The sequence below is a fragment of the Rhinoderma darwinii genome, chromosome 10 (genome assembly GCF_050947455.1).
Source record: "Rhinoderma darwinii isolate aRhiDar2 chromosome 10, aRhiDar2.hap1, whole genome shotgun sequence".
Classification (NCBI taxonomy): domain Eukaryota; kingdom Metazoa; phylum Chordata; class Amphibia; order Anura; family Rhinodermatidae; genus Rhinoderma; species Rhinoderma darwinii.
In genome coordinates this window covers 35,009,857-35,081,945 of record NC_134696.1, presented here as the reverse complement: position 1 = coordinate 35,081,945, position 72,089 = coordinate 35,009,857, and positions in this window count along the sequence as shown.

Here is a 72,089-nt window from a genome sequence, read left to right as displayed (position 1 = left end):
AAACACCTGAACTCAACCATTAGGAGGGGTGTCCACATACTTTTAGACATATAGTGTACTTCCTGGTCTTAAATGAATAGAGCGTAACAGATCAGGAATAGAGGTGCATTTTGGAGAAAATGGCTTTCCACATGTGAATTCTGGAACAATCAAAGGCAGATTGTATTTTTCTGCTTAACACAGAGGAACATGTGTGGTTTTAAAAGCTTAACTGATGATGTTTTGGCATGCTATGGGCAATCCCACACTAATATATAAAGCTCTGGCAGAGGACAGATGCCCAGAAAATAGTTGTTAGAATATTGAAACACATAATATAAATTTCTAAAGAAAACAAGGACATCAAACCAGTTCTGAAAATAAGAACCAAATTATTATTATTATGTCTTAGTAAAAACCAAGGAAAATAAATTGAAACAGTGCACTGAATTTACACATACCACAAAAATGTAGGTTTACGTATGTGTATATCCGCAAACTGCTGAAGAACATATCCATGCCAAACCGGATTTTGAAGAGAAACCTTCCATAAAAATCCTGTCCTACATAAAAACATGAAATGAAACCTCTAAACAGCAATTTCACACCACAAATCCATCCGTCTTGTGAAAGACTACAAACGGAAGACCAGAGGAGTGGCACTTGGTATATTTTGCTAACATAGATCCATGGAATTCATTGATATATGTATTAAAGTGGTATTCCCATCATACATATTAATTGCATATCCTGTGGATATGCCATAAGTCCTTTATAGATGGGGGTCCCACTCGAAGTAACATCCAGTTATCATTCTACATACATTATTCCTAAAAAATTCCAGGAGGAATAACTGAGTAAAGGCCCAAGGCAGATTTCTCAGAAAAGATGCTCCAGAATGATGATTTATGGTAATACAAGTATTTAATGAAACAGACATATCAGGAGAGCTGACAACTTCTCTTTCGCAAGCCTTGCCCCTGTGTCATTTGGAATGATTCAGGGCAGACTGCTTCCCTTCCCTGACATCGAGCAGAGATCTTGAATATTGTGAGATACTGATACATAAAGTTTAATTTAAAAAAAGTTGCAGCACTTTACATTATACAACAAATGAGCTGTAGTCCTCATTCACATCTGTGTTGGAGGCTCTGTTAGGGTCAGTTCACATGTTGCGTAAATAAGGCTTCGTTCACATTTGCGTCAGGGCTCCGTTCCGACGTTCCATCGTAGCTTTCCGTCGGAACGGAGTCTGGACTGACACAAACGGAAACCATAGGTGGGTTCCGTTTGTATCAGTTGTGCAAGGGTTCTGTCGTTTTGATGGAAGCAATACTGTAGTAGACTGCGCTATTCATTCCGTCAAAACGAATTAGTTGCGGAAAATGGATGAGATAAAACAAATCTCATCCACGCGCTGCATAAATACTGAGCGGAAAAAACGCTCAGAAATTGAATTTTATTCCGCAGCATATCAATTCTATTTGCGTAAATGCTGCTTATTTGTTTAAGGTTTTTCTCATGGAATTCAATCGGGAGGTAAAACCCGCAACAAATAGCAGTTGTTGCATTTTTTTACGGTGGGTTCGCAGCGATCCCTCCGCAAAAACGCAACTCAGAAAAAAAACAAAACAATCTTACTTAACCAGTAGTCTGTGTTCCTCCCTCCGGAGCGGTCTCCTGGGATACAACGTCATGCTAGCAGGCCGGTTAAAGCAGCAGTTTTCCGCGGCGGACATCCCTGGTGAAAAACTGCACCGGTTTGGTGTGGTTTTTCACCCGGAATTCCCTGCGACGCACAGGGCGAATATGCTGTGTGCTTTTACGCAGCGTATCAGTCCCGTGTGAACACAACTTTAGGGGCCTCCATTGCAGATTTGGCCGAGAATGCGAGCAACAATAGCCCAGCATGCTATCCTATTCTTTCCGGTAAAACTGCTGACACCCTGACAGAAATCCAACAGAACCCATTAAAGTCAATGGGTTCCGTCGGCTGCCGGTGGTGGCCATGATACAACAAAACCGGCGCTTCTAGTTTTTCCCTTATTCTGCTCTGATGGAGTAGTACAAAGCAATGGTGAACTCTGGTGTGAACACAGGCTTAAAGGGTAACTAAACATTCAACAAACTTCTGACATGCCATAGTGACATGTCAGAAGTTTTGATCGGTGGGGGTCCAAGCACTGAGACCCTCACCGAACACTAAAACAAAGCGGCAGAAGCGCTCGTGTAATATGTTAAATGGATGAGAAGCCCTGAAAGGTGAAACATTTACACATAGTAGTATAATTAAACAGTCCTCATATTGAAAGCTGCGCGCAGACTGCATACTTATAATAGTTATGTAATAAATATATGCCATATCCAGAAAGAACATGATGAAGAGGATTCGGTGCAGCAGTCTAGAGACTGTAATCCCATGAGTGCCTCGCTCAATGTATACATCACAAATTCATTTTCAATGTGTCAGGCAAGTAATGTTACCTTAACTACGGTCCATGTAGAAGTTAAAAACATTCTTGTTAAACTTCTAGCTGATAGTTAGCTGTGATTATCTACCTGTCAGCAGCCCCCAGACTACGTTGACATTGATGGAGATTGGTTTATCATTACAGAGAATTTTAGAGGACACATTATTTCTTGTGTGCTTTGCTCTTCCATTAAATAAGTAACTAATACAGGTTTTAAGCAAACCACAGAAAAGTCTGTCTGAGGCTGGCAGGCAGCTATTCATTACTGGTATAATCGAGAAAAAAAAAGTATTGCTTTTTCCCATCATGTCACATTGCTGTATATTGCCGTCTCCGCCAGTTGCGCGATACCTGCTCAGTTCTCAGGTTTGACAATCATTCACAACAAGGATCATTATGCACCGTATTCAGACTGAAATGGGCTGCTATTCACTTTGGGAAATTAAGGAAATCAGTCACCCATTGACACTGTGCTGGGCCCACACACATACACACACACATAGAAAGCTAGTTTATTTCTAAAGATGGATTTCAAATTGTAACTTCTGAAATTGGAAGGAGTGATGGAGTAGGCGATACTTAAAGGAGTAAGTACCACATAAGAAAAAAATCTGTCATTCATATGTACTGTAAGTCAGTGGTGTAGATAGGGAGAGGCAGGCGGGGCATGTGCCCTGGGAGCAGCTAGTAGTTCCAGTAAAGGGTCATCTTAATGCATCAGCATACCAAGACATTTTGGACAATTGTAGCTTCCAGCTTTGTGGGAACAGTTTGGGGTTGGGCCCTTTTCTGTTCCAGTATGACTGCACAAAGCAAGGGTTATAAAGACATGGTTGGGTGAGTCTGGTGTGAAAGAACTTGACGGGCCGCACAGAGTCCAGACCTCAACCCCATCTTACACCTTTGGGATGAACTAGAATGGAGATTGTGAGCCAGGTCCTCTCCTCCAACATCAGTGTCTGACCTCACAAATGCTCTTCTGGATGAATGCGCAAAAATTCCCACAGACACTCTCCACAATCTTGTCGAAAGTCTTCCCACAACAGTGGAAGCTGTTTTAGCAGCAAAGGTGATGGAGGGGCAACTCCATATTAATGCCTATGGATTTAGCATGGAATGTTGTAAAAGCTCCTGTAGGTTTAAAGGGGTTTTCCCACGAGAGACATTTATGACACATCCACAGGATATGTCATAAAAAGTCAGATATATGTGGGTCCCAGCTCTGGGCCCCCTAAACCCCGTTCAGCCACTATGAGGTGTTTTCTGACCATGAAAAATGTTATATGGTCGTGAGTTACATAAACAGTGTAACGCACTGAGCTACGCTTTTTCCGTAACTCCAATAGTAGTGAATGCCAGTTACAGAAGCAGCATAGCATGCGAGCTACCCTGTTTCCATAACTACTATTAAGTTCTATGTGACTTACGTAAACAACGTAGCTCCGCGAGTTACGCTGTTTACGTAACTCACGACCATATAACATTTTTAATGATCGGAAAACACCTCATTCAACTGCAACACACAGCGCCTGAACGGGGTTTAGGGGGCCCCCTTCTGGAGATAGGTGCGGGTTCCAGAGCTGGGACCCGCATCTATCTAGCATTTATGACATATCCTGTGGATATGTCATAAATGTCTCTCGTGGGAAAACACCTTTAATGTGTAGATGTCCGAATACTTTTGTCCGTATATGTATGTAGTGTGAACAGAGAATTACAGGTATTAAAAGAACTTCTGGAACATTTTCTCCCTATATAGTGCATACCACAGTTTAGATCAGCTGAAAACTTCTGCTATGCTTGTACCATTGGCAGCAACCAGTGCCCATCGTTATAGCCCATTCATTAAGCATAGTGTTCAGTCCATTTTGGCTGCTGTTGTTTACTTCACCGCTGCAGCAATCTGCCCACCATATTGCAGGGCACATTACCCAGAGAGTAATGGGCCATCTTGCCACAGTTAGCAATGTCAAGTGCAAGTTGGCTAGCAGGAGTGGATGCTGCCATCGCTGCTAGGGAGGCTGTGTAATTCAGGCCTAATAAATAAGATACATAAGAAAAAATCAAGAGAAATATTCTCTATGATGATACATATGAAAGCGGCTGTCCGCGTAAGACCCCATTCTTACAATAAGATGATCAGAGGCTGTGCTACCACTGTGGCCACCAGCGATCAGCTGGAATTTGAGGGGGAACCTGGCAGCAAGTGTTTAATTCCCCTACAGTGCCCCCACAGGGAAAAGGAAGCATTACATGGTGTCCATTGAAATAAATGGCCTGTCGGTGTAATATATGAACTTGCTTGACACTCCAGAGAGACTTTCTTTGTAGATGCTCTCTGCTGTGGCTAAGGCTGGATTCACACACACAATGTTTAATCGTGTTTTTGGCTTCTCCATAGGACTGATACACGATAAATATCAATGATAAACATGAGGTACTGACACTCTCATAAAAGCTACATTTGTGTGCAATGATTATACTAAGCAGCCACCCCCTCATGAATAGCAGATGTGAGAGTGTCTGTTCATCAGTATATTGTACCTGTGTAATCTCCCTCTTTGTAGCATTGTGGTTTGTCCGCATCCTGCCGGTAGGTGTTATACCAGCCTATATGAGTAAGTATGGTCTATTCAGTAATTTTAATGCATTAGTACTGCAGTATATCATTCAAGCAATTCAACGATCGCTGGTTCAAGTCCCCTGAGAAGTCTAGTACAAAACGGTTAAATAAAGTTGTTTTTTATGTTTCAAAAATAAAAAAGTATTAACAGTTCGAACAACCCCCCTTTTCCCATTTATGGGACTTGCCGCATCCGTAAAAGTCCAAACTATCACAATATAGTGTTGCTTAAACCACTCAGTGAACACCGTAACAATATATATAGATATCTAAAACATCCAAATTGCTGGTTTTTGGTCACCTTAAGGGTATGTTCACACTACAGCGTCCGTAACGGCAGAAATTATGGGGCTGTTTTCAGGAGAAAACAGCCCCGTCATTTCAGCCGTAACGGCATGTGCAGGCGCTTGAACGCCGCGTCCATTACGGACGTAATGGGCGCTGCTTTTCATTGGAGTCAATGAATAACGGCTCCAATTACGTCCCAAGAAGTGACAGGACACTTCTTTGGCGCGGGCGTCTTTTTTCCGCCCCGCCTTTTGACAGCGGGGCGTAAAAAAAATGACTGTCTGAACATAACATCGTAAGACCCATTCAAATGAATGGGCAGATGTTTGCCGACGCTATTGAGGCGCATTTTCAGACGTAATTCAGGGCTAAAACGCCCGAATTACGTCCGTACGTAAATAGTGTGTGTGAACATACCCTAACACTCCAAAAAAAAAATGGAATAAATAGTGATGAAAAATTTACCCCAAAATGGTATTGGTGAAAACTACAGCTCGCCCCGCAAAATGTAAGCCCTCACACCGCCAAATTGATGAAAAAATAAAAAAAAGTCATGGCTCTTAGAATATGGCGACACAGAATATAGCGACATTATATTTTTTTGGGCAAATTGTTTTATTGTTTTAAAAGTGGTAAAACATAAAACAAAACATATAAATTTGGTATCGCCATAATCGTGTAAACCTGTAGAATAAGGTGAATATGTAGTATTTACCACCTGATGTATGCCGTAAAGACAAAACGCCGCAAAAAATGGCGTAATCACTGTTTTTTGCCCATTTCACCCTACAAATATTTATTTCAGCTTCCCAGTACATTATGCGGTAGAATCAATGGTGCCATGAAAAACGACAACTTGTCCCACAAAAACAAGCCCCACATGGCTATGATGATGAAGAAATAAAAAGTTATGGCTTTTGGAAGGCGGGGAGGAAAAAACTAAAAATGAAAAAACTCAAATTGGCCGTGTCCTTAAGGGGTTAAAAATGCCAGAAAAAAGCACCTGTACAAAATCACACTATATATAAAAAAAGAAAAAGCTGAAAAACAATGTGTGTGTTAAGGTGCCCTAGTAGATGAATTTCTTGAATGGAGCCCCTTACTCTATTAACTCAGAATGTTCTAATAGGGTGTTTGAAAATGGGTTTCGTTAACTAGACAACCACTTTAAATTTACAATAAATGTTTGTCATCGATAGATTGCTAATTTTTCAATGATTGTCATTAAAGGCGTATTCCCATCTTTTTAATTTACTTCTGTGGGAGTTACTGAACATCGTAGTGCAGCGAGCTCAGCTGTTTCCGAAATCCTGGACTCACCTCTCTACTGGGTTTCCTCCTTTATGCGGCGGCCGCGGTCACCTCAACAGGCAGGGGACGGGTTCCGGGTACCCCTGTCCTCGAAATAGGTGCGGGTCCCAGAGCTGGGAACCGCATCTATCAAATATTTATGGCATATTCTGTGGATGGGAATACCCCTTTAACATCAAAAGTGTATTAGTATAATTAATTTTCCTTCGTATTATTGTAGATGAGATTGGCAGTGAAAGGGTAAAGTACGCACACAGTTGTTGATTGCTTACAGCTGCTATAGGTAAATTTGTTGAAAAACTAATGAGAGTCGTATGTTGTATCTTTATATCATTTACTTTCTTTTTCACTTACTTGCAGGTTTTTTCTCCTACATGAGTTTGTTTTTACGCTGTGTTTTATTGAAATCCATTTTTAACTTTTATGGCTTTTCAAAGCGTCTGTGGTATTTGCTTTGGGAGTCTGTTTGAAACGCTGCACTTATAAAGCACCTTTAAATTATCCGTGCCTGGGATAACAATGTGTTATCATTTTTATACAACTTTCTAGCTGTGCCGTTTGATTACTCACTTGTCTAATTTACGCCTAACACAATATAAATGATCCACAAATGTGTTGATAAATCTTTGCCCAAGTTTTCCACTTGTTTATTTCCTAACACTTGGTGCTGTGTTTAATTTACAGAACAATGTTTCACTGAATTCTGACCTGCAAGCCAACACAGCTTGGTCATAGAAATCTGCTTGATTCAAATAGTATCAACTGGTGAAATTGTTTATGGACTATTTGGTATTGCTATTTGTCCCTATCCAAGTGAATGGGACGGAGCTGCAGTACCAGACACTGCCTATGGACAAGAGTGGCACTGTTTCTGGGAAAAAAAGAAAACCAATTTTTTTAATTTTTCTAATACAATCACTTTACGTTTCAATGGGAGAACACAACCTGTTAACATTAATTAAAAGACGTATATTGTTTCTCCAGGCTATATTTTGATGATAAGAATCAGATAAGGCATGGTTCCTAGCTAACAGTCAAAGATACAGGATATTTCTGCAGTTTTGATTGTATTTAGCATTTTCACTGCCAGGGCATATAGACGACATAGAGAGGTGTCCTCTATTTGAAACCCCCTTCTACTGGTCGGACCACAGAGTTATTTCAAAGAGCAACTTTTACTATGGAGGACTGGGAACAACCATATGTTACACGATCAGATATTCATTTCAATGGACACAGTATAATACCACATTACACATGTGTAAGTGCCAGAAGCTTTAACAAATGATCACAAGAGATTCCATCAGCCGGACTCTAAGCGATAGGCTCATTGTCAAAGCTGTATTAAAGGGGTTTTCCAGTGAGATGAAATTGATGGCCTATTATCAGGATAGGCCATCAAAATCTGATCGGTGGTGGTTTGAATCGTAGCACCCCCGTGGATCAGCTGTTTTAAATTGGCCATTGCACGCGCATGGCATGTGAGCGCTGCTTCCTCTTCATTCTTGTCACTGCTCTGTACTGTGTATCGCCGACATACTTGTAGCGGTGGTACACATTATTACATCCTTTTGAATGGGAGAAGGCTGTAATACTGTGAACCGCTGCTACAAGCATGTCGGCGATATACAGTACGGAGCAGGTAAGGATTTGATGGTAAGCACCGCGCACATGAGCGCCACAGCCTTTCAAAACAGCTGATCGGCAGAGGTGCCGAGAGTTGGACCCCCACCGATCAGATATTGGTGACCTATTCTTAGGGTAGGCCATCAATTTCTTCTCACTGGAAAACACCTTTAAGAAAGATGATTGTTCTGATGAGGCAACCTATTTAAGACCTGCTTCAGTTTTGGAAATTTTGCATTGTGATGAATATGATCCATTTTGTTTTGATTATTGCTATTAGACATATGTGAGCATTTAAATGGACTCTGAAGTAATCTGCATTATATTCTACATATCTGTCTAGGGCTTAAGCTCTGAGTGAATATAGCAAAATCTATTCTTTGCTTACTTACTGAACTACTATGTGGATTTGGCCTTTTGCAGAAATATCTCTGTAGGGAATGATCATAAAGTCTGGCTCAATATATCATCATTGGCTGGTTTTAGCTGGCAGCTTGATAAATGGGTCAGTATTCAAGTGATGCACACCAAGCAAATAGTATCACATTTATATAGATTCAACTCCCATTCAGACACATTCCACTCTAATGACACAAAATCTGTTCATTTGTTATTCAACTGCTACAGCAAGTAAAAAGCTCTCAAGTAAATTAGGTCTATAGAGGAACTAAGCTGAAGATATGTTGTATCTAACAGGCAAAAGTCTAATGGTAGTTCAATTATGGAAATATTTAACATATTGAAGAACGCAGTGAGACCAAACAGGTACCATCATTCTTACTGATGAGTTCCTTCTAAACTTTCCATTAATAGATTTATTATCAAATCTGTACGAAATAAAAGTATGAGGAGGAAATTGATGTCCCTCAAAGATATAGCTGAAAAACATATTTTGTAATACAGTAAGGTTCCTTTAATCCATCATCAGTAGGAAGAGCAGAATTTAGTGGCATAACGATCGCCGTCTTAGGTGGTGCTACCGTCTCTGTGTCGGCAGAGAGCACAACCCCGGATGCCTTCAGGCTACCACATCAGCCCCCGGCAAAGTTATGTGCTGCAGCGCAACAAGGTCCTGACACCGAGCAGCCTGGGGCCTGATGTGGCAGCCTGAGGGTATCTTTTTTTTTTCTGATCTGGGGAAGAGGGGCTCAATGGGGGGATATGGTGCCCGACACGGGGCTTGGCTTTATATAGTTACGCCCAAGGCTGGATTATTAAATAATGTGTAATAGAGGATGATGGTAGAAAATAGATCAAACTTGCTGATTAATTTAACATATCTTTACAGGGGTTTGAACTCCGTTTTTCTAAAACAGAGCTCTAAATTCCTGCCTATGGTCATCACTAGAGGGAGCTCAGGAGTTTACTGCATACACCTTATACATTGGACCCAATTCTTAACAGTATACAGTAAGCTCTTAAATACCCATACATATTCTGTATACAGTATTTCTCATACAGTGCACATGAGACCTAAAGCACATCCAGATGCAAGTAGACACTAGTTTATGACTAACCAGGGTGTGATTACATAACAGTATTACGATTGGAAAATTCAGCACTAATTATAATACTAAAGAACTTTAAAGGGGTTTTCCAGGGTTACAAATTTTTTGTACTTTTACTCTATGTCTAAATTAAATACATTTCTTAATATAAATTGTGTCAAAATTCGGAACACATTTGTTCCTATTCCCCCTACCTCTGGCCAGCCGGAAGTTCTGCTTTTCATTCATGTGTTTTTTTACTTCGATACACGCTAGTGCACGAGCATGATTATGCAGACAGACCTGTGTCCATACCTCAGTGAGTATCGATACAGGTCTGTTATTGAAGCATAAGCAAAGAATGAACGGCGTGGGCATTGAGGAGGCTGTGGACCAATAGGATGCCTCAAACCCAGGTCTACATCAGAAGTCCCGGGTTTGAGGTATCCTATTGGTCCACAGCCTCCTCAATGCCCGCCCCATTCATTCTCTGCTTATGTTTCAATGCTGGCACCATTTGCCTTCATGCTTATTCCTCCGTGCTTGTGCGCTTTTGCCCTTTTCGGGGTGGGCAGCGCACAAGCATTTAGGAATAGCATGAAAGCAAAGTAAATGTTGCCGGCATTAAAGCATAAGTAGACAGTGAATGACGCAGGCACTGAAGAGGCTGTGATCCAATAGGATGCCTCAAAACCAGGACTTCTGCCGTAGACCCGGGTTTGAGGCATCCTATTGGTCCAATGCCCCCCCCCCATATTCTTTGTGTCCTTTCAGAAAACTCTGTGCTCGTGCACTGCCCATAGAAAAAATTTGGTCTCCCTGGAAAACCCCTTTAAGGCAGATAAGTGTAATATAATACATAGTATTTGACACCATATTTGTATTATACATTTGTGCATAAACTTAGGTCTTGTTTTGACTTGTTAATATATTTATAAAGCCATTCAGACTGCTGATATGCCTTGACCCTCTAGATTTAAATGAGCCACAAATGTGGAGAAATAGTAGTCTAAGAGAAAATTGATAATGTTTACTAAATGGAATTTAGCAGGAAACTTCATTTCCCACATGTTACCCAAATTAGTTCGGTCAACTGATTTACTAGCTAATGGGTAGGTTAAGTAAAGCAAATGAATAACCCCTTACAAGACCAATGTATGAACTGGAGCTGCTGTAGTAAAAAAAGGGGTTTCATTCATCAGGGATTAGATTTTTTGTTTTTCCACCACCTTTTCTTTCGAGGAGGCATTAACAGAAAATGTCAAAGAGATGCTATATGGGCCAAAAGTTTAGGCCACAGGACATGGGTTTTTTTTTTTGTACCATCCGTTATTCACAAATTACAAGTTTTGATAAAAAGAAACTCAGTTTTGTTCCATGAATTTATTGCAGAACAATATAAGCTGCTTAAACTGTAGGTAGGCAATCATTGGTAGTACATGGTGCTCTAGTGTCCTAGGCAGATAAGGCAAAATGTCTCCCTGCCCAAAATAAATACTTTATAATAATTCACTTAATTAAAAAAAATCCTTTTCCTCCCCACTTCCTCTCCTTCCTTTCCTCCCTTCCTCCCTTCCTCTCCTTCCTTTCCTTCCTTCCTCTCCTTCCTTCCCACCATCCCCTCTCCTAGTTTGTTGCACTGCCACTCGTTGCCCGATCAGTGGCGCAGTTTACTATGAGTATTCACCCCTGTTTGCACAAGGTTATGTGTGACATCAGTTATAAACCTAAAATGAAGTCCCATCCAACTCCCAGGTCCTAGTTGGAACCCTAGGCCTACCTCATTTACCCCTCTTCTCCGTTGAGCAAACTGTATTTTGCCGGCTATCACCATACTGTGAATATCTAAATTATATATCTAAAACATGAAAAACATTTAATATTTATTTTTCTTCCAGTCAATGCATTTTCAATCTTCTCAAGATTTTGCATTATCAACTGAGGTGTACTGAAGTCCTCGGAGAGGGAGTGGGCTGCTTCCACTGCCTGGTTGTTTAGTAGCCCCTGCCAGCTAATCAGATGCAAGTACTTGGCCCCAGCTCTGCAGGGAGCAATGTGTCCTACAACTACTGCCAGAAACACACAATAAGAAAGTGGCTGGCACAGAGCACATAGACTAATATAGAACTAAAGAATTCAATTTATGTTGCTCCTTGATGTTCAAATACCATGAATTATGTATATGCTTCATGTACTTGTGTAACCTTTGCTTTCAATAGTTGAAAACTAAGTTTATTTTTAGATTTGCTTATTACTTGCACTTTCTTAACATTAAAAGCGCTGCCTTGACCCTGGAAAGATGAAGTATAAAGTTATATCTAACATTATTTTTAATAAATTGTGATGGGTTTATAGACAGTAATGTAGTAAACTATAGAAAACTATGAAGAGTTTTGTCTTAATAATATAGCATAGCTCTTAGTAATGTATCATAATTTGAAAATCACTCTCGAGTATGTATCTCAGGTCTGCAGGGGATATATTTTCAAGTCCACGGAACCTCCTATATGGATGAGATAATCCTCACTGCATAAGCACGGTTCTTCGGCCTGCAAGGGAGGCTTGTGTTGTAAAGGGTTAATAACAAACAAGTGGTGTAAGTCCTCCTCTAACTGGTGCATGTGTAGTGTGGTCAGGTGCCCTCTATCCCCTGCAGCCTCTTATAGCCCCCTGACATGGATGCTGGGCCTCTTCTTTGGGCTCAGGTGTTACCTGGCCACTTGCCTTTAAACAAAAATATCTGGTTCTTTTCTTTTTATTGTTGTTTTGTATTTTTATACAAGTTTTTTTTATACTGTCTTTTTTAAACTGCAGTCTTTGCTGTTCTATAGGTGTAAATTTGCATATTTCTGTATGAATTGACAGATGTGGTACTCACATGGGGGTGTCAAATATTGGCAGCCAGGTGTTTATCAATCAGGGGCATACCCTGTTGCAGGTTATAGGTGATATAGATGGGTGAGTAATTGGGTCCGGTACTCAGGAGGTAATGATTGTGGGCTCCCTGCAGTCTGGGTGCATAGAAATCCATGATACTATCATGTCCATATGGACTGCAATATTAAATTTTTTCTTTTTTTGTCCAAATAACCATAATAGGGGATACATTGGGTTGCATTCTATTCACTCCCTATCTACAACCCATTTTAGAAACTGCGCTGTTTGAGAAATCCCGCCACCCTTGGTCCGAAAGCCAATAATCATCCCTTTTTGCAACTCTGATAAATCGCCCCTTTTACCCATGGCAACAACAAGTGATATGTGTTCAGACAGCCAACCGCAGACCTTATATACCCACTAAGCCAGCCCACGACACATCACTTCCTTCATGAGCTGTGCGCTGCCGACGTTGAAAGTAGGAGGCGGTCATAATAATGTGACGACTGCGTAAGTCCTTCAGTGGTAAGTTAATAAGTTTTATAGAAAAAAAAGTGTTCAACCCATTTAATATTAAAATATATAATCTGACAACACTGATTTAGACCAGACAAAAAGATTGACCTCCAAGCCCCTGCACTGCTTCACTGTGGCTGGTTGCAATGGGCAAGAAGGTCATTTTGTTTTGTTTGACAGTTTTGATAAATAAGTCCCATAACATTGACAAAATATTTGGGATGGTCAACAAACTTTTTATATTTTTTAACATATCTTTCCAGCTTACTCTGCCCAAGTCCTAGCACCAAGCAAATTATAAGCCTTAGACTGTTTCTTGGAGAGTCACTAGTAATATACTCTAGTCAAATACTTGCATAGATCTATACTTGATACAGTCGATTAGTAATGTATGTGAAGCTTAGATTTGGTCTTATACTTTGTATGTACAGAGTATAAAAACTCTGACATTTTCTTTTTAATGTGTTAATAAATAAACACGGAGATTAATGGAACGTTTATGACAAATTCATATTCAGTGCCTTGTTTGTTTAACAAAATAAAGTAAAACATGATTTAGTGTAGGTTTTGGCAGATTGAAACTTTTAGAATATTAGGAAATTTCATGTTCAATTTCTATATTGTAATGCAAAATAGTGAGTTTATAATGTCTATCAGTCCAATGATTATATCATATATTTGCATATTATATTATGTAGTATAACTGAAATAAATAAATTAAGTTAAAAATTAACCTTTTTCATTTAATGTTATACCAGGGCAAAAGTGATGACTGACGCAAGATGCCCAACATTTGACAAGGTTGAAAGGAAACTCCTTGGTTGGCCACAGAAGCAAAGCAGTATGCAAGAGATACACCAGACGGATTTCCATCTCAAATTAATAATAGTCCAGCTTTACTTCCTGCTCTTATAACAGAGGCTTCTTGTATTACCCTCAAGAGTCCTTATAAGTCTTATCAAAAGTGGTCATGATGAAAGAGTTACAGATAGGGCCCGTTCATATTACATTTGGTTATCCTTTTTAAAAATCTGTTTCCAAATTTTTTTTTTCCTTTGAAACCAATCCATAGGTTTTGGAATGGGACTTCTGTCATCGTTAAAAGTGTCCTTTTGTCTTCTTTTGACGTCAACATTTTTTACACAGGACATATGGACAGAGACTGTATCAAAGGTATCATTTTTCCATCCTGTTTAACAACAGAACCCTGACTGATCTGTTTTTTTTTTGTGCAATGCAAGTCAATTTCAGCAGGATGCTACAGGATAGGTGTACTGTTACCCCATCCAGTTTGACATCAGTTGTTTTTTTTTCAGTATAAGATAACAAAAAAAACAGGATGTTTCAACAGGAAGAAAAAAAGTTGGTGTGAACCTAGCCCGAAAAAACATTTCTCCAAAATAGGGAAAAAAAGGCGAAGGATCTGCTCACAAAAAAACAAGGGCTAAGATGCTGAACAATGGCTGTAAATGCTCTGCAAATCATAAAAAGGGCAAAAGGGGCAATTGCCCAGGGGCCTCCACAAGCTAGTGGCCTCAATTATCTAATTTTTATGTTTAGCGTAAATTGGCTGCGTATTAAATGACACTGCTACTGCAGGGGGTGTCCTGCCTATTTTCTTGCTAGGTGCCTCTACCAACCTTGATCTAGTTCTCTCTGCACTAGTGAAATAAGAAACCCCTGGCACAAATGGAAGGCTAGCTGTAGAAGGACTGGAGAGGCCAACAACTATGCATGTCTTTAACCAACGGTGAAGCACAACAAAGGTTTGGCACTTGTACATAAACGGAACATAGCCTAAATAAATATTTCACATGATACTTCTTTAACATGAAAATACATAATTTCTCTTTGATACACTGTTGTGCAGTATTAGAAGAAAATCACTGGCATTTCAAGCATCTTTGAGAATGTATCCCTTTTGCATCAAACTGTATCCACCCAGGCATAATGCCAAGAACAGGATCAGATCTGTATGGTTGTTTTACAATGACAACTCTTTTCTATATGTCAGATTAGGATTGGGAAGCTGGGCCCATCGTGATCAGCTACAACTAAAAAAGGGGTTGACCTCATTGGACAACCCCATTTAGCCTAACCCAGGGGCCTCAAACTCGGCCGGGTTAGTGGGCCACATATAGAAAAAATGTGAAGTTGACAGGCCGCATTACTTTAAAATTTGATACATTACAAAATTATTCTTAATTAATTCGTTATTTTAACTACTATCACACTATATTACTATAATACTACATTACTATAACAATACTACATTACTATAATAATAGCGCTAGGTTTAAACTTACCGGAAATTTGCGAGATTTCTCCACATGCTTATTTTAACAATCCACTTTTAAGTGTCGCTAAATGCAGTCCGGCAGCTCAGTTGGCAGCGTTTGGCAGACACGCAAATGTCAAAATTAGGCAGCCCCTTTTTAGATCGTGCCATAGAGCCCTCTATAGATACTGCCACAGTGCCCTCTGTAGATACTGCCGCAGTGCCCTCTGTAGATACTGCCACAGTGCCCTCTGTAGATGCTGCCACAGTGCCTACTGTAGATAATGCCACAGTGCCTTCTGTAGATAATGCCACAGTGCCCTCTGTACATAATGCCACAGTGCCCTCTGTAGATAATGCCACAGTGCCCTCTGTAGATAATGCCACAGTGCCCTCTATAGATAATGCCATAGTCCCCTCTGTAGTTAATGCCCCAGTGCCCTCTGTAGATGCTGCCACAGTGTCCTCTGTAGATGCTGCCACAGTGCCCTCTGTAGATGCTGCCACGGTGCCCTCTTTAGATAATGCCACAGTGCCCTCTGTAGATGCTGCCACAGTGCCCTCTGTAGATGCTGCCACAGTGCCCTCTCTAGATGCTGCCACAGTGCCCTCTCTAGATGCTGCCACAGTGCCTGCTGTAGATAATGCCACAGTGCCCTCTGTAGATGCTGCCACAGTGCCTGCTGTAGATAATGCCACAGTGCCTTCTGTAGATAATGCCACAGTGCCCTCTGTAGATAATGCCACAGTGCCCTCTGTAGATAATGCCACAGTGCCCTCTGTAGATAATGCCACAGTGCCCTCTATACATAATGCCATAGTCCACTCTGTAGTTAATGCCCCAGTGCCCTCTGTAGATGCTGCCACAGTGCTCTCTGTAGATGCTGTCACAGTGCCCTCTGTAGAAGCTGCCACGGTGCCCTCTGTAGATAATGCCACAGTGCCCTCTCTAGATGCTGCCACAGTGCCTCTGTAGATGATGCCACACACACCTCTTGTAGATAGTGCCACAGACACCCCCAGTAGATAGCTCCATTGGGGCTCCCTCTAGGAGTGGAATCCCCAGCCAGAGCATTGCCGACGCTTTGGCCAGGGATTCCTCTGCTGGAGGAGCCCCTGATGTCACTGTTCATACACAGTGTCATCAGGAGATCCTCCTGGACCGGAATGTGATGTCAAGGGCAAACCTAGAGCCAGTGTGCCAGAGCAGAGCACTAGTATAAGCTCTGCTCCAGAACTCTGGGGAAGCAACTGACATCAGTGTCCATATATGGACAGTGAAGTCAGGGGCTTGCCCAGAGCTGGAATCTCGCTGTGCTCCTGACATCACTGCCCAGCTCTGGGGAAGCCCTAGACATCGCCGTCCATATGTGGAAAGTGATGTCAGGGGATTCCAGAGTTCCGGAGCAGAGCCTATGCTAGCGCTCTGCCCGAGACTCCGCTCTGGGGAAGACCTTGACAAAATTGTCCATATATGGACAGCGATGTCCGGGAATTCCACAGAGTCCTGGAGTAGAACCTATACTAGCATTCTGCCTGGGACTCAGGCTCTGGGGAAGCCCCAGACATCGCGTGTCCATTCATGGACAGCGATGTCAGGGTATTCCACAGAGTCCCGGAGCAGAGCCTATGCTAGCGTCTCTGCCCGGGACTCCGCACTGGGGAAGATCCTGACAAAACTGTCCATATATGGACAGCAATGTCAGGGAATTCCACAGAGTCCCAGAGCAGAGTATATACTAGCGCTCTGCCTGGGACTCCGCTCTGGGGAAGACCCTGACAAAACTGTCCATATATGGACAGCGATGTCAGGGAATTCCACAGAGTCCTGGAGCAGAGCCTATGCTAGCGCTCTGCTTGGGACTCCGCTCTGGGGAAGACCCTGACAAAACTGTCCATATATGGACAGCGATATCAGGGAATTCAACAGAGTCCCGGAGCAGAGCCTATACTAGCGCTCTGCTTGGGTCTCCGCTCTGGGGAAGACCCTAACATCGCGTGTCCATTCATGGACAGCGATGTCAGGGATTTCACAGAGTACCGGAGCAGAGCTCTGTGTCCCGCGGGCCGCAGATGACAGCCTCAGGGGCTGTATGCGGACCGCGGGCCATGTGCTTGAGACCCCTGGCCTAACCCCTTGGCGACATGCAATGTACTATTGTTGTTGTCGCCAAGGTCTTAAGGCAGCACAACGTAACTGTATGTTGTGTTGCTGGTGCGGGCTCAGAAGCCTTGTAACGACCTAGAAAAAAAAAAAGGACATTCAAAAAACGATGCCAACATAAAGTAGACATATGGGAAATGTTAACTAGTAACTATTTTGTGTGGTATTACTATCTGTCCTACAAGCAGATATATTTTCAATTTTCTCAAAATGTTGGTGTTTTCAGAAATAAATATTGAATATTTATCGATCAAATTTTTTCACTAACATAAAGTACAATATGTCATGAGAAAACAATCTCAGCATCGCTTGGATAAGTAAAAGCATTCCAGAGTATTTACCATACAAAGTGACACATGTCAGATTTGAAAAATAGGCCGTGTCCACAAGGCCACAACAGGCTGTGTCCTGAAGGGGTTAATTAACCACTTTCTAAATAGTGATATGTGACGGATTAAGCCTAAAAGTCTATCACATGGTGGTCACAGATAATATTTATCACTGCAAAGTGTCACTTGGGATGTGCTGTCTGATGCAGAAAAGTGTGTGTGTGTGTGTGGGGGGGGGGGGTAATCCTGTATTTAGTGGAATCTGATACAACGGCTACAGATCTGCATAAAGAACTGCCCACCCTCTGTTAGTCCATTGTCCTATAGAGCGTGGGTTCATTTTCTTAGAGAGTAGGTACAAACATTTTTGGTCCACTTACATTTTTTTATGTGGGGTTCTTGATGCGCAGATGTTTTTGTAAAAAATTTAGGTGCTTGAATTTAGATTTAATCTTAAAATATGATTAACACTTTACAGACAGAGACAATTTTAGCCTTAAAGCGGTGTACATCTAATAAAAATAAAAACTTCACAGTGCTCTTAAATCCTCAAGTACAGTACCTATGTAGAGCCTTTAACTTCATAGCTCAGACATTTGTGCTACAAACCTCTCCTTCTTCCTTATTAACTAACAGGAGGTTGTTGTTATTGTCTGCCATGTTACAGATGTGTAAAGTGAAGCTGCAGCCCGATAACTGTTTCTACAAGCTCATGTTACACTTTTTACTCCTACCATTAACCTTGTTATTACACTCATGTACATTACTTTATACTGTGCCGAGGCTGCTGTAAGCACAGGACCTTATTAACTTCCATCTATACATACCGACAGCTTATAATTACATGTTTGGATTAAATATTCAAATTAAAGGGTAACTAAACATTCAACAAACTTCTGACGTCATAGTGACATGTCAGAAGTTTTGATTGGTGGGGGTCCGAGCACTGAGACCCCCACCAATCGCTAAAATTAAGCAGCAGACGAGCTCGTGTGAGCGCTCAGCCGCTTAGTTTCTGTTTGGCTTTTTCTGGAAATCAATGTATCGGAGTACGGGCTCAATAGAAAGTCCGGAAAAAAGCCGAACAGAAACTGCACATGAGCACTTCTGCCGCATCGTCTTAGCGATTGGTGGGGGTCTCAGTGCTCGAACCCCCACCAATCAAAACATCTGACATGTCACTATGACATGTCAGAGGTTTGTAGAACATTTAGTTACCCTTTAAAAATATTATAAACTTGAATTTACACATTATGGTGCATATCCTAAGAGCTTTAAAAGTTGATCATTGGAGGTACTCCCTAAGGATCGTTTGAATATTTTTAATCTGACTCCTGGCGTTCTGTCAGACACACTTTTTATGTCTATGTAGCTATTTAGGCCTTGTTTTTATGGGATGATATTTTTTTTATAATAGTAGAATGTATGTAAATGCAATTTCAACAATTGTTCTCTTTTTATCTTGTTCACCTTACTTTATACAATCACTTTATAGCACTGGTTTCATCGAGTATGTGTATATAAAATATGTGCATATTTTGTTTGTTTAAAAATTGTTTACTAAAAATGGTTTATGTAAAAAATTTGTTTAAAGTATTTTCTACTTTTGTAACTTTATTTTTTATAATAAGAAACTTTCATTATTTTTAAATTGACATTACATTATGGCTGGTGCATATAAAATGCACAAGCCTTAAAATATCGTTGTGCCTTAGCAGAAATTATTACTATACACGCCTGGTGGTCATTGTCAGGTGCCAAATCGTCAGTAAAAAATATCAGCCCCAGAGATTGCAATGCTGGAGATAATGGGGACTGGACACTGGGAGCACTGCCAGCGCTGTCATCAGTGTTGATCGTGGTTTTAAAAAAATAAAACCCATGAGATCGAAGAAATCACAGCTGCCCTTCCACAGGAGCTGTGCCCCCTGCAATCACACTCTCCTAAATTTACATCAGAATACAGGAAGGTGGCCCTTTCGCCAACATACTTGTATGCAATTCTGTCAAAAAGGGGTTTAAAGGGGATTCTGGTTTATGTTTCTCTCCATTTTAAAATTTTGTGTTTGTTGTCACTGAATGGGGACATTTTTGTTTTATCCAGAGGCTGAAGACCTGTACCGACCTAATACTGCATACAGTGTACTCCGTAGCTACAACCACCAGAATTATTAAACCTCTGCTTTTATACTTTTGTAAAGTCTGTAACTTTTCTTGTAGAATAATCCTGCAGTTCGCTCGAGGTTGCAGTGGTCCTACAATTATTCGCTTTGGTTCTATATGTTTTACCCATAATGATGCCTTGACCATACTCTTACTAAATCAGATGTATATAAGTATGCCAGATGTTCATTTAAATGATAATATGGTCCCCTCATAAGTCGGCAGCTCTGCTTAAATACCAATTCATCGACAGAGTTGATATCAATTTCGACTGTTCATATTTGTCCTTGTGGTATATTCATAGTACTTATGGATATTTCCTCGGTGCTTTGATATATGTATATATATATTTATATGATATATTTAGTAAAAAATTTCAGGCTTCTTAAACTCTTCCCTCTTGATGATGGATAAATACATCAAGGGCGCTTAGTACTGAGTGTTCCATCATGGCTATACATGTCCTGGGATGTTTCTGGATGCAGTGGTTGGTACCTACTAAGGTGGTCTAAGGTAGGACAACTAGTGAACCGGCAACAGTGTCATGGACGCCCAAGACTCATCGATGCCCGTGGCGTGCGTAAGCTAGCCCATCTGGTCCTATCCCACAGAAGGGCTACTGTAGCACAAATTTCTGAAAAAGTTAATAATAGAAAGGTGTCAGAACCAAACACGTGTAGGGCCCCATGCACACAACCGTATTTTTCATCCATCCATAAATACTGTCCGTAAACACGGATCTGTAAATCATCCGCATATACGGAAGGGTGTCTGTAAATTTGGTCCATAATGCATCCGTATTTACGGATCCACAAAAAAACAGGGGGGAATCTAGGGTCCCGCCGCGTCGCATAGCAATGCTTCCATAATTACGGACAGCTATGGATGCACATCCGTAGCCGTCTGTAATTACGGAAGCGCCCATAGACTTCTATGGGGAATTTGTGCCGTAATTATGGACAAAAAAAGGACATGTTCTATAATAACTACGACACGGACACACATCCCTAAAAAATCGGAAAGGTGTCCATAGCCCATAGAGATTAATGGGTTCGTAATTACGGTCCGTAATTATGGATGAAAATTATGATCGTGTGCATGGGGCCTAAGCACGTAGAGCACAATATTAGGCAGTGGTTTTAAGGTTATGACTGATTGGCGTATAACCTCCAGGTGATGCCATGTTACCATGTAGCCCCCTGCCCAGTGGTAGTAATTATAATTTATTTATTTTTAAAAAGGAAAAATAAATATATATATTTAGCAAATGATGGTATATACAGTATCTTTGAATGTCACAGACGTTTCACTGCACATAGCCTCACTTTATGGTAGTGCAGAATTTTCCTGGCCCCCCCCCCCCCCCCCCACTGTTTTTAGGTGGAGAAGTCAGAGAGGATTGACAAATATTTTATGTTATCTTAGATAAACCTTTTAATATCTCCCTATGGCACTTTATGGCATGTAGCAAAAAATCTCCTGAGGTTACCGTTGTGTACATTTGTGTTATTTTTTTTTTATCTTATAACTTCAAATCCAGCTCTGTCTCTCCCAATGACGACTGCTGCAGAGGACATAGCCTGAGGACTGAGCGCCTCTTGGTTCTCTGAACTATTGCTTGCTTTACTGTTTAATTAGCCAGCAGTCCAAGACACTGATGACTTGTTAAGATACTTTCTTCTCGCTTTCTAAAGACCCTCCAGCACATTCCTCTATATGCCAAGAAGACAACGATAGACGAAATAGAAGATATCAGTTAGACAGAGAGCAATGTTACCTGCAGCAGATAGCTATTTGTGATTAGCCAAAGGGAAGAAATCATTGAAACCAATAACTACATTTTATCATATAGAAAAAAGTTATTCCAACAGCTATATAATGTGACTAAGGACATGTGATTAGCTTCTACTTCCTATACAGTGATCTTATAAGGTTGTGTGAACTCAAAAAGTACTGAATATAGGGGTGGGACAGGCTCTCTTGTCATGCCAAAAATGGCAGTTCCGGGACCCACACCTATCTCGAGAATGGGGATACCCCAACCCTATTCCTGTCTGGCTCGCTATGCATCAACGCGCATTCTCAGTGGAGTGATGGCCGGGATTACAAAAGCAGTAAAAAAATTGACTTGTTTGGGCGTTAGGGAAACCGCGTAGCCCAGCAAGATCAACTGTTTCCGTAATCACAATAACTTCTCCACTGAGTTTCTGCCTGGAAGCTGCAGCCAGGTGGGGACAAGTTTGGGGCCACGTTATTGAGATAGGTGTGAGTCCCAGAGCTGAGATCTGCATCTATCAGACAATTATGGCATAAATATCTAAGATAGGAAAATCTCTTGATATAGAATGGAAGAGCATTCAATTGCACTAAAGGTAAGCGCTGGAACTTCAGTTCAGACACAGCATCCAATTGGTTGTACAAAAACATGTATAGGTAGACTAATGTTTTACTTTTTTTTAATCCATACATTTGTCCCCTACTCCCAAATGGTGCCCTAGGTGACCAGCTACTCCCTCTAACCTGGTCCCGGCACTGATTGAATTACTTAATACAAAGTGCCTACAAATTAATTAAATGGGAATGTAACTACTGTTATTCCACTTTCTCATAACATTATAGCTACACGGCAGCTTTTTTTTTAGTGAAGAGCATTTACAGAAGTATTTAGATTTATTTTTCATTTTCATCTCTTTGGATTCGTTAATAGTTTTGAGAAGTGGGGAAAAAAAGCAATAATTTGTTTTCATTTCAAAATTTAAGGGTATGTTCAAACGCTGAGCAAAAAACGTCTGAAAATATGGAGCTGTTTTCAAGGGAAATTAGCTCCTGATTTTCAGCCGTTTTTTATTCAAACTCGGGTTTTTGCTGCGTCTTTTTACAGCCGTTTTTGGAGCTGTTTTTCTATAGAGTCAATGAAAAACGGCTCCAAAAATGGCTCAAGAAGTGACATGCACTTCTATTTCATGGGCGTTTTTTTACGCGGCTGTTTTTCAAAATGGCCGAGTAAAAAAATGCCCCGTCGGAACAGAACGCTGTATTTATTTTTCATGTTTCATTAGTGTTTTGTTTCTACATTCTGTATATCTTTAGGATAATATTATATCAATACCCATACCTAATTAGGTCCAAGACTTATAACTGTCTGCACATACCAATGCATGTATATAGTACAGTATCTTTCAACGTATGTATTGACGCGTATGTATAATTACAAAATCAAGAGCACACAGTGTGCACCATACAGAAATTCACTTTTATTGAAAAAAGTTGAAAATCAATTGGCCATCAAGACCTAACAATAAGACAGACACAGTTTAAAAACAAAAGGTGGTGGTCAGGGAAACACAATATGTACAACAGTGTTACAATGCTACAAGTGTATATAACCGTCACAATTAATAAGTCAGACTCCCTATCAGAAACATAGTTACAACAAACAGTAGTCAGTTACCATCTAGATTGCTGCATCTTGTGCCCCACATACACAAGAAACCACTACGGCGCTTCGCCCCCAACTTTTTTAAGGAGGATCTTTAAGATATGTGTATACATGTGTGTATGTATATATATATATATATATATCACATAAGTCTTGAGAAAGCGTGTTTACGTGAAACAGCTGTTGCCTGTGAATCTGTGTTCTACTCCGTCTCTCCCCCACTTCATTTTGAGCTATTAAACATATGAAAACGTCAGACTGGCTGAGTGCGTCTCTATTTCCTTCTTCACATTGTGAGATATATATATATATATATATATATATATATATATATACATACAGTGAAGGAAATAAGTATTTGATCCCTCGCTGATTTTGTAAATTTGCCCACTGTCAAAGACATGAACAGTCTAGAATTTTTAGGCTAGGTTAATAGATTGTATAAAAAAGAAAATCACATAGTCAAAATTAGATATATTTATTTGCATTGTGCACAGAGAAATAAGTATTTGATCCCTTTGCCAAGCAAGACTTAATACTTGGTGGCAAAACCCTTGTTGGCAAGCACAGCAGTCAGACGTTTTTTGTAGTTGATGATGAGGTTTGCACACATGTTAGATGGAATTTTGGCCCACTCCTCTTTGCAGATCATCTGTAAATCATTACGATTTCGAGGCTGTCACTTGGCAACTCGGATCTTCAGCTCCCTCCATAAGTTTTCGATGGGATTAAGGTCTGGAGACTGGTTAGGCCACTCCATGACCTTAATGTGCTTCTTTTTGAGCCACTCCTTTGTTGCCTTGGCTCTATGTTTCGGGTCATTGTCGTGCTAGAAGACCCAGCCACAAGCCATTTTTAATGTCCTGGTGGAGGGAAGGAGGTTGTCACTCAGGATTTGACGGTACATGGCTCCATCCATTCTCCCATTGATGCGGTGAAGTAGTCCTGTGCCCTTAGCAGAGAAACACCCCCAAAACATGTTTCTACCTCCATGCTTGACAGTGGGGACGGTGTTCTTTGGGTCATAGGCAGCATTTCTCTTCCTCCAAACACGGCGAGTTGAGTTAATGCCAAAGAGCTCAATTTTAGTCTCATCTGACCACAGCACCTTCTCCCAATCACTCTCAGAATCATCCAGATGTTAATTTGCAAACTTCAGATGGGCCTGTACATGTGCCTTCTTGAGCAGGGGGACCTTGCGGGCACTGCAGGATTTTAATCCATTACGGCGTAATGTGTTACCAATGGTTTTCTTGGTGACTGTGGTCCCAGCTGCCTTGAGATCATTAACAAGTTCCCCCCGTGTAGTTTTCGGCTGAGCTCTCACCTTCCTCAGGATCAAGGATACCCCACGAGGTGAGATTTTGCATGGAGCCCCAGATCGATGTCGATTGAGAGTCATTTTGTATGTCTTCCATTTTCTTACTATTGCACCAACAGTTGTCTCCTTCTCACCCAGCGTCTTACTTATGGTTTTGTAGCCCATTCCAGCCTTGTGCAGGTCTATGATCTTGTCCCTGACATCCTTAGAAAGCTCTTTGGTCTTGCCCATGTTGTAGAGGTTAGAGTCAGACTGATTAATTGAGTCTGTGGACAGGAGTCTTTTATACAGGTGACCATTTAAGACAGCTGTCTTTAATGCAGGCACCAAGTTGATTTGGAGCGTGTAACTGGTCTGGAGGAGGCTGATTCTCTTAATGGTTGGTAGGGGATCAAATACTTATTTCTCTGTGCACAATGCAAATAAATATATATAATTTTGACTATGTGATTTTCTTTTTTTTTTATTTTATATAATCTATCTCTCACTGGTAAAATTAACCTAGCCTAAAAAATTTAGACTGTTCATGTCTTTGACAGTGGGCAAACTTACAAAATCAGCAAGGGATCAAATACTTATTTCCTTCACTGTATATGTATATCAATAGAAAGCAGCAGCACTCTGTAGCTAATCCCACTATGGTTGCACAGCAGACAATCCTGATCCAAGGATAACGTAACATATCAAAAAGAGATTCCGCAGCACTCCAGTATGAGCAAAATAAAGTAATTTATTCAATCAATGCAGAGATGCGACGTTTCTGTCCAGCCTTAGGACTTTTCTCAAGCTTGAGAAGAGTTCTAAGGCTTGACAGAAGCGTCGCATCTCTGCATTGATTGAATAAATCACTTTATTTTGCTCATACTGGAGTGCTGCGGAATCTCTTTTTGATATATATATATATATATATATATATATACATATATATATATATATATATATTTTTTTTTTTATAGTGGGAATTGTAGGGTTCTGTAGTGGTTGGCAAAATGAGAAACAGAAACAGAAACAGAAACAGTGACACAGAAGTTCCGTTCAAACAGGTGGATTTCCAGTTCTTTATTTGGTGGCAAAATACAAAAATAAATCAGCGGCCTTAACATTCAGGCCCAAAACAACAAAATAAATTCTGCTCGGCTGAGCACTAACTAAACACCTCACACGAACTGTAGGTGTCCAGCAGGAGTCTAGCAGACCTCAGTATTAGGGAAGGGAATGATAGGCCCCACTACCAACCCCACTACCAATCATTCCATAAAAATCCAGGCCCGAATTTCGAAATTACCAAATTCCTTAGTATATTTATATATGTATATATATATATATATATATATATATATATATATATATATATATACAGGGTGGGCCATTTATATGGATACACCTAAATAAAATGGGAATGGTTTGTGATATTAACTTCCTGTTTGTGGCACATTAGTATATGGGAGGGGGGAAACTTTTCAAGCTGGGTGTTGACCATGGCGGCCATTTTGAAGTCGGCCATTTTGTATCCAACTTTAGTTTTTTCAATGGGAAGAGGGTCATGTGACACATCAAACATATCGAGAATTTCACAAGAAAAACAATGGTGTGCTTGGTTTTAACGTTACTTTATTCTTTCATGAGTTATTTACAAGTTTCTGAACACTTATAAAATGTGTTCAAAGTGCTGCCCATTGTGTTGGATTGTCAATGCAACCCTCTTCTCCCACTCTTCACACACTGATAGAAACACCGCAGAAGAAATGCTAGCACAGGCTTCCAGTATCCGTAGTTTCAGTTGCTGCACATCTCGTATCTTCACAGCATAGACAATTGCCTTCAGATGACCCCAAAGATAAAAGTCTAAGGGGGTCAGATCGGGAGGCATTTCTTCTGCGGTGTTGCTATCAGTGTGTGAAGAGTGGGAGAAGAGGGTTGCATTGACAATCCAACACAATGGGCAGCACTTTGAACACATTTTATAAGTCGTCAGAAACTTGTAAATAACTCATGAAAGAATAAAGTAACGTTAAAACCAAGCACACCATTGTTTTTCTTGTGAAATTCTCGATAAGTTTGATGTGTCACATGACCCTCTTCCCATTGAAAAAAACTAAAGTTGGATACAAAATGGCCGACTTCAAAATGGCCACCGTGGTCAACACTCAGCTTGAAAAGTTTCCCCCCTCCCATATACTAATGTGCCACAAACAGGAAGTTAATATCACCAACCATTCCCATTTTATTTAGGTGTATCCATATAAATGGCCCACCCTGTATATATATATATATATATATATATATATATATATATATTTATAAACATACACGTACACCTTTCACCAAAACACAAATTTTTGTATAGGTCCCCCTCGTACCTCCCAAAAATCTCTGACCTATTGAAGCATGGACTCAAAAGGCCTCTGAAGTTGTCCTGTGGTATTTGGCACTAAGACGTTAGCAGAAAATCCTTTAAGTCCTGTAAATTGTGAGGTAGGGCCTCCATGGATCGGACTTCTTTTTCCAGCACATCCCACAGATGCTCGATCGGATTGAGATGTAGGGAATTTGGAAGCCAAGGCAACACCTTGAACTCTTTGTCATGTTCCTCAAAACATTCTTGAGCATTTTTTTCAGTGTGGCAGGACACATTATCCTGCTGAGAGAGGCCACTGCCATTAGGGAGTACCGTTCAAATAAATGGGTGTACTTGGTCTGAACAATTTTTAGGTAGTTGGTATGTGTCAAAGTAACATCCACATTATTGCCAGGACTCAGGGTTTTTCAGCAGATCGTTTCCCAGAGCATCACATTGCCTCTACTGACTTGCCTTCTTTGCATAGTGCACCCTGGTGCCATCTCTTCCCAAGGTAAACGACGAATATACACCCGGCCATCCACATGATGTAAAAGATGTAAAAGAAAACATAATTAATCAGACCAGGCCACCTTCTTCATTTGCTCCGGACACACTGACTGGTTTGTGGTTATGCAGCTCTAAATGCAGCAAGCTGCAATGCAGTGTGTATTGGGACGCCTTTCTATCATAACCAGGATGACATTTTTCAGTATTTTTTTACAGTAGTTCTACTGTAGAATTGCATCAGACTGTACACATATACATTTTTGTTCTGTTCACACTTGTGTTGGGAACTCCATTGGAGGTTCTGTCACTTTTTCTAGTATTTTTTGATGCAGTTTGGATCCACTGGAAAATGGGTCTGTCACAGAGTCATGGATTCCGTTATAAATAGAAATGATGTTGGTGTGAACAGAGCTGTGGTGCTGAATAAAACAGAGGAGCCATTGGATGACAGCTCCTATATTTTGTATGGTGAGACAAAAGGCTCACCATACAGGACTATTTCTGCATTAACTTGGTGAAGCCCCCTTTACCCGATACTCATGTCTTTTCCTTAGCAAAATTTTGTTACCGAGAATAAAATGATAAAAATAACTCTATGCGTAAATGCTAAAAACATTTTATTGTCTTCCAATATTATTAGTGTATTATTATTCAAAATTTAGTTAATTGAAAAGCACCTAAACACAAAACTTACTTCTACCAGACACCATTATATTCTGTTCATGGTCCAGGTTTGCGTTTAGGGCCCATGATTTTAATTACATAGGCTGAGGGTTTTCTTACCTGGCTATTAGCTCATCTTCAACCATTTACTTCAATGCAGGGAAACAATCTCTAAAAAGCCTAAAATCGGGACCTGTCACCATTATCATTTTTTGGGTTAAAATTATCACTTTGTTAAAAACTTATTTATTGTGAATCATGACCAACAAAAATTAGAAACCTCTTCAAATGTTCTCAGAAGCATGAAGCCTTTATTTTAATATAAAGTTTCAATTTGACTATGTTTATTTGATCATTTTTGAATGATCTAAAAATGCTATAGACTAATTCCCCTAGTTGTAACAAATTTCTCTTTATTGCTTTAAAGCATCTAAAATACTGGATCCTGCAGTCCTACTTCCTTCCATGTGTGTTCTACTTCTTGCATACATTTGTTTAGCAATAAGTAGGGAACAGATGTAAAAGTATATGATAGCGGGTCCACAGGGTTTGTTTGTAGTCTGTAACCATGGAGTCACATAGGTCTTCATAGGAGCTGTAGACACAAAATGGCAATATGTTTTTGATGAAAACTCTTTAGAAAGTTTTTTTAAATATATTATTTTAGATACATTAGGGCAATGAAGAACAATTAGCTGCAAATGTGAATCCTGGGTTCATCCTGTGCGTTTTTACTTTTTTTGTTTTTGTTTTGGTAGATAAGCGATGTCTCTCAGTAGGAGTTTGTCAATTTAAAGAAATATGCCCAGTGTAAACACAGCCTTAATATTGTATTTGGCTAATTGTGTTGTGTAATGCTAAATGTTAAGTATGTGCCTTATATGAGTTTCCAGTAAATTGCGTTAAAAAGGTTATGTCACCAGTTTAGAACTTCCCTATCTCCTACCTAATCTAATAGGTGGTTTGATGTAGATAACTGCTGTTTTCTTTAAAAAAAACAAAAAAAACGTTTATTATAAAAAAAAAATCGATTTATGCAAATTTTTTCTAAATGCCCAACTGGGTGTTTTTTTTCTATTCACCAAGTGGGCATTGTGTAGAAAAGTGTATGACGCTGACCAATCGGCGTCATACACTTCTCTTCATTCCAGCCCAGCTTGATTCACAGCAAAGCGTGAGCTCGCGAGATCACGCTGTGACGTGACTTCCTCGCGCAGGTCCTTCACCGGAGCGACGGAAGACTGAACATGCATCGCCTCCATCCGTACCAGGATGTTTATCCGAATCTGCAGCGGCTGGAGGCGATGTCTGTTCAGTCTTCCGTCGCTCCGGAGAAGGACCTGTGGGAGGAAGTCACGTCACAGCATGATCTCGCAAGATCACACTGTGCTATGAATCAAGCTGGGCTGGAATGAAGAGAAGTGTATGACGCCGATTGGTCAGCGTCATACACTTTTCTATACAACGCCCACTTGGTGAATAGAAAAAAAAGTTGGGCATTTAGAAAAAATTTGCATAAATTAATAAAAATTCAGAACTTGGTCAATAATAGACATTTAAAAAAACAAACAAAAAAAACACCAGTAGTAATCTACATCAAAGTGCCTATTAGTTTAGGTAGGAGATAGGGAAGTTATAAACTGGCGACAGAGCCTCTTTAACTTTATATCAAAGCAGTATATTACAAAGAAAAACCAACCAATAACACAAAGCTCTATTAAGATTAATTTGCAGCTGAAGCTGTACATGGAAAGAGAATGGAAGACAAAATGCAAAATACGGAAAACACATGAAAGATCATTGTTTTATAACAAATGAGATGAAGGTGTTCTTAGCCATAAATAATGACCTTGGTACTTTAGACGCCACTATGACCGAAGTACATAGAATTTTAGAGAATTAATTTCCATTTTATTTCAAAATCTGACTCATGAGCAGGAATCTATAAAAAAAATAAGATAACCTAATTGTACGGAATCAAACATCTACGATGCAGACGGTGTATTTGACGTGACATTGAGTTCTGAATTCACATCTGCATAACAATGACATTGAACAATTACTAAAATACAAGGCCTGGAACTTTCCTGTAGGTGGGAACAATTTTGTACATTAGCGGCAAGCCACAATAATACCTTTGAGCTTTTAATGCTCCCAAACTGTTAGTTTCTAGCACATGATCTCGAATTAGCAGATGGATAAAATGCCATCTTTAATCAGATAAGCATTTTAGATTACAGGTTCCAGATAAAATGTGTGGGAAGAGTTTTATAAGGAACCAAACCTGTAGGTAAGGTAAGTGGCAGGCTTATATTACAGGTAGAGAGCAAAAAGAAATAAGCTCTTTTGTATCAAAGGCGGCATGACGCAAGCTGATTATATATTAGGACTTGTTTATTCACATATTTAATGTGTTTGTGCTTCCTAATATGTATATTATTTCTCTATTCCGTGTTGTGGAAATGCTGTTGATTTCAGATGTTGTTTCTACATTTCTTAACCCATGCATCTTACTTTTCAACATTTCCAATAAAATTCATGATATTTTTGGTAATACCATAATTCACCCAAACTCCATGTTAAATTACCAGAATGGGTTTTTCCAGGATCTACATTGATGTGTAATGAATGTTTTATTGCAGAGGGTCTAGCGTCCTGTATGGCATATTAGCCCCAGTACAATTTCATTCACTAGAATGGGACTTTGCTGCAGTATCACATACAGCCGCTCGAACATAGAAGTGTTTTGTCGGATACTACAGGGCAACACTTCTTCGGAAAGCACTGCCGGGCGTTTGTTCTGGTGAACAGTGGTTCTGGCGGGACCACCATTAATCACACATTGATGACCTATCCCAAAGCTTGCCAATCAATTATATATCCTAGAAAAGACCTTTCATTTTATCCATCAACAATTCATTTTCTTCTTTTTTAGTACAATAATATTAGCATTGTCTCTAAACGACGGAACCCTTGCACAACGGAGACAAACGGAAACCATTGGCACCAGATCCGTTACCTTTGAAATCATTTCTGTCAAGGCTACGCTCCGACAGAAAACTCAGACGCAACGTCTGAACGGAGCCCTAGTGCAGATGTGAACAAAGCCTTGAAGTAGCTCTGGTAACTACATGTTCTTTAAAGCTTTGCACAGGATCTTAACTCCTTCCCGACGCAGCCCTTTTTCATATTTTCATTTTCTTTTTTTCCTCCCCACATTCCAAAAGCCATAACGTCTTTATTTTTCCGTCGATATAGTCCTATGAGGGCTTGATTTTTGCGGGACGAGTTGTAGTTTCTCAAAGCACCATTTATTTTGCCATATAATGTACTAGGAAACAGGAAAAAAATTATTTGTGGGGTAGAAAATGAAAAAAACCGCAATTCCACCATTTTATTTGCGCGCTGTTTTTACGGAATTCACTGTGCAATTAAAACATCTTAACTTTATTCTGTGGGTCAATATGATTACGGTGATACCAAATATATATAGTTTTTTCTATATTTTACTACTTTTACAAGTAAAAACCTAAGTGTAAAAAAGAAAATAGATTTTGTGTCCCCAAATTCGAGAGCCATAACTTTTTTATTTTTCCGTAGATTAAGTGGTAGGAGGGCTTATTTTTTGCGGGATAAGCTGTAGTTTTTAATAATAGCATTTTAGTGTACATGCGATGGTTTGATCACTTTTTATTTTTATTTTTTTGTGGGAGATTAGGTGTCCAGAAAATAGAGATTCTGGCATTTACAATTTTTTTTTACGGCGTTCACCGTGCGGGTTAAATAATGATATATTGTAATAGTTCAGACTTTTATGGACGCGGCAATACCAAATATGTTTATTTATTTATTTTACTATGCTCTAGGGGGAAAATGGGAAAAGGGGGGTTTTGTAACTTTTAATATTTTTTTATTTTTTTTAATATGTGCACAAAGATGGCCTTCATTAGGTCGCCCCCTCTTTCTAACGATTTAAATGCTATTGACCGCAGCATTTAACGAGTTAAACGAGCGGGGTCACGCTCGAGCGCGATGCCGCTCGTTACTCTGAGGTGTTAGCTGTAACAAACAGCCGACACCCGCATTGTATGGAGCGGGTTCAGTCCGTGAGCTCGCTCCATACTTCCCCTACCCGACTTTGGCGTATGGATACGTCAAATGTCGGGAAGGGGTTAAAGGTAGGTGTGACCAGATCACAAATCCAAATATACAAATCTATAGAAGCTATATCGGTGTGCAATAATAATAATAAGCAGCCACCCCCCCCCCTCATGAATAGTAGACGTGAGAGTGTCTGTTCATCAGTATATTGTACCTGAGTAATCTCCCTCTATGTAGCATTGTAGTTTGTCTGCATCCTGCTGGGAATTGGTGTCTGTACCTGCCCTTGTGAGTTAGCACGGCCTGTTCGGTGATTTCAAATATACGAATCTATAACTAATACAAAAATAGAAGGAAGAGTTTCACCAATAACCCACCTAGAAAAACTGGGTGCAAGTCTTCAGGATCCTGATTTTAAAGGATTAATCAACATGTGAAGGAAAGAAGTGGCACTCCAGATTGAAAAATGGGCTAATAATAGTCCACATTTTTTTCATCTCAATCTAGGGTGCTGCCTATTTCTTTCACATATCTATAGTACAAAGATTATTCAGATTTGTAAATAAAATGCTGGAAAGCCACAGAAGAAGGTCTAAGACACATTAGAGGCTGCAGGCTATTCTCTGTGCAGCAGCATGCATGTCACAGGCACTGTGTCAACTTCACAATGAAGATTTGCAGTTGTCACCCAGTGTATTCTTGAATATTTCCTATCCAATGGCACAAGCATATTCTGCCCAATATTTTACTATTCAGAAAACTACAAGGGACAACGTTGGCATCAGATATCATGATTACAGGTAATAATTCACATGAGGAAGCTATTGTTTTCATCTGATTTTCCAATTTCCATTCAAACTAAGGGTTTACTTGGTTATTATAGGAACTGTATTACACAATTCAACCTAATCAATCTTTAATTTCCATGTATAATCTGAAAAATTTGGTAAAGAAAAACCCTAAATAGTCCTTTATTTTCAGTTCTTTCTTACAGCAATGAATCTCATAGCTGGAGAGCGTGACATTTTTTTTTATTCCTTGTTAATCTGCAGGTTAATCAATATTCAGACATGAAAAGGAGACTTAACAGTTTAATTAGCCAAATGTGTTCTGCTAATTAAAAGTATGTAGTGATTGAATTGAAGAAGATACGAAAACAGAGATATGCTACCTTTGGGCAGCTGGACACAAAACTAAAGATCATGTTATCTCCAGTCTGTATTCTTCTTATTGTTTTGCATGAGGATGCCAAAGTCTCCTTCACTGAGGTCAAAAAGAGAAAATGAACAATCATTATCTACATGAGTTATTAGGCATACATTGTGTACCATAATAAAGTAATTATACATTTTTATGATTAAATCTAGATTGATCGTATTTTGTTAATTAAATACTGTAATGGAAATAAATTTTTAATTAAGACAAAAGTGCATGAAGCTGGAGGAAGAAAACACTAAGGAGGTAACTGCATACATCATGGAGGAGACTAAACCATGAAGAGATCACAGCCTTTGGCCTCATACAATAGGGTGCCGTGTTGCGCATCATATTGTGGGCTACTCAGTTCTAATTGAGGCGCCATCTCACGGATCCAATTCTCCTTTAGAAGTACTCCAGGCAATAGAAGTGATTCTGGTAATAACAATATGTTAGGTAATAACTATTTATGCAATCTCCTAATATATTCTGTAACGTACAACCAAAGGTAGAGGTGAACTTTAAAGTTATGACACACCACAAATCATGATATGTAGACATTTCAGGATATCTGCAAATATAGTCCTCCGTCAGTAACACATTCTTGCCAAGTGGTGCTAAAGCCAGGGCTCCTGAACAGTGAAGGGCTGCTTCATTTTTAATGTTCCTGACATATTTTATCTCTTAAAAGCCCCCAGAGTTTATATGTAATAATTATTTCATAGAGAATTGTTATTTTTTGCATGTGAGAGATCAGTGGGTGATACGTATACTTATTCAAAGCTTGAAGAAGGTGATTTGTAACCTTCACATCTACAAATGAACACTGCATCTATTTCTAATAATAGTAAGTGTAAAAATATGACTTCATAAGACTTTTTAATGCCGTTCATAAATATTAAAGGCTTTGTTTGCACACACTGCTACAGTTCTATACTTTAGGGAGAAACATTGAATGTATTATGTACTCTAGACTGGCGCACCACTGCTAGAATAGTGCCCTGGCGTTTCTTCTAGTATTTTTTTGACCTGTTTAAATGTGTTTATGCATATAATGAATTCAACATAATCTCTTTTCTTTTTCTTGGGTAAGTTGTACTATAAGCAATTATAACAATTGTCAGATACATACGTCAGCATGTATTTGATGTTTAAAGTGGTTGAACAGCATGTAGTATGTAGAATTTAAAGTCGGAAAATAACTTTTTGGTTAATCAGATCCTTATATTGTTCATATATTATATTTTTTCCCGTTTAACATATCTCATGTATTATAAGCATGGGTCTAGCAACCAGGGTAGCAGGTAAAGCAGCTTCTATGGGACCCAGCAGCTAAGGGGGACCATCTCAACTTATGGTTGAGATGAAGTTAAGGCCCTATTACACCGGACTATTTTGGCCGGTGCAGCGAGTGCCGATCAACGAGACATCGTGCATCGGCGCTCGTTTACTCCTGTCACAAGGAGCTATGGATGGGGACGAGCGGTCGTTACTCCTATCGCTCGTCCCCATACATTATTATTATTATTATTATGTCAGCAGCGCGTCTCCCTGTTTACACAGGGAGATGTGCTACCAACAACGGTAATATATATATTTTTTTAAATGATAGGATCAGCAGATGAATGAGCGTTTGCCCGTTCATCTGCTAATCGCTGCCCTGTTTACACTGGGCAATTATCGGCAACGAGAGTTCTATGAACTATCGGTTGCCCAATGTAAAAACCCCTTTAGAGATGATAATGGAAGGGGAGAGTGGAAATAGACTGCAGATCCATGGGAGACCATGGAAAGGAGAAGACACATAGCAGTAGTGAACAAAATAATCATACACTTTTCATAAAAGTGGTCCTGGTGGTGGTGTGAGCCCCATTCCAAGTTTTGCTATAGATCCCAATGACTACGTCCTACACCCCTAATTATAAGTCTGCTTCTGCTGAAAATACATTACCATTAAAGAATTTGGATTTGATTTGCCTGAATGTATTATCTTGTATTAACACGTTGAATATATAGTATTCCCCTTGTTAACTTGTTAAGTTGTTAAACTTCTGTTTGTCTAATTCAAATTTTTTATTGCTCGGAAAACAAATTGCTACCCTGGGTAGTCAACCAGACTTCCACAATTTCTAATTAGTGAATGTATCCTGTTATCTAAAAATATTGAGGTGTATTCCTGCCTAGTTAGATATATTTGCCAAAAAGGGTTCTAGCCAACAATGAAAAGAACATTTATGATTTAAAAATAGCCAAACAGATATTTTTAGCAACTCGACAAAAGAGGAAAATAAAATATATACTTTTCCATGCAAAAAGATCTTGCATTTAAAATCCCACTTTTTATTTAATTCCTTTCAATTACTGAACATTTCCTATTTTCTGGAACATAAACAAGGTTAAAGTTTTTGTTATATACCTTCGGCCCTAAGGAAGGACAACTAAGGCCTCCTGAATACGGCCGTATTATGTCTCTATACAAGATTCGCGCTAACAGAGCCATAATATGGTACCCATAGAAGACTATGGGCCCATACTATAACTATAAAGGTATGTGCACACGACCTCTTTTCAGACGTAATGGAGACGTTTTATGCCTCGAACTACGCCTGAAAAAACGCCCCGAATACGCCTACAAACATCTGCCCATTGCTTTCAATGGGAATTACGATGTTCTGTTCCCACAAGCCTTTATTTTACACTTCACTGTCAAAAATCAGAGCGCAAAAAGACGTTCTGTAAAAAGAAGTAGCATGTCACTTCTTGAGGTGTTTTTTGGAGCTGATTTTCTATTGAACACTATGAAAAACACCTCAAAAAACGCCTCAAAAAACGTCTGAAAAGAAGCCTCAAAAGAAGCTCCAAATTTCATTCTCAGCTTCAAAAATGCCTGAAAATCAGAGGCTGTTTTCTCTGAAATCAGCTCCGTATTTTTCAGACGTTTTTTGTTAAGCGTGTGAACATACCCTAACTCCATAAAGCTCCAATATCATCCTGAGGCATGCAGAGTTTTCATTTATCCCATGGATCCATAGAGAATCTGAGAGAAGCAATTAGTGCAATGTTCCATTAGATGCCGTATTAAGGAGGCATTCACCCCTAAAAGCCATATGGTACCATATGGCAACATATAGAGTGCCTAAAGCTCCATAATATATAAACATATATGCCATGTTCATAAGGCCAAATGAAGTAGTAATGGGAACATTGTGGACTAGAAGATGCACACTAAAATAACATTCCCCCAAATTTAGGTAGAAGAAATTGGAAAAATGTTCTATGATTCAGACTATTGGACTCTCTTTACATTTGTGCTAAGAATTACATTTTTTTTGTTTTGTCATAGGAGCAGAAAAATGGAATTCAATGCTGTGACATATCCGTCACATAACTGGAAACAATGTCGCCCGACAGATCCCATTGACTTTGATAAGGTCCGTAGGGTTTCCGTCATGGTGCTTGTCTTTTTCAGGTATTTTTGACTGAATCTGCAATTGAGGCTACTTACAGAGCCTCCGTTCAGTTGTGAACCGAGCCTTAGACACTCAAATAATTGTACAAATAAGAGGTCTAATATTGAAAAAATATATATAACAGGTTCAGAGAATCTATCAATGTGACATTTAAAATTGAAAGGTGAACTTTGGTTGACGTGGGTAACAAGTCCTTGTTTTCTCTTAGATAGTCTTGATGCATGAGGCTCAATTAGAAAATAACCTATAACCTATTTGATAGCCGTCTTTAACAGTATACCCTGTTTAAAATAATACAAACAATAATAAATAGAGCAAAACTAAGAATCACTTATTAAATCGGGTATAAAAGATTGAGACTATCTACGGCTTCCGCAGTGGATTCCTATAAGCGGAAACGTTTTTAAAGGATGGATCAGGACACAGAGGCTAAAATAGAAGATGATTCTGGGACAAGTCTGTACTTCTTGCAGTTTACATTTACCACATTGGATTATTGGGACTCTAAGTCACTCAGAGAGTTCTTCAGTGACTTATGAAGATGGAAGATGGTTATTTGTCATTGGTTATCTCAAGAGACCATGGGGTTTTAGCACAAGATTTAAACAGAAACATATTGATTTCTGAACTGAAAGCAAACACTTAAGGCATACATTTACTGATTACATAGACACATGCCATTTGAAATGATACCCGTGGTTAAATGCCAGGACTTGCTGCCAGAACATCTTAGTTTAAAAAAATCAGAAAGCAAAAACTAAAAATCACATTGCAATTCTACAGTGAGGCTGTGTTCACACCTGTGGTAAGAAATGCTATTTGAACACATCAAAATGGTATAATTTATACATTGTACATCTGTTATAATATTTGCTCTCCTTAGAAGAAATCAGATGCAGTGGTAAAAATGTCAGAGAGTGTCAAAGTTATAATTAAAATATGATCAAATATGTTCCAAACCTTCTCTCCTACCCAAACATCAGCAATGGGATCCATGGACTTAAACAATTTGGGACTGTACTCACCGAGATCCATATAAAGGCTAGATAGAAATCATGAACCTTTTTATCTTATATGAAAATAATCAATCCAATTCTATTATGTAAAAAGATGAAGATTAAGATGGGCAGGAAAGAGGCCATACATATTATTTGGCAGCTATGAAGAACAAACTTTGTCTGTAGTCTCTAAGAAAATGAAAACATATTCACAACTGTTATCACTTTATGTGTTGTGATTAATGATCACTGTCCACTGTCCAGAATAAATCCTTCATATATGTTTGGCTGTACAAAAGTACATTTATATATGTGTGAGAACAGACTAACCATTCTGTCATTTAAAAGACCACTAAGGGGGAATTTTATCGACCCTTTCTGTGCCAGTTTTCTGGTATAGAAAAGTTTCAAAAGGGCACAACCTCCCCACTTTTTGGGAAATGGGGCGTGGCTTAGCAAATGCAGGAGGGGCCACCGTAGTCCAAAAATGTTTATTAGAATTTATGCAACAAAACTGGTGTTAATTATAGTGGCCCTGTACCTTGTACCCCCCGATCAGACTGTCTCACATCAGACTTCCCATTCATCGGCCAAAAAAAAAAAAAAATTAAAAAAAACACAACTGTGTATGGTCACCACTCCGCTTCTCCCATCAGCAGCAGCTCATACAACGTACTGATGCCAGGATTCTAGGACGTTGATCGCTGCATCACAGATAAGGCCCTGATGTTGACCTGCGTCAGGACCTTCTATAAGACGCAACATGCTGAGGGTACCCAGTGGGGAGAAGCGAAGAGGAGAACTGAGGTGAGTATGATTTTTTTATTTTATTATATTTTCGATGGGGAGAGGGAATGTTTGGCACATGGCCGAGGATGTTACTCCACAATTGTGATGCACGATCACAGTCGTTGCGCCACACAGCCAGCAAAAAGCGGCGTGCACCTCTTAAAAAAATCTGTTTCATCTTACTCCAGCAGAGCAGAAAGCTGAGACTGGTGTATCAAATATCAGTCTTAGTAAATCTACCCTTAAATGTGTAAACCAAAGAAAGAAAATTCCAGCAATTGTTTCTTTGCAAAAATGTGTGGTATTGGAGCTTAGACCCATTCACTTCAAAGGAACTAAGCTGCAATACCAGACGCAACCCATGGACAGTTGTGGTGCTAATTTTTAAATCCTGACAATTTCTTTAATGTCCTGTTTACTATATCTGTCCAGGAGAAAAGCCATTTTCTCCCCTCCTACTCACACACCTCAGATAAGACCTGTCCTTGGCTATAAGGTAACTGGCTGCAGCAGGAACACTGCTCTGAATGTCATAAGAGATGAGACATAATAAACCACCTGGCCTTAAGGAAACCTATCCCCTTAGAGCTGTATACCAAAAGTGAAAGAGGCCAGGAGAAAATTGACTCCTGTATTTCTACAAGACTTTATTTCAGGAACATACATAAAAAATTCTGCAGACTGATAAATAGTGCAGACAAGTTTATATCCCATTTACTTTTGTTATTAATTTCCAGATTTTGTATAAATGTAAAAAAACATTATGGAATGGAACTCAAGCTTCTGAAATATTTTGCTTTCTTGTATTGGACGTAAGCAGTAGTTTCAGAAAGTTTGAATGTATTCATTACCGTCAGAGATAAAGAAATCTTTTCTTCAATGGTTAATGAGAAGATGAATCTAGTTAATTAATTCAGGACCTCAAACATTTAAATGGATTCTCCTATTTTCTATATGAGTGTTTCTCGACTCCAAGTACCCAAAAAAGGTCATGTTTTGGGGATTCCCTAAATATTGCACTCATGATTTCATCATTGTTAATACATCAGGAATTGCCGCAGGTGTTTCTCTCAATGATATATCCTCAAATCATGACCTCTGGAGGCAATTGTGGACTGGAGTTGAAAAACACTCTTCTAGATAAGTAAATATCTTTTCTCCACTAATTCTTCAAGATCCAAGTGGACATGATTCTTAGTGATTCTCAAAACTGGTAAATCAGATCAACAATCTCTCTTCATGATTATTGTTCAGACCATTGTTGTAAAGAAAAAATGCTAAAAAAAATAAACATTTTTTTTTCTGAATATGAAAATAGATACAGATGTAGCCATCTTTAACTTGACTCTGATAACTTGCTGTAGTGATACATCACACAACAAAAGCCATTGAAAAGTCATTGAAAAAGTCAAGATAAGAGAAGTAGCCATTGTTTATGTAATGCGTTAAAAGTAATGGTAAAGACGGCTACATCTCTACAACACAAGCAGTTGTAAAGATGCTGTTAACTTCCATGTACAAAGCAAGATATGAAATTTCTAAAGCAAAATATGCCATCAGACATTACCCTTGATGGCATATTTTGGACTACTATCCCCATACACATTAGATTGTCAGCCAATCCTGCCAACATTGGTAGGTTTGGCCAACAATTATGTAATGTGCATTGATTAGTCAGTTTACCAGTAGTCCAGTAGCTTAAAAGACCAGCCATACACCCTAGATAGCAGCTGGATGAGCATTCCTCCTGGCCCACCATACACCCCCTCATACACATGCAGGCTCGGCCTAGCGTGCATGATTTCTCAATTGGTAGCGCCATAGTGGACCTGTGACATGAAACTGTCTTTCACAACATCACCTACCTGTTTGGTATAATTGGTTAATCATACACCTGACTATAATCCTACAAAATACATGACTTTGTGCATATGTACCTAGAAGAATTGATGTTGTTTTGAAAGCAAAGAGTGGTCACACCAAATATTGATTTGATTTTGATTTCTCTTCTGTTCGTTTACTTTGTATTTTGTTGATAGAAAAAACTATTAACGCTTCTATTTTTGAAAGCATTCTTACTCTGCAGCATTTTTTCACAACTGCCTAAAACTTTTGCACAGTACTATGTATATATATATATATATATATATATATATATATATATATATATATATATGTATATATACATATATATATATACATATATATATATGTATATATATAGTAGCAGTGCAGCTACTAAGGGGCAGGGTTTGGGCCCATAATTATATATTTAAAAGGTCTGGGTTGCCGGAGTGGAAGAGAATAGTAAAGTTCCACTCCGTCTTTAGGACAGTCCAGGGTTTGGGCTGCCTTATGATTCTCATTAGCTGTGAGCTGTGAAGGCTCCTTTAAGAAAGGTGTGATCTATTCACACAGGGCTCCCAGTCTGAGGAAGACAGGCGTTGCCAGCCTGTGTGAGTCAGAAGTTCTGGTAAGAACACGTGTGTTGTGAGGTGCTGGGCAGAAGGCCTTTCACCCTGATAGCTAGGGAAGCTGTATGTTTAGTTAGGGGCTGGACGGCCTAGGGTTTATTTTGAACTGTTTTGTAAAACCACTTTTCATGTATGAAGACAATAAAGCTGGTTGCGACCAGTTTCATATCGAATCCACTGTGTTGGAGTGAAAATTCTTAAGTGTGCCAGCCATCTTACCCTGGAGATGGCGACCCTGTGAGCTAAGTTACCTAGAGTTGTCACAAAAAAAATAAATAAAAAAAAAAATATATATATATATATATATGTACACAGAAAATGTCAACCGCACAGTCCAGGTCTCATAAAAATGAGGGTGCAAGCCCGCCAGGGATACGGCCATAGTCTCCCAAGGTATATATTTTTCAAAAGACAGGCAGCACTCAAAAAGTTGTAGCAAAATTAGAAAAGGTGCTTTATTCCATCAGTCCAATACAGCAACGTTTCAGCTCTTCGATAGAGCCTTTTGACTTACCTAAGGTTAAGTCAAATGCCTATATGATACGGTTAACAAACTGAAAAATGTAAGTACAATATTTTATATTAGAACAGGATTGAAAAAATCCCATTACCATCTTAATTACCTAAACATGGACATTGTGAGCGTTTAAGAAACAGTTCTGGCTGGATCCAACATTTGACATTAGTTCCAGTATGTGCTCACAATAGGATAAGATTACTTTTGAATAGCTCCTTAAATATTTTATCTTTTAAACGGTTCACAACTTAAATTCCTGTATGATTAATGTTCAACAGACACAATGTCTGATTAGAAATTCTCAGAATCATACATTTCTATTATGCTTGAGTTATCAAATAAAACCATATGTATAAGTGGTGACCCCAGATGTTCTCATATCCTGACGTGCATTAGCAATGATTAAATTATTGGTCACTCTCACCTGGGAAAGTGTATTATATCATGATATCATCTATACTTGCTGCTGGGCTTTCAATTCCTGGTAGTGTTTGGTTTACTGTTAAAACGCCCATTAAAGAAGTAACATTCTGCTTGAAATGTCAGGAGACAAGAGAAAGCACCTTCCTTAAATGTAATTTTATTGTTACATTAGTTATTACATCATGTAGCTTTTAATGGGATTTGATTAGAACTTTATATTTCATCTAATGACTGACAATATAGACTATATTGATGAGAGATTCAATTAAGTAGTGACCTCAGTCCATTTCCTCAGAATAATGTGGACTTGGGTCATCAATGGAAAGTACTAAACCACCTGCTCCACTAGTGCACAATTAGATTTGGGAAAATTGTAATAAGAACATGAGCATGTCTAACCATGATTTGGAAGCTTGCTTTTGGAAAGTTGTTTGGGATTGACCTCATCTATCCGAATTACAATGGAAGTGACCCGCACTATAACATAGAAAGTGCCGTCTGTGAGGTCATCGTACTGTGAGGAGGTGACTGGCAATAGTATAAGTGCTGACAATTTGTTTCATTTATTGTTCATAGATCAAGTCTTTTATAACCCTGCCTTACATTTATATTTCTTTTCATTGTGTAATATTTCATAATTCGCTATAGTCGTCTAAGTTCCGTGACGTCTTGTATAAGGGATCTGATCCCTGAGATGCTGCTACTGCCGCCGCCATTCATTTACAAGTGGTTGAAGACGTAAAGAGTACATCCACCTTTGAGCACCATTTTACATATAGATGTTATCTATATTAAAAAAGTTGAGTAATTTCATAATCACATTGTTTTACATCAATTGTACTAATCCTGAGTTATAGTCTACATAATTTACCCAGAGCTGCATTCACAGTTTTGCTTGTCATCATTATAGTCAGCAAGGTTGTTGACATACACATCCCTCATAACTTAGCTAAGCTCTACACAATGAGATAGTGTGTTTTGCCTTCATTAGATTACTATACAGTGCCTGGTGTAAAAACAACTCTACTTAGAATGCAAATCACCAGAATAAGCTATACAAAAACAATGAATGAGAATGCAATGATAGAAGATTTCAGCTCTGAAGCCGGTAGAAATGTGAATGCAGCTATTGTCTTTTTAATATAGGGTATCACATACAATGAAGCAGAAGTAAAGCAATTTATTTACAAAGTTACTCCACTTTTATATGTGCATTAATGTAAATTTCATAATGGTATAAGAAACAAATTAGAAAAGATCTTTTTGATGTCTGGTTAAATTGACTGTAATCTCTCCTCCCATCCTTATTTTTTCTTTCCCTTAATCCCGCATTATTACAATGATGTTTTTTAACTGTTGCATTTATTTGTATTTTCAAGGAACATTTTCTTTTTAAATAACCAATAAGGAAAAAAAATAATAATATTAAGAAACAGATAAGAAATTAACCAGAATGTTGAATTTATTAAATGTGTATGATGGTCTGCATCTGTTAGCTACTATCAAATTCAGATGGAAACCCAACCAACATGCATGACTGGCTATGTCAGAGAAGGAAACACAGCCCCCATGGAATATTTTGCATATGGACCACTATCTCTTTAAAAGCTCAACATAAAGGTATATTTTATGTCTCTCAATTCACCAGTAATTGTGAGCCTTGAAATTCTTTAGCTAATTCCCATAATGCAATTTAATAGACAGTAGGAAGTTATTTTACAGGTGGCCGTGAGACCTTTACCTACTGAGCACACGTGACACAGGTTGCATGTATGGTATGTCCACCCCTGAACTATCTGATAAAATGGCTGTGGGGAAATGTCTACTGGTACAAAATATGTCACTTTTGCCCTAGGATGAAGTTCACCATGTCAACCTGTCAACACCTGGACCTCCCAATATATGCAATATATGCCGCCCTGCATTGGAATATATTCCAACTGTCATAAAATGTCAAAAATTACTGCAAATACAATTGAAATTCTCACCAGAATATGTCAGGCTACTTTGTAATGGACTCTGCCTCTACCCTGGACACAACAATGAAGATGAAAGGCACATTGAGAAAAATGTGCTTTGAGAATAAATAATGACATATGAAGTGCAAAACGATTTCTACATGCAGCAAGATATCTGGACAGTGGCAGTCATTTTGATGTCTTTCCAGGTGGAAGTCCTGGCACCACATATGTCAAAAAATACCACCTTAAATGTACTAAATATGAGCAAAACATCCAGACCCGCCACCTGTCAGCCACAGTTGCAGAAGATAAGGCAAGTAGTTAAAAAGTACAAAAAAAATCACAGACATTTCAACTTGGAGACTTTTCTCCTAGATAATACAGCGCTTCCTTTCATGTAGAGTTTAGTGTAAGAAGGTGCTTGGAAATGATAAACACCAGAAGTTTGATCTAACTTGATGCGCCCTCAGATGATTTTGAGGGCCCATCATCCAGCTATACAGATTAAGTTCAGGTCCCCTTTTAATTGCATTGTATATCATGTTATAATCACTGCACAGGGGCCATATGAACAACGCGGTATATATTTTTTTGGGCCGGAATGGAATAGCATGGTCTACTACCCTATTCTATACCTAAAAAAAAAAGGTATATCAACATATACCAGCCCAACAAAGGCCAAAATAACACTCTTGCGGCCTCCACCAGGCTTATTGAGCCCTATGGACATATTTAGCATTGATATGGGGAGATTTACCAACATACACGCTGAACAGGCCAAAATGTGATATGAACTAGGCCTTAGTCTGAGCCTATTGTCAATAGAGTGCTGAACCTGCAATACTATATTAAGAAACTGTTATTCTTTCTTGGCATTGCTCCCATAAGGAATGTTTTCATAAGAAACTTGCAAATTTCCTATCATTGCCCTAGCAGTCTACCAGCAGAAAGCAAGCTGGCATTTATGCAAACACCTTTGGGGGGAATTTATTAATAATGGTGTTTCATACCCCAGTCTTCATAGAAAGAAAAATTAGAGTATAGTGCAAAATATTTTTGAAGAGGCAAAAGCCGTTTAATAAATGTGCCGATTCTTTTGGCCAGGCCGTGGCGATGCGCCGTACATTCCCATAAATTTTTTTACATTTTAACTGTCCATTGGGGGAGGTTAGTCAGATCGGCGGAGGCAATGTAGGGGCCCAGTTACATGCCCCATAGAGTGAAACCTATGCCAGATAAGAACTGGTTTCAATTTCCACTATAATTGACTCCAGTTTTTTTGAGTAATTATAATAAATTTGTCGGGCCATGGTGGTCACGCACCCTTTCCCCGAAGTCATGCCTCCTTTCCACAAAAGTGTTGAGGGCGGCAAAAAATGTCGAAAGTCACCCTTATGCTACTTTTCAATGATAGAAAACTGGCCTTGAAAGGTTGATAAATGACCTCCCATGTGACTGCTGACAGGGTGGCTATGGGGAAGTTGAATTTCGCCAGTTGCCCTGCTGACTTTCCGATTGCTCCAGCAATTATAATATTCAGAATATATTAGGGAAAAATCCACCTACAATTTAGCGCTCACACTATTACAATACCTAATGTGTGAATGGTTTACTTATGCATTTATTGGGTTCATAAAATGTCTTGAGTTAATTGTCTAAAAATGTTTAACTAATAAGCTCCATTAAACTTTTTCTTTCCTCCCTTCAGCATCCTAGCAGGTGTAGCAAACATTGGTGGGATATTAACAGAGCAATTTGTTAATCTGCCAACACTAGCATTAAACACCCTTTTGTATGCTGACACCAGATTAATGAGAAGTCAAATCCCATCTACTGTTTTCCTACTGAAGCTAAGAAATTTTGTGTATAATTCATTAACCCGTGTAATAGAAACTTAATGGCATATGAAAAGAAGAAAATACCATTTGCTGTAATGTCTTCTTTATGTCTTAAAGGTGAAGTGCTGCATAAGACAAAACTGATATTGTGACGGTATCAGAATTTTATACTTTCTAAAGAAAAATGTAAAATAATTATTAATCCTAAACTATGTGTTCATAAATATAATTAATGTATTAATATGAAATTGGTATGACCCCTTGGAGAGGCATAGGATCCTCTGGTGGGCCCAGGTTCTGAGACAATACACAGGTCTGCCTGTTAAAGGGTTGATAAACATCTTTGGCGGTCCCATATAAAAGTATGGAGAAGTGGCCGAGCAAACACACTACCGCTCTATACCTATGGGGCTTCCAGAAACTGCAAGGTAAGCTGTTTTTCGGTGATCGGTGTGGGTCTCAGTGGTCAATCTCCCACCGATCAGATATTTATCACCTATCCACAGGATAGGTGATAAATAACGATTATGGGAAAACCCCTTTAAGTCCTGCTGAAGCTTACTTTGATGCAGAATACGTGCCACAAGGGTGTATTTCTTTTTAGGTTAATTGATTAATAAGCTATTATTCAGTAGAGTTTTCCATACAATACAAATTGGACATGCACCTTTTCTTCTGATGGACCCTACGGACCCCAATCTGACACTGTGCTTGTAGAGTTTAACCACAGGTTATAGGGAAAATGTTGTCTTGTAAAAAAACAACGCATGAGCCCATTTAGATTCCACTTTCCATCTAGATTTCATCCTTTTCTTTCAAAGACAGGTTGGAAAATAAAGACAGTGACTGGATAGATATTGCTATGGACAATTCTTCTACTATTCTACTTTTCCCACAACAATTTAAAAGGGTTGTTAACAGGATTTTAACAATTCTTTTCTTTTTTCACTTAGAGGTAACTCCCAGCAGTAAGCTGATCACAGGGATGCCCGCTAATTGAAACCCTAGAAATCAGCTGCAATTCGTGGAGGACTAGGGCATCTCCACCACAGGGCATATGAAGCATTTACACATTTCCTAATGAAATCAATGAGCTGTGCGTGGAATGCATGGATGTGTTTGGTCCTCCAGAGGGACAGACGCTCTTTGTAGCCACTCTTCTCCTCTTCCTAAAAGATAAACAGGGGACCCCCTTCTATTAATAGAATTTTAAAAAAAAGAGGGGATTTGAAAATGAGTTGACAATCTCTTTTTAGGCTTTTCTATATAAAGACCATATATATCTTGACAAAACCAGAATGGATCCCCTAAGTGGAAAGAAAGCTTGCTTACTGTTATTTGAGGTTATATAATCTCTGAAAAGGAACACATAAGATCAGAGATAAGCACAGGCCAGAAGATGGAACAGGTGTCATTTGACAGCCGTTCCATTCTCTTTTCAGAGTTGGGAGAATCTCCAGATAATTAGTACAAGGTCTAGCTACAAATGGTACAATTCAAAGGTGAAGTGTCACGTGATACATGCTGACTGATTTGTAGGCAGTATTTTATAGGGCAGGAGGAGCTGAGCAGATTTATATATAACTGTGTGTAAATAACCTATATTTTATTGATATAAATTTCTGCTCACTTAAGAGTCCCTTGGGCGGTCCTACTTGACAATTGTTTCTGTATGCATACTCATACAGGGAAGGCTGTCAATCAATGGTTGAGACTGCCCTCTGGACTCCTAAGCCTAGAGTGAGCATGGATATATATTAAGAAAAATTCAAGTTATACTTAATGTTTTCCCACAAAGCTATATATCATTCTGATCAGCTCCTTCTGCTCTTTAACATGCTCCCTACAGATCAGACAGCATGCACCACATGACAAGTTCCCTTTAAGAGTCACTAAGTAATGAGATTAATGATGTTAGACTCCAGTCATGGGTGGTACGTTGCCAAGCATACCTCTATTTGAAATTATGTTCGCTGTGTAAATTGAATTTGTAGTAATGAACTGCTAAATAGCATATAACATCACATATCTTATAGTAATTCACTGTGTCAAATAGAATCTAAATTAATTTAGAGATTCCTTAGTGCGTGTTTCACATACATGTTTCAAAAAGATTAAATTATACACTACTCAACAGTGAAATTGCAACACCAAGATGAGAATGTTTTGGAATTGTAGAAATCACAGGATCGCTAGACATGTTAATGATATGCAAATGATAAAAAAAATGGAAACAAAATATTTCAAATATCTTGATTTATTCAGTATTTAGTAAGAGCGTGACACACACTTACACGCCTTGGCATGCTATCAATGAGGTTATTAATGGTTGTCTGATAAATGTTATGCCATGCTGAATGCACTTGGGCACGCAAATCATGATTGGCTGCTGGCATATGCTGTATTTCTCTGCAACATGATACACTTTGAGAGTGATGGCCAAGTTGTCAACGGAACACCTAAAGCTGGATGTCTGGCTCGTAGCAACTGCCTTCTGATATTTTGTGTTGACACTGGTTGCCGCCATAGGCTTAGGCTTGAGATGTGACAGAAAGCCTCTCAGTTCAAGGATTCTGTCCCTCTCAGTTTGCGACAAGTGGCGATACCCAGTACATCAATGAACAGGAGCCAACGCACAATCATCCCACACCACTTGATATGATTTTTGAGGTTTCATGTGGCTAAGAAACTTTTCTTTCAATCTGGCTTTTATGCCCCCCCCCCCCCTCCACCACGTGTCACAGATTGGAGATCGGTGCTTGAAAATTTGATCACTTGCAGATCTTAGCGACACCTGCTACTTCCTTGATTTTCATAACCTTACGGCTTGTCCTTCTTGGTGTTGCAATTTCAATGTTGAGAAGTGTAGAAACATTGGTTTGAAATAAGTCTAATATTTTACATAGAAGTTAAACATGTTTATTTGTGACTTGCAACCTAATATAACATGTGTTGTACTACAGGCATATTATATAGCTTTAGACTCGGAAGGAATACAGTAAGCAGTAATGTATTACTGAGTGTTATTATGATTCCATTTACACCACTTTATCATCTGCTGTACTAAAAGGTGTTTATCACTAGGATAGGCTAATATTGGTGGCGGTCCAACTAATTATTAGCTGACTGAAGGGGCCTCAGAGTTCCCTTGTTTACCAGGCACCGCTCTATACATGTGGAAGTGGCTGTACCTGGTTTTGCAGCTCAGTTCTATATAGTTGAGTGAGACTTGTACCAGGCTAAGCCGCTAAAAATGTACAGCGCCATGCCCGATAAACTATAAAAGCCACCTGGTGCTTGCTGGAGCGCCACTACCCCTTCAGTCAGCTGATCGGCGGGGTGCCAGGTGTCAGACCCCCACCGATCTGATATTTATGGCCAATTCTAAGGATAGGCCATCAATATTAAAGCCCCTGAAAACCCCTTTAAAGGAACAGTGTCATCACAAATTATTTTTTTATATGTTAAAGATGTTAGTGCTTTATTAAAAACGTTTATATTCATTTGTGTGTTTGTGTTTTACTTTTTCTTATTTTTACACTTTTTCTTCCCTATGGGGGCTGCCATTTTTTTTCCATTTCTGTCTGTGTCGATTAACGACACATACAGACATGGAATACGGCAGCCACAGTCCCATAGGGACTGCGAACGGCTCCCGTCCCATTGACTTCCGTGTACGGCGTCTGTGTGGGAACTGCGCATGCGCCGCTCCCACACAGTCCAATTCGAAATTGGCGCCGTCCGGCGCCATTTTCCTGTGGACCGGAAGTCGCGGCCGGACAGTAATATTACTACTTCCGGTCGCGGCTTCCGGATTTGTGCACTTGGACCAGCGGCAGCAAACGGAGCGGACGGGCCGGAGGGAGCCGCGGCGGCAGGAGCAGGTAAGAGATTTCAATGTATGTTCGTGTTTGTGTGTGTTTACTACTGTATGTAAACCTACTACACTGTGGGTTAGCTGAAAAAATGGCGACACACAGTGTAGGAGGTTACACCGTTCAAACCCCTCGTTTATCCCGGCACTAGCCAGGATAAAGGAGGGGGGGATGCTGAGAGCTCACTAGAGCGAGGGCTTTTAACCCTATGTTGCACTGCTGCAATTTTGGGAATAGCTCCATCTAGTGACCAAAAATGGGTAGTATTATAAATTTAGAATTAATTTATAATATTTCCTGACTCGTGAAAAAAATAAAAAAAATTTGAACAATGTTTAATCACCCACACACTAAATGTTTAATTTTTTAAAAAAAAACATGTTTTTCTGGCAACACATTCCCTTTAAGGCCCCATGCACTCGACCGTAGAATGCATCTGTAATTATGTTCAGTAATTTACGGACCATGATTACAGACCCATTCATTTCTATTGTCCATGAACACATTCCCGTATATTTACAGGAAGGTGTCCATGCCGTAGAAAGGCTCCGCAAAAGATATGACATGTCCTATTTTTTGCCTTTTTACAGACCGTGCTCCCATACTTTTATACGGGAGAACGGCACGCAAATGCGGGTGGCTGTCCGCGGCCATCAGCTACTGGCTGTGCCTTTAATCATGGATCGTGATTACGAGCAAAGTCGCGTGCAGGGGCCTAAACCTGTAGCAGTATGTATATTGAATATATAACAGATTATTATATATTGACAGTGAGTGCATTGATGTCTATCTGTGCGCCACATCCATTTGAATTTCTTTGTAAATATATGCAAACCAAAAAACATGGCATTTGCCTGCATCCATGATACCAAGATCAGCTCCCGGTTCCAACATAGAGTATATTATAAGGGCCATTAATGCTTGATTGGTGGTTGTGCGATCTTTGGGATCCCAGTTTTACCAAGAACAAGGCCCTGCTCACACTATTCCCCAGTATTTTGAAGGCAGAAAAAAATCAGGAAGGAATTTTGAGGCAGATTTTGACCTGTCTGCACCTTACTGTTGCGTTTTTTGCGTGTTTTCCCGCAGCATTTATCACCTGCGGCCGTTGCTGCTAATGCAAGGACCGTGGGCGAAAAATGCTCGGAAACTAGTGCTGCAGGTTTTTCTGCCCCACATTGATTTCAATGGGAGGTCAGAGACGGAACTGTGGCAGAAAGGACATGCCGCTTTTTTTTCCCCGTGAGCGGCTTAAAGCTGGAAAAACGCCTCTGCCTCCCATTGAAAACAATGGGGGGGAGGCGATTTCGGACATTTTTTGTCTCTGACTTTGACACGATTTTCGTGACAAAATTAGCGACAAAAAAACTCAGTGTAAACAGGGCCTTAGGGTGCTAAAGCACTCTTGTTTCGGTCAGTCACGTACATTTCTGTAGGTAGAGCATGGCCAACTCTCCAGCAAGGAATAGGGACTTGAAGCCCCTTTTTCAAAGGAATGGTGGTGATCCCATAAGTGCAGACCCGTGTCTCTCATATGGTTATGACCTGTCTAATTGACAAGTGATAAAAGAAAATAAGTTGATATGTAATAGCCATTTTGTAGAATGGAAAGTAAAGTGCCACAAAAAGTGTTACCTTTCCAATGTCTAACAGACAACATCCAACCACAACCTACCACCGTAGACAGCAGAAGTGTTCGCTTCATTCTTTTATGGGTATATAGAAGAATAAAATGAATATAAATCTGACTAAAGGATTATACCAATGCTACTTTTATATCATAAGTCAAAAGAACTTTTCCATTGACATGACTACACATGACATACTAATGTCACAACCTGATGAGAGATGAGTGGTGTTACATTGCGCTGCGTGTCTGTCACAGATCACTCTTGCAGCAAGATTCTTCTACTGTACCAACCAGTCACTGACATGTAGCCTTCTCTCGTTTTATAGCGACAGTCTAGTCCTAAGACTGGCGAGACTGTGACGAATATTAACAAGGTATTGCAGTTTTACCAAAGGTTATTTCTTGTTTAATAAAAAATGTATGCAATTTTCCTTTTTACTTTCTGTATCGATTACTTAAAGTTTTCAAGATCTCTGCTTTATTAGTTTGAGCAGATAAAATCTGTCCAGGTCACGTGATAGCCACACAGGAGCAGAGCTGGTTACAGTACAGTTATTAGAGCTGTGCCTTGTAATGAGGCCTGTATGTTCATCACATGACCAGGACAGATTTTTATCCTTTAGAAGTAATGAAGATTCCATTGAGTGACTGCAAGCAGAGATTTTGAAGGCTGTGAGAAATGAACACAGGAGGTAAATTGAAAAATATGATACATTTTCATTATATAAATATAGTTTATTTAATGAAAATGTAATACCCCTTTAAGCACTAGTGGGGGCATCAAACTAGGGAAAAAAACCTTTAACTTTCCTGTTCCCCCGGAGCTCTTCTCCTTCTTCTGGCTCCCGGGAGGGCTAATGCTGGTAAGTGATGTCATCAGCTTGGCCCACTGGCTACATTCACCTATCTATGCGGTTGTCTAATTAAAGCCGTCAGCACAGTGTAGATGGTGTCTCAGACTACTGATTCCTCCCGTACTTCTACTGTGGGGAAGCTGTATTGTATATTCATGATCGCCATAACTACTGACGCTACCACAATCCTCTTAAAGGGGTCTTTGCTTTGGAAAATCCTTGCTTGTTAGAAAGGTCCCTTAACAATAAGCTGATTACAAAGTATCCCCCTGCTGTACCTCCTGACAATCAGCAGAAATCTGCGGGGAAACTTGTCAGTATGTGTTCAAGTTACCTGCAGCGCCACCACAGGCAAAATTAAGCATTACACAGTGCCCATCAATGAATTGTCTGTGTAATGCAGTACCGGACAGGCCCTCCAGAGCAAGAACATTTTTTTGGAAGCTCTGACCACTCTGGCTAAGAAAAGAGGATCCTAATATGGTTTTTAAAAATGGGTTTTCTAAACTGGATAACCCCTTTAAAGAAAGCATGTGAGGGCTGAATACAGCTAGACACCCCTAACATCATATGCAGAATGACTGTCCCACTAAACAGACACCCCCAATAGACTTTCTTCAGGAGCTGCAGTGTGAACCATACAGTTCTGTGCCCGAGTTACTGCAGAATAGGAAACGATAAAAATACAGATACTACAATACTTCTTTATGAAAAAAAAGTGTTTCATATCAATTATGAACAGGAAGCTCCCCCTTTGTCGTCAAAAAGAGTTTCTGCAACAGCAGCGGCATGTATAAGGAGTAGTGTCCTCCCTACTATAAATTATAATGAATTTTAGGAAGTGTTTCAGAGGTCAGTGACCAGTATAAATGTGCTCAGTCCTCTGTTTCTATTGTTTGTTCTTTATGCACGGCCCGACTGATCAATCTGCAACAAATTTGGCACATAAGTAAATCAGGCGCTTTAGAAGGTTTTAAACCAGGTTTCAGCTCTCCAGGGCCTACCGTTCTTGACATATTCCAAAAAACTTGTAATGCAAACGCAAATATGGCACCACTGGCTTCCACATCAAGGAACCTCCTCCATATCACATCAGATGGCCCGTTTTAGCCAATAGAATCTTGCAGGTTTTTCATTCTTAGCCTTACTGACATACACATAGCTTTACACCAGGTTCCCATAACAACCCAGTCATTTTTGTTTTACACCGCGTTTCCATAACAATCCAGCCATCTTTCTTTACTCGCCGTGATTGGACTGTATGTAGACACTCTCCTGTAGACCCAAGCCGGTCTCCAGACTGACAATAAACGCCACAGCCAACAGCGAACGGCTGAATCTCCCCAGTAGACTGAGGCACGACTGCAGTCTGAGTGAGACAGAGGAACAGACACTCTCCTGTAGACACAAGCCCATCTCTACACTGACAAGAAACGCCACAGCCAAGAGCGAGCGGCTGAATCTCCCCAGTAGACTGAGGCACGACTGCAGTCTCAGTGAGACAGAGGAGCAGACACTCTCCTGTAGACACAAGTCCATCTCCAGGCTGACAAAAAACGCCACAGCGAACAGAAAGCGGTTTAATCTCCCCAGTAGACTGAGGCACGACTTCGGTCTCAGTGAGATAGACGAGCGTTGGCTTCATATCAACCACACACACAAACAACAACAAAAAATAGATCTGTGCGAAGCCGGGTAACTCTACTAGTATTGTTATCATTTGCAGTAGAGGGAAAATTATCACATATAGAATATATTATTACAAAAAGTGCAGGAATTGTTTAATTCTTTTTCTCAGAGCATCTAAATGCCAGTGTGAAGGGTACATGCATCTCCTGTGTCGCTCTCATTCCATAATCATCTCATAAACCGCTCCATTCGCCTTATAAAATATATATGTATAAAATAATAATCACCTTTCTGGGCAAAGCAACAAATGTTATAGGTTATTACAGCTATTTCCAGACATGTGGCGTTTATAAAAGGACTTCCTTAGAACATTTCATCAACAGCACCTATGTACAGCATCCACATAAATAAGAGAAATGAAACAGAACCAGAGCTATAAATTGGTAGAAGGTAAACTGGATATAATAGATGGAGCCCGTCGCAAGCGGGTGATCATAAGTCATTCTGAGAGTGTTGCTGACACACTATAAAACCTCACTGCGCAGCTCAAACACTTTATGAACAGAGACGGTTCATCTCGAAGAGAAAGTCCTGGATATTTGATAACATCAAAATGTGGTCTTTGGAATCTTTTTTTGCAATAACAAAATGCAGGACACATTGTTAATATTTCCTGTTCTGATTTTTGTAGGATACAAGAAATGTACACTATATGAACAAAAGTATTAGGACACACCACTTAATCATTGAGTTCAGGTGTTTCATTCAGTCTCATTGCCACGAGTGTATAAAATTCTGCACCCAGCCATGCAGTTGCCCTTACAAACATTTGTGGAAGAATGGGTCAGTGTAAAGAGATCACTGAATTCCAGCGTGGTCCTGTAATAGGACGCCACCAGTGCATCATGTCGGTTTGTGAAATGTCTTCCCCTCTAGATATTCCACGATCAACTGTGAGTGATATTATTGCAAAGTAAAAGCATATAGGAACTACAGCAACTCAAGACAAAGTGGCAGACTATGTACAATTGCAGAGCGGGAACGCCAGGGGCTGAGGCCCATAGTGTATAAAAGTCACTAACGCTCTGCTGACTCAATAACTGCAGAGTTCTAAACCTCCTCTGTCATAAACATCCGCACGAAAACTGTGCCCCGTGATCTTCATGGCATGGGTTTCCATGGCCGAGCAGCTGCATCTAAGCCTTACATCATGAAGCACAATGCCAACCATTGGATGTAGTGGTGTAAAGCATGTCACCGGACTCTAAAGCAGCGGAAGTACGTTCTATAGAGTGAAGATGAATTACGCTTCTCTATCCGGCAGTCTGATGGATGAGTCTGGGTTTGGTGAATACCAGGAGAATGTTACCTGTCTGACTGCATTGTGCCAGCTGTAAAGTTTGGTGGAGGAGGGATAATGCTATGGGGTTGTTTTTCAGAGGTTGCCCAAGGCCCTTCAGTTCCATGAAGGGAAAGCTTAATGCTTCAGCATACAAAGACATTTTGGCCAATTGTGTTCTTCCAACTTTGTGGAAACAGTTTGGGTTTCGGCCCTTTTCTGTTCCAGCATGACTCAGTGCACAAAGCAAGTTCCATCAAGACATGGTTGGGAGAGTCCGGTGTGGAAGAACTTGACTGGCCGCACAGTGTCCTGACTTCAACCTCATTCAACACCTTTGGGATGAACTAGAACGGAAATTTCAAGTCCGGCTTTCTCGACCAACAACAGTATCTGACCTCACAAATGCTCTTCTGGATGAATGGGCAAAACTTCCCTCAGGCACACTCCAAAATATTGTGGAAAATCTTCCCAGAGGAGCAGAAGCTGTTTTAACTGAAAAGTATGTGTGTGTGTGGGGGGGGGGGGGGGGGCGACCAAATCCATATTAATGCCTATGGAATGTCATAAAAGCACATGCAGGTGTAATGTGTGGGTGTCTCAATACTTTTGTCCATATAGTGTATATTGCATCCTTAGCAACCAATCAGATTCCAGCTCTCATTTTTCAGAGGCCCCTAAAATCTAGTTGGCTGTAATGAGAAACTCTTCTACTCTTCTTTTCCCTTGTATAAGTTTTGATAAATCTCCTTTGCTGTGTACAGTTCAGTTGTTAACCAGTCAACGCTTCCCCCCTTTCCCAGCTTTGCTCCTGTTTGTTTATGACGAAACGAGAATCTTGGTCCTGGGATGATCCCACAGGTGCACAAGCTGTTACACTGCACCTGCGGGCTCGTCACATGACTAGGAGAGATTCTCATCTTTTGAAAATATACAATGAAGCATCTCATTCAATGACTATATGCAGATCTTTAAAAAAATTGCGAGCAATGATACATGAAGTAGCTACAATTCTATAACTGTTCTTTTTCCAATGAATAAGATTTATTTGCTGAAACTGGAATACTTAAAGTCATGTGACTGTCTACAGAGTACAGGTAAATCACATTCTAGAAAGGAACTAGCAGGATAAAATGTATAAACAGTATGCAGTAAACTCTTGAGTGCCCTCTAGTGGTGGCTACAGGTAGCTGGAATGGTATATTTTAAGAAATGCAGGGGATTTGGATCTCTGTACCAGGAAAAACAGAGCTCTGACCACAATAAAGAAATATTAAAAAAATATACAGCACATTATTTTGATCCAATAAAAAAAAAATGGTGTTCAAGGGTGGCATTCACTGTAAGGGAACCTCATTTCTAAACATGTATACTCATTTGTGCTATTAAAACTTGTCAAAATAACAATAAGAGAAATAACATAATACTCCCATGTATATTCAGAGACTGTCTGGTGATGGAAATTTGTGATTCGACATACATATCTTGGTCCATTACTCAGTATGAAGCAATGCATTTAAAAAGTCTCATTCACAGTCTTAGTATTTAAATGTGAGGGAGGTTTGATGTCACCAGATGCCACAAGTAATATGCGCAAGCAATTCAGGAGTTGTGTAGAATTAAACCGTTGTCTTAGATTATTCAAGAGTACTTGTCATATGCATTATTCTTATCCTGCTGTCAGAGTTGTCTTTTGAAGTTTGACAAGCAGCAGAGTTATGTAAAAGCAATTTGGAATCAGAGATGAAATGAGTATAACCTATAGAATGTGCAGTACTGGCAGCAGCTGACCACGTGGCAAAAAATATTTTTTTTAACATTTGAATTATTTTTTTTTGTTTAAGCTAAACTGGTCTGTAGTTATGGCAGATATAAAAAAATGGCGACAGCACCCTGCAACACTAATGCCACCTAAACCACTAAATATAAATAGATATGCACTAAAGCTAAATCTATAGTTATGTTTATTTCAAATATCTTTTTAATGCATTTTTTTTAAAGGGTCAACAGACTAAAGTATATACTCAAACTATATAATAATGAGAAATGAGGGGAACATACGATATAACGTGGGCTTGGATACATTGAAACAGAACATTAAAGAGAGGAAAGTTAGAGAGATACTATACTCCTATGAAACGAAGGACTAAGATAAGGACATATAATGTGTGTGTATATATATATATATATATATATATATATATATATATATATAGGTGATAGGGTAGTCTAGTACACTGCGGTCTAATACTAATGGATGGTACTTGCCATTGAGTGTTCTAGTTATAGTGTGTGGAACATGATCATGGTAGGTCAACTCTCATTATGATCCTGTTCACATTGGCGCTATGGCTTCTCTTTGTAACACTTTCATTCACTATATTAAAGATTAGAGTGGCCTGGTTAAAATTTATCAGCCAATTCTCCTCATGGTCATATTTTTGGAATCTAAAATAAATGGCTTATTTTTTGGGATGTTTTGGGAGACATGAAATATGAATACCTGAAAAAAAAGAAAATCCTGTTTGTACCCAGAGGAGCATGACAAGACATGTAATGAGCGGTTCCCATCTTCTAATGTTTAGATATGCCATTGATATTTAAAAAAAAAAGACCCAGTTTACCTTCATCCACCTCTGCCTACCTGGCAAACAAAAAAGTCCAGTACCTGGCTATCCTGGATGTTCTGTACAGATACATCCATACTTGAGCAGGGGGATATAACAATGAGGGAACAACTTCTATAACTACTGCTACTAATAATAAGACGTGTTGTGAAATTGGAATACGTTTCTTCCTTGAGTAAAGAAAAGAGCGTCATATTTTTTAATTTTTAAAAAAAAAGTTTTACAGTGGAATATGATGTTACTTTTTGATCGATGTATCTGATCTTGACTATTTACAAATTCCCTTACTCAGCCCTTACTAAGCAAAGTATAGACCTTTCAGTGACATATAAATGCTGGATTCCCATTTACGTTAAGATAATATTATGCTCCTTTTGATATGCGGCTATGACCCATATAGAACATTACAACCAATGTAAATCATGCAGAACAATGTACCGGATTGCATACAGGCGCATTCAGCACTACGTTCATTCAGCAGGCATTAGGAAATCATGAATTAAAGAACAGAACAGGTTTTGTGGAAAGCAATCACAATCAGGAACTGTAAATGAGGCTTCCACTTCAGTAATGAATATTCAGTGTGATGTGCTGTACATTTTCCAGTGACTTCTATATATTGTATATGAAAAAAGAATTACCAGAAGGTCCGCATTACACAAATATTATTTACAGAACCATTGATGGAAAAATTTCCATTGACATTGTTAAAGGGCTGGTGTAATGGTGGGGTTTACTGGCTACTGTCACCCACCCTTACTACCTCCTTTATATCAGGGTCACTAGGGTTAATGGTGGGGTTTACTGGCTAGTGTCACCCACCCTTACTACCTCCTTTATATCAGGGTCACTAGGGTTAATGGTGGGGTTTACTGGCTACTGTCACCCACCCTTACTACCTCCTTTATATCAGGGTCACTAGGGTTAATGGTGGGGTTTACTGGCTACTGTCACCCACCCTTACTACCTCCTTTATATAAGGATCACTAGGGTTAATGGTGGGGTTTGCTGGCTAGTGTCACCCACCCTTACTACCTCCTTTATATCAGGGTCACCAGGGTCATGCCTAGTTTCTCCTACCTTTCTCTTGTATTAACGCTAATCTAATTGCTTTGCTGCTATAGTACGTGTGCACAGTAATTTACAACACTAGTGTATAATGAAAGCAATATATATTAATACAATATTAAAGGGAACCTGTCACCAGCATTTCACCTATTAAATCAGCAATACTTGGTGGAAGTGGGTGAAAAATTATTTTTATGTAACCTATAATTATCTACTTAGTCGGCTCTGTGACTTTAGTATTCCATTTTGTAGTGTTCCAGCACCGTATGCTAATGAGCATAAAAGAGTCAAATCTTCGTTTGAAAAAGAGTCATATCTTCATTCCTCAAGCCTTTCCGAGTTACCCTCACCTCCTTACTTTTCATTGACAGCTCCTCGCCTCCCCACAGCACACACAATGCGCTTGGGTATCGGTGTCCTGTTCTGGTGCATTCGGTGCACAACGGGACACCATCGTGGCACATGCGCAGTAACTAGATAGACCTGGATGAAACAGGGAAAGGTGTTGCACCCCACATGATGGGCACATGCATGCTATCTCAGACGAGATTTTGGCATTCAGGACAGGCCAGTTTTTGGCAGTCGATGGGCATATTAAAAGGAAGGAATGAAACTGCCGGATTATTACCATAAAAGGCGTGAAATGTTTGCAGACCGTTATTTACGGTAGGAGGAGGAGTTTAGGAGAGGGGATAACGGCAATAAACTTTGACAGCAGCGGCCAGCGAGGGGTGAGTAGAATTCAATGGGTGAAATGCTGGTGACAGGTTCCCTTTAAGGTGGGAGTAACCATTTAATATCTATTTTACTACTGCAATCCCACTCAAGACATCACGTGTAATACAATGGGTTACAAGAATTGCAACAGGTAAAGGGCACACATAAAATTACAATGGTAAAATATGTTTATTTAAGACAAACACATGGTACCTAACTTCCTGGAAAGCCTCGGGGCATTACACAAACAGTGGTGGAGCTCTGAATCTCTAAATGGACCAACAACGCCCACTGTGTTCGAGAGTCTGATGTAATCTTTGGTACTTTCTGGTGAAAATCTGCCCTATATGGCTCAGAGCACAATGTTTTATACATGGATGCTGGCATATAGGTACCTTTTTTTGACCTGTCTGATTTACAGATCCTAAAAGTTAAATAAGGGTTGTCATGGTGCAACTCTTTTAAATAATGGCTGACTCCTCAAAAAACTTCCAAACCATAGTTAAGGCGGATCTGTCAGCTTGTTATGCTGCCTTATGGAAGTGCAGTATATTAGAGCTACAGGTCCATACTCCTTGTAGCCAAAACGGCACAAAAAATAGGATCGCTCAAAGAAAACACCGGACACAAATTTATGGGTCCACTATGTTCTTGAGGTCAGCGCTCCCCCCACCTCTCCCTGCCTTCACCGTTTTTTCCCATCCCTATCTGCAGTAAGTGACAGGCTGCTGTGTATGTACATATACACAGCAGCCTGGCAATCAGGCAGCCTGAATGGAATACTACTCTCATGAATACTGCAGACCCATAACTTCAAGTCCACTGTACCATTTCAGCGATCTAATTAGCCAAACGTCAAAACATTTTCATGTGACGTTTTGGCTACTAGGAGTACGGCCCCGTAGCTGTAATATGCTGCCTTACATAGGGCAGCATAATAAGCTGACAGATCTGCTTGAAAGGATTATTCCATCACATAAAGTAATAGCATATCTCTAAGATATGCCATCACTTTGTGTTGGGTGGGAGTCTGACTGCCATGTTCCCAGTCGGACCGCCACCGATCACAAAGTGATGACATATCTTTGCAATATGCTATCACTTTGCGTGATATGAATAACCATTCAACCATAAAGAAGAAACTTTGTATTTCTAGACTTACAAATAGTTTCCCACAAAATATATTAGCAAACCATTGTGGTTTATATCTATCACCTCTTCTTGTATATTACCTGTGGTGTTGTATCCATTTTAAGCTGTTTCGAGATTTCAATTCACTGCACAGATAAGAGATAACTTTTCTAACATTTATCTGTTAATCAAGCTATGGAAGCATTCAGATACTATTAGCATTTTTTTTTTGTTCTTTGCCCTCTACTTTTCCCAAGGACTATATTTCACCGTATATTAAGAATGGCTGATGAGATATGATATGATTCAATAAAACTAACAGCAGAAACAGATCTAATGTTTTCCTTTCCTCAATAAAATTGTCTGAAATACAAGGTGAAGATGAGTCACGGCATACATTTTGAACTCTATCTCAATCTTTGACTAAGTTTATTAAGATTGTCACCAAATAAAATAGAATATACACAAAGAGATTGAAATTAATTAAAATCAAGTAGAGGTATTTTAAGACTACGACTAGTATTACATTTGTTTAACATGTGTGAAAATTTGAGCTGCATAATTTAGATTGTGATAATGTTCCTGCCAGTCGGAAAATATATTTTGTGTGAGAACTGCTGCCGAAAGTATTTTAAAACTTATATAAATGCTTCCATTTTTATCCAAAATGAAGAACCACGGTGGTCCCTTCCCTTGCCATTTTGAAATTCTGCACTCACAGAATTCTGCAGTTCTCTGGGACTGTATATATAAAGTAAATTGAAAAGAACCTACAGTAAGTAAGTCTCAGACAGACATTGTTATATATTGTAATATGTAGTGCGGTATACAATTTTAAGCTGGCCATACACATTAGAGAAAAGTTGTCAGAACCCGCCAATTTCAGAGGTATCAGCAGATGGTTGACGGTGTACCCCCCCCCCCCCCGACTATTCCCATGGGTTTCAACATGCCTTAATCCTTAGTTCCTGAGGAAGGTAAGCCACTGCCAGAGGGGTCTGGAGGAAGGTTATTCCCCTTTCCCCATTAAAATAAATATATCAAGTTGGAAAACTCCTTCCTGATCCACAATGGGAATTGGACATCTAGCTGGAACTACATTCTACATTACTACAAGTAACTCTGTACAGTATCTATGAGACTACAGAGCATTGTCTCTTCTGCAAATACAGAGAAAGAAATATGAAGTCCAACTTCTTTATCATTTATAAACAGGTTAAATCTTTTAAACCAGAGAAAGGAATTACTTGTAAGTAGCTGACATTAAAGGAACAGTGTCACCACAATTTTTTTTTTAATATGTTAAAGATGTTAGTGCTTTATTAAAAATGTTTGGATTAATTTGTGTGTTTGTGTGTTACTTTTTCTTATTTTTACACTTTTTCTTCCCTATGGGGACTGCCATTTTTTTTTCCATTTCTGTATGTGTCGATTAACGACACATACAGACATGGAATATGGCAGCCACAGTCCCATAGAGACTGCGAACGGGGCACGTTCCATCCACTAACATGTACGCCGCTGTGTGGGAACGGCGCATGCGCCGCTCTTACACAGTTCAATTTGAAATGCGCGCCGTCCGGCGCCATTTTCCTGTGGACCGGAAGTCGCGGCCGGACAGTAAGATTACTACTTCCGGTCGCGGCTTCCGGACTTGTACACATGGAGCAGCGGCAGCAGACGGAGCGGCTGGACCGGAGGGAGCAGCGGCGACTGGAGCAGGTAAGGGATTTCTATGTATGTTTGTGTTTCAGTGTGTGTTTACTACTGTATGTAAACCTTCTACACTGTGTGTTAGCTCAAAAAATGGCGACACACAGTGTAGGAGGTTAGACCGTTCAAACCCCTCGTTTCTCCCGGCACTAGCCAGGATAAAAGAGGGGGGGATGCAGAGAGCTCACTAGAGCGAGGGCTTTTTACCCAATTTTGCAGCATAAAGCAATGTGGTTGCTTTACCACATGCAATGCTGCAATTTTGGGAATGGCTCCATCTAGTGACCAGCAATGGGAAATATTATAAATTAGAATCCAATTGAATCCAATTTATAATATTTCCTGACTCGTGAAAAAAATAAAATAAATTAGAACAATGTTTAATCACCTATACACTAATTGTTTAACTAAAAAAAAAAAAAACATGTTTTGCTTGCAACACATTCCCTTTAAGCCACTGACAGAAATGGCCTTCTCGAGGAGGATGAAGTGTCTTAGAAACATGTAGGAACATAACTGTTTGGCTACTGTGGCTGCCTTTGCTGGAGCATTGTAAGCAGGCATTGGGGCTATCACAATTATAAGAGCCTGCAGAGCATTTTTTTAAATTTAGTTAGCTGCCACATGGTCCCAATAATGTGCTACAGGGACTTACATACAGCTATCCCTCCTCTAGGAAACGGCTCTAAACTGTAACACATTCTATTACCAAGTCTGATGACTTTACTCTCTTCTATATAAAGCCTCAATGAAGCCTTTTACGGCAGTTTCTTTAACAAAATCTGTGTAACATATATATATAGCAGAGTTTTCCTATTTCATGTATATTCTGGAAAGTGTCAGTTTTAGACAAGGTACTGTACAGTTATCTGATGTAGGAACAAATTAACTGCCCTACTGCATTATATGAGCTCAGTTAAACTGTTAGGGGTGTGCCTGACAACAAGATTGTTGACTGTTTCCAATGACAACCTGCAGAATTGTGTCTGCTGCTCTAGGTTAGAATACAGGCTTTAACTCAGAATCAGTACAAGATTAGTAAAACAATGTATTTGCAAAGTGACTCAATTAGTTAGGAATATTATTTATTTATCTATATACAATACAAGCTTATATGTAGACATCATTTCAAGATTTTTTTTGTTAGATATTTAGTTATATTATTTTAAATTTCTTTATAGTAATCTTATGGAAAGGGGCTAGGCACTCTTCTTAAACTAGAATTCAAGGTTTGTGTATACTAATGAATCAATAAAAAATGTAGGGGAGATAATTCAGAATTACTCAAGACTCTCTGGGTTCATAGTTAATTGGGGAAAATCGGTATTGATGCCTATGGGGAAATTGGATGAAGATAGAGTAAAAAAAATAATACCAAAACTTAGAGTGTTGGAGGAAAAAGAATCCTTTAAATATTTAGGAATTTATATATCCAGGCAGGTGGAGCGATATGTGGAGTTGACTGTAGTGCCCCTGGTCTATAGCTGGAGAGCAAAGGTAAACGTTTGGTAAAAAATGAACTTATCAATGGCCGCTAGGATAAATTTGATCAAAATGGTATGGTTACCCCAAGCGTTGTACTCTTTTAAATACTGCCCTGTGGAGATACCTAAAAAAAAAATCTCAATTATGGATACCCTAGTGAGGGAATTAATATGGAAAAATGGTAATGCTAGAACAGGGAAGCAATATACAGTATACAACTTCCGGTTGGTATGGGGAGATTGGCAGTCCCAAATTGGAAAGCTTACTATTTGGCAGCGCAAGTGTCGGAAAGATGGAAGTGTTGGATGCAGGCTCACACCACATCCTCTCACGGCTGCCAATTTTATATACCTCCTCTGTATGCTGGCATAAAATAAAAAAAATAATAGGTATAAAACATTGGTTAAAAAAGACACCTATTTGGGATAACCTATTCATCATAAGCAATAAAATACATGGGTATAAGGACTGAATAAGATTGGGAATACGGTTTTTGTATCAGATAACGGAAGGAAATAGAGTTAAATCATTTGAGACTCTTCAAAAAGAATTTGGTTTGCATAGTAATAACTATTTCTTATATTTTAGATTAAAGTGGATACTAAAAGATGTAGGGAAGATATATGAAAAGAATTTAGAGGATGAAGGAGTAACTACATGGATAGAGTGTGCGGGGGATAGGGAAAGGTTTCCTGCCATTGTTGTATAGTAAGTTGATGGATGCACAGGTTAAAAATACACAATTGAAATGTATTGCACATTGGCACGAAGATTTAGGAGAAATAAGGATTGAAACTGAATGGGGAAAAATGATGGAAGCGATTAAGGTGTCTAAAAACTTATCACATAGAATTACACAACAATTTTTAAAATTGGGTATAAACTGGATGATAAATGCACAAAATGTGAAGATGGTAGGGCAGATTGGGTTCACATGTTTTGGAAGTGTCCGAAATAAGACATGTTTTGGGGGGAGGTAGTAATAAATATAAATTGGGTTTATAAGGTAAGGTTGGAAATAAATCCATGGACGTGTATTCTGGGAGATGGTGGAAATGTGCGAATAGGAACCAATAGGGGAAGAGCAATAAACCTACTATTATTTATGGTCAGGAAATTTATTTTAAAACGATGGATTTCAGAAGTAGGACCAAGTATTGGTACTTGGAAACAATTATTAAAGGTATATATACAGCAGGAACAAAACTGGGCCATGAGAAATCAAAAATGGATGGGTTTCAACAGAGTATGGGGAACCTGGCTTAAAGCGCATGAATAAAATACTTATGGGAATGAACCGTCTAGATAAAGTAAGAGTCACGTGTTTTTTTTTGTTTGTTTTTTTTCTCTCCTGCTCTCTGCTCCTCCTTCACCTACCTCTGGCATCCTTATTCATGGGGGGGGGGGGGAGCGATGGAGATGGGTAAGGGGTATTAAATATAAGAGGTGTTATTGATATGCATTTTTGTGTATACAAAAATGTATGTATGCGATGTTGGAAAATAAAGAAATGTTAAAAAAATAATAATAATTGTGTTAGTAGCAATACCCTAACATAGAGCTCTCTGTGCCTTTGCACTATGGAGGAGAGAGTTGAGGTAGAGGTGCTGACTAATTTTGTCTTTTTGCTTGGATAATATGAGAGATGGTGTCTATAGTATTATAGATTGTGTGCAGTGAACTCACAACGCCCTCACACAGAACCAGCAGGATAAGGGACATATTCGATGATGCAAACTTGGCAACACTATGTGTATTGGAGGGGCAGCACATGGGTTCACTATGAAACTCTCAGACAGGGGGCCCAAACTAAAGCTGGCCTTATCCTTCTTCCACATAAACAATGTGTACCTGTAAAGTGCTTCCCTTTTTAAAGGCCCCATAAACTTGGGAGGCAATGGATAGGAAACCCTTCCCTGGCATGGGAAAATAGAGTGGGTTCCCTTTTTTTCAGAATGAGGTATGGGGTGCCATTTAGTGAAACAACACAAATAACTTTCCTCACTATATGCACAACTCTGTATATACTATATAATTATTTCATAATACCTGATTTAACATTAAAAATGCAGCTGTTTTCCCAAAGACATTGTAAGAATATAGGAATGAGCTCTGTGACAGGTTATAATTTCAATAAATAATCCAGCAGATTGTATCCCCAAATATAGTTTTTGTATAAATTAATTGATGTTATTTTGGAACTGAACAGACCTAATTTTTTGCATTCTATTCATGGGTATAGGAAGGCTAATCTGCCATAGCCAGGTGTCATAGTACTATGGAAGTTACATTAGATCTATTAGCCTGGAGCATATTTGGAATTATAATTTAATAGTATAGAAATATAGTATTTGGCTCTACAGCTGGATAAATGGCAATATTGTAACTAGGAATTCAGAGGTATAAAAGCTCTTGACAAACTAAGAGTATTACAAGGAACATTTACTTTTAGGCATTCTAGCTGTTTTAGCTACTGGAATATTTGGATATTTAAAATACATATCTTTCAATATATACAGTATACAAGCATCATATTTACCTAAGGCTGCATTCACATCTGTGTCAGGGCTCCGTTCCGACGTACCATCGAAATTTTTCATTGGAACGGAGGCCTGACTGACAAATGGAAACCGAAGATTTCCGTTTCCATCACCATTGATTTCAAAGGTAACGGAAACAGTGCCAATGGTTTCCGTTTGTCTCCGTTGTGCAGGAGTTCCGTCATTTTGACAGAATCGATGCCGGCAACAATATTTTGCCACGTTTTGTGCGCTACTAACTCCAAAAGTTTTAGATTGCACCGAATAAGACGTTTTAGGGAAATTTGGACCGAATTTGATCAGTGTAGAATCGATTCACTCAACTCTAATTACTATGTAAAGAAGAAAAAAAACTATGCAATAATATAGGACATTTGAAATACTTTTTCACAGAGCTTCAATTAGCAATAATATTAATCCAACTGAGGAGTGCAGTTTATTATATGTGCCTCACTGCTCAAACTAAAAATTATTTAATTAATAAAATTACTTTCCCTAAGTTCTGCTAGAGATCTCTTTTGGAGAATGATGGAGATTGTATCAGAACTGTAATTCAGATTACGCATATGTTTTTCCAAAATTGATTTAAAAATATATTTTTTCTTATATTCCTCAAGATAACATATCTACCTGGATCTTTTCTATTATACATTTGATTAAAACCTATTGTTATACTGATAGATTAAAGTAGTTGAACATTATGACTTAATAATGTCCAAATAGTGGTGTTGCCATGAATCTATGTGTCCTGACACACACACACACACACACACACACACACACACACACACACACACACACACACACACACATATATATCTATATATACACAGTATAATAATACAATGTAATAATATTGGATTAGCTCTATTCGGGCAGTGATTTTCATGAACTTGTATGTATTGTCAATGCAATACAGCTGCTTTCAGCACAGGACAGCACCATGCAAGAAGTGAGGAAGGTTAGTAAGGCTGTCTTAGTAAATCTTGCCCAATGTTTTTCTTATTTTGCACTGATCATGAGTTACAGCCTATAGGTTAGTCCAGGGCTTCATTCACAGTTTGCTGGTTGCCATTGGAAACAGTCGACAACCTATTGTCAAACACTTACTGTACCTGAGCACCCATAATGCAGTAGACCAGTTAGATTTTCCTTCATTAGATTATTGTACAGTTGCTGATGAAGACAACCTTTCCGAGAATGCCAATCAACAGACCAAGTTATGTGCAGACACTGAACAAGCAGGAAATGCTGAAAGCTTTCAGATCTTATGTCTGAAGAAATGTGTCTGCAGCTTTGGATTATATCAAAGGCTGTCAATGCAGTTTCAGTACAAGACAAGTAATTTAATGCCTTTACAACTTTTGCTCAACTTTTAATGTAGACTAATTCTCTATGTAAACTGTAAAATGGTGTTTAAAGCACTGCAAATACAACTAGGGGGTGTAAAGAAATAATAAACTTTAGTCAATTGATCATCTTTTTGAGCAGTATACAGTTTTCCATTCTTGAAGTTGGATTTTTTTTTAAAAACTATTTTGTAACTATATGGCATATCCACAGGATATGCCACAAATGTCGAATAGGTGCAGTTCCCACCTCAGGTGACCACTCTTGCTTGTCTGTTCCAATAACTCCTATATACCTGAATGGAAAGACATACACGTACATGTTTTTATTCTTTCTCTTCTGGGTTGTGGTGGCCTCTTTACCAGGACTTAGTTACTCATTTATTAGCCAAAGAAGAGATCGGCTAATAAAAAAGTTCTAGCACACCCGGCCACTCCATGTATTTCATGGTTGGTCTTTCATTTGAATGGCTGGCGTGTTACATTATACTTCACCTGCAACTTCCCTTAACGGTGTCAGCTTTGTGACAAAGGTTTCAGCAGCCGGACCCGTGGCGATCAGCTGGGCCAGCTTACTTTTTTTCACTTTATTTTAGTTAATTAACATATGATTCTTTGAAAATATGCAAATAAGTAAGCAATATTTATTATGAACCTCCATCCTCTGCAGATAAAAAGAAAAACATAACCTTTGTATATTGCTTCACAATTATTTCACGGAAAGAATTCTATTTATTTTCCAGCCCTATTTGCCAAAATAAACACAACACAGATTTCTGAATATCATACAAAGCTGGAGAGCTCCGATGGTTGTATTTGATTTCCCCGTGAAACATTAGAGGTTTTCTAATTCAATCAAGTTTATGTCTAGCTGTATAGGAAGAGGTAGCGCACATGAAGGAAGGTCAACGAAAACAGTGCAGAATAGATGAGTCTGTACACTATAAAAGAATACATTTCTCTGAAGAATATATTCATTTCCAAGTAGAAAAAAGATGTTCATCGAAAAAGAAAAAAAGACAACAAAAACACAAATACTGAGCGGCTTCACTGAGGAGATGAGAATCCAGTCAGTACTTGACTGCGGGCATTGATTTAATCATAAAGAGACAGCACATAGAGATACTTTTAGACAATTAATGGTATAGATGCCGGTAGAGTCTTCTCTTTTTACAAATTTTACTGATAAGTAATCTTTTCTTATTTCACAAAATGTGTCACTGTTTTTTCTTAGTTCATTTTATAATAATTTTACTGGTATTGACTTTTATAAAATGACAAGCTAATCTCATTTTGATGTTTTATATCTCAATACTCAGTTGAATTAATGAAGCCAATCCCAACACACAATGAAGTATTAATGTATCTGCAAGGCTGATTAATGACCATGGCCGTTTTTATGAACAGGGAAAGAGAATTCTCATTTCTAATTAGTACCGAGTAAAAAAAAAGTTTTTATTCGTGCCTAATGATCAAGGACATAACTAGATCTTAAAAGATTCCATAGAAAATGTAGCCATGCTCCCCACCGCCTTGTTGCCTTAAAGCTGAACGCAGTGCAACCATATTCTTTGGCAGCAAAGAATCGATAGAAGTGTAATTTAGTAGAAACCACATAAAAGTTCTAAATCCCAGAAAGTCACTTACTTTACTTTACCTTTATGCTTATATAAATGGAGAGTGGCCAAAAGTGAATGAAAATCTCCAAAGGAGTGTTAACGATGGAATATGCAGGCCCATTTGAGGTCTGTATTACCTTCTATATTTTTTGGTTGAAAACAAGATTCGATTCTTCTAGCAAGGGGTAGAAGGAAAACCTTTTCCTAAGACTGGGTCCGTATATCCTAGTTGTTGGCTATATGCTAGATACCTATGGGTATGTTCACACATCACACACCTATGACAAATCCAGCGTGGATTTTTCAGAAAATCTGTGATGGAAATCTGCAGCTGACACTCACACTTCTGCCGCAGAGTGGGCAGTGGATCCGCAAGTGGGTTAGCCCAATTGTTATTCAGTGGAGCTAATCTGAGGCCTTTAGCACAGAATCCAGGGCAATAATGAACATGCTGCAGATTTTAACATATTATTCTGTGCAGATATTTTCCTGAGCGTTTAAATGGGATATAAAACTCCCCATTTACGTGCGTTGGTGGAATGTGCGCCTAAATCCTGACACAATCCTTAGCATGTGAACATGGCATTAAAGTGTTTGTATGAGATTTGAAAAAAAGGATCTACGTTTCCTTTCCAAGAATTTTTTTTACATTTGTTCAGGAGGTATATGGCACTATACTATATTTTTCAACTGTATTGGAAAGCAGAATAGACTATGTTTTTTTTTCTTTACCATGGGAGTCAGTGACAGACATATGCAACTGTATGTCATGTGGTTCATATATCCAGGCTTTTCCTCATTGGGCCTCATTTATCAAAACTTCCAGATAAACTGGCCTTATTGCGCAGAGCAACAAATCACAGAGCAGTTTAAGAATTAAGAGCTGAGATCTCATTGGTAGTTCTAGGCTACAAAGCCGTTTTTTTTGTTAGACGGTTTTTCAGAAATTAGGCTCAGTAGTATTAGTAGTTCATTGGTGCAGAACCAGATGGAGGAAGTTGAACTCTCTTCCAGTAGTAGACTCAGCTATGGGACTCAGCTAAAAAAATTAGCTTTAATACATTGTTTCAATATAATATTAAATGGAAAATCAAAATATAACATCAGGTAAAATCTTTTTGGTGAAAGACGGGATTTGGAAGCAGTGGACAAAGTAAAGTATTTTACAGTATGTCTTAAAGCCTCGATCATCCTGAACTGTGGGTTTTTAAAATATAGATTTAGGTTATGGTGTATAAAAGAGGCAACCTTTCTGATGTTAAAGGTCTCTGCTCTTATCTTTACTGCTGTAAGTATGATAGAGTACTTCTGCTTCTTATCACTTGAAGTACTGATATCCAACATATGAAAGATGTGTTCCCATGGAACTTGTATGCAGTCAAGAAGTCGTGATACTCTAGGAACTTCTCTTAAGCTTCATAAAACAAGTACGTTCACTGGCAAAAAAAAAAGAAGCCATTTCAGTGAACAGAAGCCCAGTACAATGTAAGGACTTGGCTGTTCCATTTATTTCTAGTTTGCCCATAATTTTAAGTGTTTCATTTCAGATTCTGTAGAAAAGAACAATTTAAGTTTATGAAGCAAAATAACAATGTAAAAGACGTACATAGCAGCCAAAATAGGTCAGAGGAAATAAAAATACACTTTGAAACTGCAATATGTATAAAGCATATGACATTTGTGAGCAAAACGTTTGCATCTCTGAATATTTAATCCGTAATTGCTGTTATAGCAATTTTGAAATATACATCTTTTAGCAGAAATATTATGTATATGCAATATAAAGGATACATACATCCTTTATACCAAACTATGTATCTCCATGGTTGCAGACTAGAAATAACGTCTGTGTAGTCTGATTCTGCAGTCATACTCCTGTCCATCTGTCCCCTTCTTTTGCAATCATGCGTTGATTTTTTATTTAGAAAAACAGCACTGATAGCACAGATGGATATAGCCTATAGCAATCGGCTACTAGCAGTACTAGACTAGAGTTTCTTGGGATCATCAGAGGAAATAATTCTGACTGCCTATCCTTCATCAGTACAGGAATTGTGCATGTTCAATTTTATTGCATCCTAAATCTTGTTGCTGTCATTACACACACAAGACATATCATCGATAAGATGTAATACGTTTTTTGTGAATCAGTCCATAAGACATAGACCCCAGTGACAAGTGGTTGACTCCAAGGTAAACTTGAAATAGGGTTGTCTTCTGCTGGACTCTTTGGGTCTATTATAGTGTAATAGCCTGGGTCCACTGTAGGATCCTCCGGTACTTTGGTTGGCCAGTCCAACCTTAGCCACTAGTGAGAATGTAGCTGCAGTATGAAAGTTTGAAACTCTTATAAATACACACC